A 72089-nucleotide genomic window follows, 5' to 3' on the forward strand; every position below is an offset into this window, starting at 1 on the left:
GCGGTTTCTAATACTCGTATACTCGTAATACTCGGGAGAGCCTGGTGGGGGGGCGGGACTGCGAGCGAGGGGAGAAGTGTGTGTGGCAGGCAGATGCGCGGAGGGAAGCCGGATGGGGGCGGGAGAGCCTGGAGGGGGGGCGGGAATGCGAGCGAGGGGAGAAGTGTTTTAGGCGGATTAGGGAGATGCGCGTGCTTGTGTGGTCACGTGACCCGCTTTTGTGGCCACGTGACCTCACATGCACTGGGAAGAAACCGCAGTGGTTTGACGAGTCGGATCAAGCCCTTGAATTTTCGCCTATTACATTCGCAAGCGAATGATAATAGGCGAAACCTAAAAAGGGGTAGGTATTATTATAATATGCCACCAGTCCTTTACAGACTCCTTCACTGAATTTGCTAGCCTAAAAGATGAGGAGGCGCTAGCTTTCAAATTTCAACTGTTAAAACAGTATTACTTTAATGGAATACTTTTGAACCGGCCCCCAGGGACCTGTTCTGGTTTCTTTTCCACTTTCTTGCTGTTTTTCTTTAAAAATCGATTCGCCAGATGTTACAATTCAAGGTGATTTTAATATGCACTTAGAAAATTCCAAGGACACGGAAGCAGCATATCTCACTGACATGCTGCTTAGTCTCGGGTTAGAACAATCGGTAAATGAACCAACGCATCAGGCAGGCCACCTACTTGATGGAATCTTTTCAGACTGTCCGCATTTATCCACATCTACAGTCCTTTGCATGCTATGGTCTGATCATCGAGCAGTTATGTTTAATATTAATGTAGCCCACAAGAAGACACCTCAGAATAAAATTCATCCAGTAAGGCTCTCTCGTAAATGGCACCTGATAAAGGAGATAGAATTAGACACTATCCAATCAGAAACACGGCCTTGCATATACTCTGATCCCGACAAAGCAGCTAATCTATATCAGGGTTGGCTGGAGAAGGCAGCAGAAAAAATTGCACCATCAAACCCCTTAGGAGAAACCGGGACACCCCCTCTGAACGTGGGTTCACAGAAAGCCTAAGACTTTTTAAACAAGCATGTCGTAGGCAGGAAAAAGAAATGGAGGCGTCATTATGAGAACTCAGAGAAAAAATAGAAAAAAGCTTATTTTAACCTCTTACAAAAATGTTATTTTTAAAGATAAATTCAAATACTTCACTCAGAAGATAGAAGCAGTCAAAAACTTTACAAAATAACTTTTTGTAACTCTTTAACTGCTATCTAAACCTCCCGAAAAGGGATTTCATGGAATTAATCTTTTGCAATTCACTAGCCTCCTTTTGTCAAGATAAGGTAAAGTCGGTTTTTAATCTTTTCTCCTTTAATCTTTCAGATGATCATAACGACTCCCAAATTAAAATTATTGAATGTCTTAGTGACTACCAAACTACTAATAATGAATGTAAGGTCCATTTAACCTCTTTTGCAGAACTTTCCCAGGACCAAACTAAAACCATCCTCCTGCAAACTAAATTAGGCTTTCCGCAGGATCCATGCCCACTGAAAAACATTCATTTAGTAGCTGACATTATTTCAGACCACCTAACAGACATGGTTAATCTTATGATTAGGTCAGGAAAATTCGCTAGTGTCTGGAAGATAGCCCATATTCTCCCTTTAATAAAAAAAGATACCCTAAATCCTTTAGATCCTGGGAACTACCATCCCATTTCTAGATTGCCTCTCCCGGGCGAGAATTATTGAAAAAGCTCCTTCTCACAGTTGGCAGCTTTCATTGAGGACCAGACCCACTTACAGGCACATGCATCAAAAGAAAAACCGGACTACAACGGGCAGATTCTCAGAATCTGCCACTTTGCGACCGGTATTTTTGCATTTGGGCTGCATCATCCCAAATGCAAAAATCGCAATTTAAGTAATCTCTAAATTGCGATTACTTAAATTGCAATTGCATTTAAGGAATCGCAAATTGAAATTCCTTAAATGCAATGCATTAAAGTAAAAAAATTAGCGATTTCACTAATAGGGGGCGCAAATTACCATGAAGTTGAACTTCATGGTAATTTGCAAAAACTTTGAAAAATGCACTTTTGTGCATTTTTCAAAGTTTCATGTTGCGCACACACATGCCCTTAGGGCATGTGTGCACAACATATGCGCACAGATCAATTTTAGGGGTGCAACAGGGTGTCCGTTTGACACCCTTGCACCGTGAAATTGCATGCGAAATTTGCGAGGACCTATTGGTACTTGCAAATTGCGCATGTAATTTCCCATTTATTCCTTATTTGCGACTCGCAATTTGCGCTGAGCTGCGAAGCCAGGTCCTCACTGAGTCCAAACACAAGCAACCCAGGACCGGTTTCGCCCTACTTATGGGCTCATCTGCCTGCTACTGCTTGGTTCCATTGACACAGTGAGCGTGGGACTCATGCCTGGGCATACCCATGCCACTTAGGGCGGTACATGAAACACAAACAAGTTGAAGGAAAGCTGTATCAAATAAGTCTAACCACTGGCAATCGCTTGGAGTAGCACTTCAACTCATCGTTCTCTTGCTCACAGTGCCATCTCAGTTTGGACCCAACCATATGCAAATCAGCCTTGACCCTGCTCCTCATGGAAACAGTCCAGTCGTAACTGCAAAGCCAGATCCTCTCTGAACCAGAACACAAGCAAGCCAGGACCAGCTTTGCCCTAATTATGGGCTGATCAGTGGGGCACAGCTTGGCCCAAGTGACATGGTGAACATGGGACCCACGTCTGCGGATACCCATGCCACTTATGGCGGTATATGAAACACAAAAAAAGGTGATGGGAGGCTACTTGCAATAAGTCTTACCACTGGCAATCACTTGGAGTAGCACTCCAACCCAAATTTAGCAGGTAAGATTATTTGGGCACGTGCATCAAAATCCTCTAGTGCGAGTCCTTAATATTGATTCTTAAGGAACCGCTAATAAGGAATCACAAAGAGTAATGCATGGAAAAAATCACAACATTTTTGCGATTCGGTAATAGACGCAATTGCTAAATGTGATTTCTAGTTACGGAATCGCAATTTGCGAATCCGCTAACACAGAATCGCTATTAGTGATTAAGTGTTTCAGATGCAGCTTGATGACATCATAACCAGGAAGTGATGCAGCCCATGCTGAATCCAGTGCACTGAGAGCATCAGAGAAGGAGGCAGACTGCAGGAGCACAGCTGAAGGAACCATTTGGGGATATTTAACCCTGTTCAAGAACATCAGCATGGCTTCAGGAACAACTGGGGAGAAATCTGCAAAGCTCAAGAGAAAGCCGAAGTTCAGCGAAAAGGAGATTGAAATCCTCATTGAGAAATTTGTGAGGAGGCATGATAAGGTATTTGTGAAGCAGTCACTCCTAGTCCCTGAGTCAGAGAAGCACAAAATCTGGCTCGGAATACAATCCAGAGTAAACGCAGTGGGGGTCACACACCGCACGATAGAAAATCTGCGCAAGCGCTGGTATGACCTGCGCAGCCGTGCAAAGGAAAGGGTTGCTGCCAGGCTTGCAGAGGCTATAGAAGACTGGAGGAGGACCTCCAACCCAAACTGCTAATACACCCGCGAAGGACCTTGTGGAGTCCACACTTCAGCCTGAAGCTGTAGTTGGAGTGCCTGAGTTAGACACCTCTGCACCGGTCAGTACTTCACAAGGTAAGATGCATGTAAATGACCATTCATTACTGAACAACCCCTCAAGGCAGATCATGCTTAATGTTCAGAATCATACTCCAGTCTACATTTTACTTGCTACACACAAATGCATTATGGGATTAACAGACAGCAACTCCAATAGGAAAGGCAAGTAGGGAGCAAGACAGCATTGTTGCCTACAATTACAACAAGCAAGTGAAACATATAGACACTGCGTGTTGTAATCTAATTTAATGAAACTAAACAATGCACAATGTGACATACATGTTCATGAAAGTAATTTAAAATTGCACTGTTTAACATCACAGATGTGGCTGCATAGGAGAAAGAGGGAAGTGAAGGCAATGACACCCTGGAGACTAAGGCACAGTCAGGAGTGGAGACACCAGTGGCCCCAGAAAGCCCAATACCTGCATCCACAAGACGCAGGACCACAGTGCCACCACTACCTGCCATGGAAGTAGAGGATGAGAGCCAACCTGATCCCCAGACATCCTAGGCTGCGCATACCCCCACGCCGAGACACCATTAACAGGTGCGGCACAGCACTGTCCAAAACCGGAGGCGCAGGTCAAGGGCACAGATGGGATCTGCAGAAGATGAGAGTCCAAATGTCTGGTGGGACTGGAGGATCAAATTCTGAGGGTGCAGCACCTGCAAGGCAAGAACATACTTTTATTGCAGGCACAACTTGCCACAGTTTCTACTAACATGGCAGACTTGAGGGACTGCTTGAAGGAGCTCACTACGGCAGTGGTGGAAGGACGTAGACAGACAAATGAAGCCATATGAGGGCTATACAGGGTGATGCAGGGTGACCAGGTGTCCCAATGCAGAAGGCATCACCAATTCTTAGGGCGCTTAGATGGCTACACTAGAGCCATCAACCGGCTGAGCACCAACACAGCTCTGCTGTCCCGTCGTTCTGTGGCCATGCAGGTAGAAATGAGCCTTGGGGATGTGGCCAGGAGACTCATCCATGTCACCAATGCAGTGGAACAATTTCAGACTGCTTCTTCTGGGGGCAGCAATGTATTGGTTGGAGGGGAGAGTGAGGAGGCGTCCAGCCTCAGTAGTCTGTTGGCACCAGTGACCACATGCAGGAGGCGCACTACTAGGAGTACCACAGCATCAGAAGGCTCCACAAGAGACGTGACAGAGCCCAGAGAAAGGCGATGTAACCATTATCATGCTATTTGTCTTGACTGACATACAATTTCAATGACTATGTCATGTTGTATTATTTTTATACTCACAATGCTGGTTAGCACCTGGAATGTGTGAATTAACATTACCACATGTTAATCATTAAAAACATCCGCTACAGTTAAACCATGCAGTGTCTTTTCACATCAATACCCAACTTAAAAGTAATGCTGTGTTATTTCAGCATGTCTCTGTCTCCCTTCTGCTAAGCTTGCCCTAGCAACTGCTTGTGGTGGTTGCCCTGGTTGGTTGTCTTTGTCTGGCTCGCTATCAGACAGTTCCAGGGGTATCCACAATACCAAAATGGGGAGTGGAGAGGTAGTACCCAAAAGGAGCACTGGTAGTGGATACGTCCTCCTCTCGAAATGTATAAGAAACACAAAGATCCACCCTTGGATAGACTTAAAATCATCTACTCACACATTGTGTGTGTTTCCTACAGTGGTGGGAAGCACACAGTGTTTGTTTTAATGTGCCTCACACACCAAAAGGGCCCTTGGTGTCATGCTTCATCATGGGGGTCTACCCGCCCCGCTGTGGGATGCCGCGTGCTATGACCTACCACTACTTGGAAGCACTGATTTTCAGAAAACTATGTGTTGTGTAGGAAAGTGAGTGGAAGGGTCAGGAGTGAGTGAAGGAGTGAATCTAAAAAGTACCTGGCTCTTATGGACTAAGAAAAATTAATATTCCTTGGAGCTGGTACTGTTAAAAGGTGGATTGGAGGTGGATTGCCTTAATGAACAGTCCCTCCTGTGTATGTCAACATGTTTTGAAGCACTCAGGCTTCTTAATCAGGACCAAACAAGATCCCTTCTGTACTCACTATAATATCGAGCAAATGTCGAAATAATTATCCAATGTAAATAAATGTTTAAAAAGTGATGTATGTACAAGTAGTACTACTGAGTGAAAGGCATGCCAAGTTATCATGCACAAGATACAATACTACTACTTAGTAATCTGAAAGAGAAACACAATATTAAAAATGCCAGCCATATCCTTCATCCAGCATTGTTATTGGTGACCTGTAAGGAAGGTGATATACGGTGATAAATATTCATAGCCTTAACTGTGTTGCAAACACTGGTGCTGTGTTCTGCAGGTAAAAATGACAATAAAAAAGACACACAAACACTGAAAATAAAACACACACTCTATATTATAAAGTCTGACAGTTTCAAGTCAGGGAATGAATAGGATGGCCTTTGAACAGTAGATATATCAATCTTAATTATAGATGGTTTGTTGTGCCATAAGAAAAAATCATATTGGTAAAAGGTTTATGAATATACTTTTTTCTCAGTGGAGACAATGCCCCATGAGCCTTAGAACGGGTGGGAAGGGTGCCTATAGTCACACTCTGTGGATGGAAAACAGTGTTGTTTTAGGGAAAAAACGTAAACCAAAGGATATTCATGTCAGCCACTCCTCACGTGCTGCTCAGCTATGTCGTACTTACTACTCCAAGGACACTGCCTCGCCTAGATATCGCCTCCCGTGGCTCCGTCGAACACTGAGACCGCGGGGTGAGGTCCTTAAGTAGTATTCTTAATTGGCCGGATTGCCGCCAAAAATAGTTTTCCCATGGGAAGCAGTACTGGACTGCCCAACACGCCCTGGAAGTTATTCCCTCAAACTGCTTCCTGTCTAGTGACCTCATCGCAGGAAAAGACTAACAGGATCCTGTGGATCGTACCGCTAATCTTCAGTGCAGCAGGATATTACTACCAAGTAGTTCAAAGGCGCGTCGCAAAATAGTGCTACTCCCGGTAAATGATGGCCACGTAATGCTTAAAGCATTCCGTCCGTAGACTAGACCGCTAACCTTGCGTGTGCAACAGATGGTTATGCTTCGAAGTCTCCTAATTTTCTTTAAAATAGTGCTGTTTTATGTTAACGGTAAATTGGGGTTTTGGGAAAAAAATCAATGTAGAAGGCTCATGACTAATGGACGCTCTCTCTAGGCTGGAGTGGTATAGGACACTGCCAAGCGATTGTGAGGTTATGATGCAAACCTAGGTACTCACTATGGATTATTGCTGAATATGGCACCACGATAGCAGAGAAAAGGGGAAGGGGTAACTTAATCCTGGTATAGCTCATATGGTAAAGGACTGTGTTGGTCCATAGGGATACCAGGTGTTCCAGTGCCCCCACAAATGAGGCCCAGACCTTCAGGATGGCATACAGTGGTCAGTATTAAATGCATCCTGACTAAAGGGTGGTCCCTTGTAAATGAGTTCCATCTCACTATGCTCCAAGTGTTTCAGGTGATTTGGCCCCAGGGCATGTCATCGTTAAGGACCCAACCAGAACACCCAACGTTGTTCTTTTTCGAAAAGGCCACTTTCGCCATTTAGTTGTTCTGTGATGATCCATAGTAAATCCTCCACGGTGTGTTGGGTGGTTAGGTAGTGGGTTGCCATCTTATTTTTGCTCCTCGTGCAGCGAACATTGCTCTTGTGTTCCCCAATGCGGATCTTGACTGGTCTTGTCATCATACCTATGTACTCCTAGCCGCATGTGCACGTAATCATGTACACTACGTTTCTACTATTGCAATTGGTGAATCTCCTCTGTTGCCACTCGGTGCCATTCTTGAATTTTATGTGTCTGCTTTTCTTCGTGAGATGACACGTATTGCAATTTCCTCATGGGTGATACCCCTGCACTGGAGGGAGAAGTGGATTCTCAATGGTCATGGGAAGTCCTGTACGCGGTCTTGTGTGGACCAGCATGTCCTTCAAATTTCTTCCCCTTTTCTGTGCAAACATAGGTTTTGGGAGGATGAGATTGCCGCAGTTGATAATTCTCCCGTGTTTGTTTACAATCTTAGATGCCTGGTTCGAGTGGGTGTTAAATGTGGTGACACATATCGGTCTCTCCTCATGTTCTCTGGGTACTCTGTCCTCCAGTAATGCATCGCTGTTATTGTTCGGTGCCATTTTCATAGCTTTGTTAATGATTACTGATGGATAGTTGCGTTTCTCTAATTTGGTTTTCAAATCTGAGGCTTGTGTTTTGAAATCCTTCAACTCCGTGCAGTTCCTCTGGAGACGGAGGAATTGCCCATAAGGGAGATATTCCCAGAGGTGGCGGGGAGGAAACTGTTGTACAGTAGTAAACAGTTTTTGGCTGTTGCCTTGAAATGCTTTGTGGTCTTCAGAGTGCCACTATCGAGATATATGTTAAGATCCAGGAAGACCAAGTTGTCCCATGAGGTTGTGTTTGTGAATTTGAGGAAGGCATTCTGTTGGTTGAGCCAGACCATGAAGGCTTCAGTAGAGGGAACATCCCCCTTCCCATATCACCAAAACGTCGTCAATGTAACATTTCCAAGGTTTTATGTTGGAAAAAGAATGGGTTATCGGGGTGTTAGATTCTTTTCGTCTCAAGATGGTTCACGTAGAGACCAGCTATGCTGGGAGCGAAGGTTTTACCCATGCTGGTGCCATGTTTCTGTAAGTAGAATGTATACTCATAAAGAAAGAAATTCTTTGTGAGGGCCAGAGATACAAATTCCATGACCACATTTCTCGGTGTCTGGTATTCCCATGTGGTGGTGAATAGGATTTCTTCAATTATGGTCAGTGTCTCTTCATGAGGAAGACTTGAGTATAGACTCTCCACGTCGAGTCCTAAGAGGAGATGTTTATTAGGGTCAAAGTCTATGACTTGAAGTATTTGTAGGACTGCTTTCGTATCTCTTAAGCAGGTCCCGTTTTTTTTGGACCAAAGGGAGGAGGAAGACGTTAGCGAACTTAGATAGAGGTTCCAGAATGGAACTGATACCGGAAACAATCGGACGGCCTGGTGGTTGTTCAAGATTTTTGTGAATTTTGGGTATGGTGTAGAAATATGGGGTATTTGGGGACTTCTGGATGAGAAATTCAACTTCTTCTTTGGACACTGAGTCATGTGCCATTGATTCTTCCACCATTTCAGCAATCCGGATACGTATGGTTTCTGTCGGGTGCTCAAGTATGATTTCGGAATTTTTGCCATCTTCTAGAAGTCTTCTACATTCGTTATCATAGGAGGTGGTGGTCTGGACAACTATTGCCCCACCTTTATCCACTGGTTTTATGATGATAGTTTCATTGAATGACAACAGACGTATTGCTTCCTTCTCCTCCTTAGATGTATTCTGGAAGGTGGTGTTCCCCTGTGTGGAGATACTCCTCAATTCTTCCATTACTGCCTTTTTGAAAGCTAGTAGTTCCACCGGTGGTGTGGAAGCCGGAGGGGGTAAAGGTGGACTTAACTCGTAGCCCTGTGTCAGAGCCGTCTCCCTCTGGTGTTTCCTTCTCCTTGAAGAAAGCTTGTAGCTTAAGTTTGCGAATGAACTCCTTCATTTCTGCATATAATTTTAATTTGTCCATTCTGTTAGTGGGTACAAATCCTAGTCCTCTTTCCAAGACATGTACCTGTGACTGTGTCAGTTCACACTCCGTCAGGTTTACTACTAGGTGCCCCTCCTGCTGGTTGACGGTTGGTTGCTCTAGGTGCTCGTCATACTCCTCGTGGAGACCCATGTGGTCTCTTCCTCTTCGGTGGGCCAGTGGACATTGTTGACCCTCCTCTTCCTGCCTCTCTGTGGTCCAGGGCGTGCCCCTAAAAAAGGTGGTGGTCCATAGTAGTTGCAGTTGTATTCCTGTGGTGTCGGGACCCAATGTTGATAGTGTCCTCCCATAGGTGGTGGTCCATAGGGGTAAGGTGGGAAAGAAGGTGGTCCTTGATGATGGCCCCATCCTATCCATCTTAGGTTGTATGGTCGTTGATATTGGCCTTCCTCTCGATGGTTTCGGGGGCCACTTTCTCTGCTAGATTTGGAGCCGTTGGATCCCGTGTCTGATGTATCACCGCCTGAAACATGGTCCGTATTGGGGTTCTTTGGTGTGTAGTCGTCCCGTATGTATGGGTACACCTTCTCATGGGTAAAGCGAGCAGTATCCTTCTTTAACTTGTTATATGTGCTCTGCTTTAGGGTGATCTCAAACTCATTCATCTGTTGATTTAGTTCTTCCAGTTGCTTATTAAGGACACTTGTAGACTGGTAGCTTTTTAGTTGTACCTCCAGTCATTGGATATCAATCTTGAGTTCCTGAGTTAGTCTTGTGGCAGTTTTTATGATCTGGATAAGCCAATCACAGGTACAATGCCACGATATCAGTGACCAGTCCTTTTTGAAAGACTTGTTGTGTTGGAATATAAATAGTTTGTTACAGAATATCAAGCCCTGTTGAGCTGCATTTGCCCTAAAATATTCGGTCATCAGCAACCCATGGAAAGCTGTCTTAATCTGAATCCTCCTCAGATTGGCCAGTTCATCCCAGTCCGCATTGCTGGGACCAGGGTCAGTACTGTTCAACCCCTCAAAAGGGTTGATGGCTGCTAGGATCCTGTCAACCTCCTCAGCTGCGAAGGTGGGGCCTTTTGTTTCCACCATGTTAAATGTAAGGTGTCAGTGAGAATGATGAGAAAAGAAAATGAGTGTGTGTGTGTGCATATGTTCAGTAAGGTCAACAATAAGTGACCGGTCAGTGACCACTCAGCAGAATCGGTATATTCTCTGATGCCTTTTAGCCAGAAATACTGGTATACTCCCACAGCTGCACTCTGTCTTTATAACCACAAATCCAAAATGGGGAGTGGCGAGGTAGTGCCCAAAAAGGAGCACTGGAGGTGGATACGTCCTCCTCCCAAAATATATAATAAACACAAAGATACACCTTTGGATAGACTTAAAATCATCTACTCACAGATTATGTGTGTTTCCTACAGTATTGGGTAGCACACAGTGTTTGTTTAAATACCCCTCACACACCAAAAGGGCCCTTTGTGTCATTATTCACCATGGGGGTCTTCCAGCCCCGCTGCGGGACGGGGCATGCTATGACCTACGACTACGTGGAAGCACTGATTTTCAGAAAACTATGTGTTGTGTAGGAAAGTGAGTGGAAGGGTCAGCAGTGAGTGAGCAAGTGAATTTAAAAAGGAAATTGGCTCTTTTGGACTAAGAAACTGTAATATTCATTGGAGCTGGTACTGTTAAAAGGTGGGTTGGAGGTGTATTGCCTTAATGTACAGTCCCTCCTGTGTATGTCAACATGTTTCGAAGCACTCAGGCTTCTTTTTCAGGACCAAACAAGATCCCTTCTGTACTCACTATAATATCGAGCAAATGTCGAAAAAATTATCCAAATTAAATATATGCTTAAAAAGTGATGTATGTACAAGTAGTACTACTGAATGATAGGCATGCCAAGTTATCATGCACAATATACAATACCTACTAGGTATTCTACTAGATAGTCTGAAAGAGAAACACAATATTAAAAATGCAAGACATATACTTCATCCAGTGTTATTATTGGTGACCTGTAAGGAAGGTGATATACGGTGTTATATATTCATAGCCTTAACTGTGATGCAAACACTGGTGCTGTGTCCTGCAGGTAAAAATGACAATACAAAAGATACACAAACACTGAACATGAAACACACACTCTATATTACAAAGTCCGACAGTTTCAAGTCAGGGAATGAATAGGATGGCCTTTGAAAAGTAGATGTATCAATCTTAATTATAGATGGTTTGCTGTACCATGAGAAAAAATCATATTGATAAAAGATTTATATACATACTTGTTCTCAGTGGAGACAATGCCCCATGAGCCTTAGAACGGGTGGGAAGGGTGCCTAGAGTAACACTCTGTGGATGGAAAACAGGGATGTTTTAGGGGAAAAAACGTTAAATGATATTCATGTCACCCACATTCTCATGTGCTACTCGGCTATGCCGTACTTACTACTCCAAGGACACTGCCTCACCTAGATATCGCCTCCCGCAGCTCCGTCGAACACTGAGACGGCGGGGTGAGGTCTTTAAGTAATGTTCTTAATTGGCCCGATTGCTGCAAAAAATTGTTTTCCTATGGGAAGCAGTACTGAACGGCCCAACGCGCCCCGGAAGCTATTCCCTCTAACGGCTTCCTGTCTAGGGACCTCATCGCAGGAATTATTAAGGTGGAAACTATGAAGACCACAGTGCAATGTAGCACACGCCCACTTGGGATGATCTGACACGCCCATTGGGGCGAGACTGTAGCAATAAATTACAGGTGTTCCACTGTGGTTGCAATCCTCTTTACTTTGGCTTGTGATCAAGAATGCACAGTTCGAAACGCGTTAAGCCCATATTTGATGTTTGAAGGTGGGAATTGTGCAGAGCTGTGGCCCTCCATGGCAGAGGTAACCTTCTGGGAAGGACGTCTCCATGAGGGAAATCTCATTGTTCCGGATGTTTAACGGCTATCCCAGTCGCAGGGGTGGACCGCCGCCTGACAGCGGATGTGTGGCGCCCCGACTGTGCAGCGCTGATTGGAGCGGAAGGCTGAACTGAAGGGACTTTGGAAAGCAGAATAGACAGCATCCTCACTTTGAGCAGCCATAAGGTGGTGTATACGAATAACGATTTGAGAGTGACATTGTAACACCCACTGGGGATTATTATTAAGGTAGAAACTATGAAGACCAGAGTGCACTGAAGCACAAGCCCACTTGGGATGATTTGACATTCCCACTGGGGCGGGTCTGCAGCAAAAAATTACAGGTGTTCCACTGTGGTTGCAGTCCTCTTTACTATGGCTTGTGATCAAAAACGCACAGTTCAAAACGCGTTAAGCCCTTATTTGATGTTTGGAGGTGGGAATCCTGCAGTGCTGTGGCCCCCATGGCAGAGATAACCTTCTGGGAAGGATGTCCCCATGAGGAAAATCCCTTCACATGGAATAAAGACTTCTCTTTGAAAATCACATCCCAAGGAGTCAGCTCCTGTTTTCTCAATTGGGATTTGGGATTGGAATTGATATATATATATATATATTCACAATAGTTCGAAATCAACTCGGCATCCGCTCCCGCTGATAACGAAATTTGAAAAAAGCCACAAACTCGGTGCTCTCGTTTCCAGTGCGTTTATTTCGTGAGTAACAGCCCACCAGTCGCCATGACGCGTTTCGCCTCAGCCGAGACTTGATCACATGTCATGCGGTGAAGAAAGGAAGTGACATAAGTAGTGTGGAAAGTCACATGATCAATACTACATCCTTTTTCAAATTTAAAGTGATATGTATCAATGCACATAAAGACCAAACGGAGTTCAGAGCATAGTGCTCTAATATTGCAGTATTTACAAGTTAAGCCGTAGGCTCGAATCAGTAATATCATTTCATTATGCATATACATTCTCTTTATCACTGTCTTCAAATGATCTCTAAGGCTGTAGGCGGGCATATATATAAAAAAAACTGAGTAAGAATATTTCTACAAAAGAAAAATTTGTTTCCTTAAAAAACATATTCAAAATTCATATATTTACACCACATTTACAAAATATTACATTGTCCTTAATTTTCTATGTAGAAAAAACATCAAATAGCAAACCTATTTTATTCTTATACGTTGATCATCCTTATGCTTCTTCTATTTTATGGACATTTAATACAAGTATGCAGCCTATAGCTTTTAAATGATAGTGATTTGCATAAGAATATAACTCCCGATTCAATGCAAAGTTATACCACAGTGGGTTAAAGCAGTAAAAGAACCTCCATCTGATAATCTAGATCCTTTGTGGATTCCCACATTCTGCCTTGTGCTTCCTTGGGGGTCGTCAATTAAGATCTTTATTAAAGTGACAGTGCATTAAAATTCAATCTATTATTCAATAGGATTACAGATTTATTCAGGCTGCCTAATATACATATATACAAGGATGTTATATTGCTCATCAGACATACTGGTGCCAACAAGATTGTTCTATATTACCATAGTTGATCATAGGCATGTGTAAAGATCTTCACTACAGTTCAGTCCCCAAGGCTGTTTACTGTTAAGTTCAAGGATATAACGTGTTTCTAAGAGACGTAATTTACCATCTCTATCTCCTCCCCTCCTTAAAGGTAAAACAGAGTCCACCAGATAGTATTTCAAAAGATCTGGATTACTTTGGTGACATTTTTCAAAATGTCTCGCCACGGGGTAAGACTGATCTTTCCCTAAGATCGCTCGCAGATGTTGTAGGATGCGCTTGTGGGCAGGGAGACGAGTACTCCCAACATACTGTAAACCGCAAGGGCACAGTAATATATACACCACAAATTCAGTTTTGCATCCCAGTTTCTGTTTAATGGCAATGGGAGTATCATGGAAAGGACTGATGAAATGGGTTTTGTTAATGCCGTGCTTACAAGCCTTACAGGTCTGGCATTTTTTAAAACCTGTAATCCGTTCCCACCACTTTTTGGGAACGTCCATAGTACTACTGACAATGGCATTGCCTAATGATGGAGATTTCCTGAAGGTGATCTCAGGTCTATTTTTCACTAGATCACCAATCACGGGATCCCCTTTGACCAAGTTCCAATTTCGTGAAAAGATCTTACGTATTTCAGCATGTTGCTGACTGTATGTAACAATGACTCTACATTGTACTGTTTCATTAATTGTTGGTCGAGTCTCAGCTATAACATTGATCCCTGGACAGTTTCCTAGTAGTTGTTCTCGGGTCAATCTATCTGTTTTAGGTATAGCCTCGTCTATCATTTTGTGATTGTAACCTCTCTCCAAAAACCGCATTTTGCACAATTCTTGAGCTAGTTTACATTCATTGTCAGTGCTACAAATGCGCTTAATGCGCAACATCTCCCCATATATATATATATATGTCGTCCAAACCTTCGTTTCAACAATACAAAAGAAGGCGCTGACTCCGTGGGATTCTTATCAAAGAGGAGTTCTTTATTCACCCAACGATGATGGCTCTACGCGTTTGGCGGGAAACCCGCCTTGTTCACAACAACTTCAAAGTGTATGTTACACGAATATATACACAAGTTTCTCGGAGCTTCCTGGTGACGTACATTGGTTGTTATGGTTACCCTCCCCATTTGCATAGACATGGAAGAGGTATGTTGCATTTAACTAAAGGAAACATTGCAATACGAATAGTCTTTTCTCTAACATTCAATACACCATGAACTGCAGCCACAATTTATGCGAAACCATTTCTGCTTAATTCATTCTATTTGTTAGAAAAGTAGCAGTTCATAATGTTCTTATTTAAAATCGTATTTTGCAATCGTCACCATTGATTTTTAGAATCACTAATGCCTCTATTTTATATATATATATATTCACTGAAAAAACCATAGGTTTGACACCAGTTATAGTTAGCTGGAAATTTTACTCGCATAAAACCAATGAAATTCCCACGTTATAGTTAGTTGGACTCACTATAACTTGCGCGTGCAATGCACTGCTGATGACGTCACATATTACATCACTCATGACATGGTCAGTGACATCAGTCATGACATCACTGATGACACCATCCAGTGAATGTGTGTCTTTTTAAAAAATAAATGTGTTATATATGTATATGTAAAAGTTGATGGAAGAATAAATGTTTAAATCAGTGTTTACTTGGATGTTTTGAAAAAAAAAATTGATTGGTTAACTGGTTTATTAAGTGTATCTTAGTGAAAACATATATCAGAGAGTAATGTTTAAATATTTAAATATATATATTAGTGTTTCACTTTGTGTATAAGTGGTTGCATGGGTTGGTGAGTAGCTACATGTGTATGTATATGGGTTATTAGATGTTTTTGTTAGTATCAGTATGAGTGTTTGTATGGTTTGGTGGGGGTATTACTTAACACATAGATGCATGAATGACTGACTCTCTCTTTGTATGTGTTTTGAAGGCAGCATATGTGCAGGACTGTATGGGTGGAAGAGTGTGTATATGTGTGTGTTAGTGAGTGAATGACTGTCTCACTAGTGTCTTTATCAGTAACTACATATGTTTTAATCTAATATATGTGAATATTGATGTATATAAGTGAGTATATGTGAGAGAAAGAGATTGTAAGAGTTCCTGTTTAGATAAGTATGTGTTTCTATAAGTGATTGTTTAAGAGAGTAAGTATGTGTAAGTCTCCATAGAAGTATGGTGGTTGTGTGTGTATAGCTGTATATGCAAATAAATGGATGTTCAATAGTTTATTTGCATGTGTGAATATGTGTGAGAGTATCTTTTGGATGACTGTCGGTGTGTAACAGGATGTATAGGTGTATCACTACATATCATGAGTGAGTATATGTACGAGTGACTATATAGAACTGTTGATCAATGAGTGGATGTGTATATAGATGGTGGAATTATTGAATTGGTTGTTGTAACTGGTATGGGTATCTCCATTTTTTTGAAAATGTTAGTTTTTATTTTTGAATATGTGTTTCAAGGGTTACATTACAGTGAAAAGAGGTCTGTCACTCTGTCACAAGGATGGTGTCATCAGTGATGTCATGACTGATGTCACTGACCATGTCATGAGTGATGTAATATGTGACGTCATCAGCAGTGCATTGCACGCGCAAGTTATAGTGAGTCCAACTAACTATAACGTGGGAATTTCAATGGTTTTATGCGAGTACAATTTCCAGCTAACTATAACTGGTGTCAAACCTATGGTTTTTTCAGTGAATTTCATAGGTTTTGTAAATGCTATTTTCTAACTATAACATGTGTAAAACCTATGGTTTTTTCAGTGAATTTCATAGGTTTTTTTAAATGCTACTTCCTAACTATAACGTGTTTAAAACCTATGGTTTTTTCAGTGAATATATATATATATATATATATAAAATTTCTATGGCAAAATGAAACCCCTCATTTTGTTCCTTTTCAAATTAAATGTATTAAGTGTTACCACTTTATTCCAATCAAGATGACTTCAGGTGTGCCATACTTTTGTCATAAGTAAGACTGTTAGCGTTCTAGTTGTTCTTTAGAACACTCTGGGACATTCTGTCATTGGGCTATAGTTGGGCTACATCTGGCTGATATTTGGGCTACATTTGTTTTCTTTTTTGTCTCTGGTGGCCATCTTTGGGCTACATTGGGCTACATTTGGTCTCTAACATATATATAGCCCAATGTAGCCCAATATATATTTTTTCAAAGTTAATTTTCTTAGCAACTACTGAACAGATTTACACCATTCAATGAAAAGCGTAATCTGCGAGCCGGACTCTACCTTTCTACCAAATTTCTTATAAATCCATTCAGCCGTTCGAGCTGTAGCCGTGTCTAAACGTCCTATGGAAAATAACATGGGGAAACACGTTTTATGACCCCCTTTTATCTCAGCCCCCACTTGACGAATCCCCCCCAAACTTTCAGGGAAGGAGCGGAGCGGAGCAGGCCATCTTCTTTGAGAAATTCGCAAAGATTCGTCCACCGGCGCCAAAGTTATTCTCAATAGAATGTTGCAGATTTCCTATGGAAATTAGGTCCTAACTACTGTCATTGGGCTATAGTTGGGCTACATCTGGCTGATATTTGGGCTACATTTGGGCTCTTTTGTCTCTGGTGGCCATCTTGGGAGACTGCATATCAGAATTGTTTTAATGAAATATAAGAGGATTTGAGAAGTCACTCAAAATGTGCCCTAAATTTTCTTTCTTCAGCACTAATCATAATTTCTATGGCAAAATGAACCCCCTGATTTTGTTCCTTTGCAAATTAAATGTTTTAAGTGTTAACACTTTATTCCAATCAAGATGACTTCAGGTGTGCCATACTTTTATCATAAGTAAGACTGTTAGCGCTCTAGTTGTTCTTTAGAACACTCTGGGACATTCTGTCATTGGGCTATAGTTGGGCTACATCTGGCTGATATTTGGGCTACATTTGTTTTTTTTGTCTCTGGTGGCCATCTTTGGGCGACATTGGGCTACATTGGGCTACAATGGGCTACATTGGGCTACATTTGGGCTCTAACATATATATAGCCCAATGTAGCCCAATATATATTTTTTTAAAGATAATTTTCTCAGCAACTACTGAACAGATTTACACCATTCAAAAAAAAGCGTAATCTGCGAGCCGGACTCTATCTTTCTACCAAATTTCTTATAAATCCATTCAGCCGTTCGAGCTGTAGCCGTGTCTAAACGTCCTATGGAAAATAACATGGGGAAAACACGTTTTGGGAACCCCCTTTTATCTCAGCCCCCACTTGACGAATCCCCCCCAATCTTTCAGGGAAGGAGCAGAGCGGAGCAGGCCATCTTCTTTGAGAAATTCGCAAAGATTCATCCACCGGCGCCAAAGTTATTCTCAATAGAATGTTGCGGATTTCCTATGGAAACTAGGTCCTAACTACTGTCATTGGGCTATTGTTGGGCTACATCTGGCTGATATTTGGGCTACATTTGGGCTCTTTTGTCTCTAGTGGCCATCTTGGGAGACTGCATATCAGAATTTTTTTAATGAAATATAAGAGGATTTGAGAAGTCACTCAAAATGTGCCCTCATTTTTCTTTCTTCAGCACTAATCATAATTTCTATGGCAAAATGAACCCCCTCATTTTGTTCCTTTGCAAATTAAATGTATTAAGTGTTAACACTTTATTCCAATCAAGATGACTTCAGGTGGGCCATACTTTTGTCATAAGTAAGACTGTTAGCGCTCTAGTTGTTCTTTAGAATACTCTGGGACATTCTGTCATTGGGCTATAGTTGGGCTACATCTGGCTGATATTTGGGCTACATTTGTTTTTTTTTTGTCTCTGGTGGCCATCTTTGGGCTACATTGGGCTACATTGGGCTACATTTGGGCTCTAACATATATATATAGCTCAATGTAGCCCAATATATATTTTTTCAAAGTTAATTTTCTCAGCAACTACTGAACAGATTTACACCATTCAAAGAAAAGCGTAATCTGCGAGCCGGACTCTACCTTTCTACCAAATTTCTTATAAATCCATTCAGCCGTTCGAGCTGTAGCCGTGTCTAAACGTCCTATGGAAAATAACATGGGGAAAACACGTTTTGGGACCCCCCTTTTATCTCAGCCCCCACTTGACGAATCCCCCCCAAACTTTCAGGGAAGGAGCGAAGCGGAGCAGGCCATCTTCTTTGAGAAATTCGCAAAGATACGTCCACCGTCGCCAAAGTTATTCTCAATGGAATGTTGCGGATTTCCTATGGAAACTAGGTCCTAACTATAACTACCTACTGGCGACCGCCAGTAGGTAATATATATATATATATATATATATATATATATATATATATATATATATATATATATCCATCAGAAACTCCATCCTTACCCCGGAGGAAAGGACGCACTCTCGAATAGGATGTTAATTCAGCTTTTATTTCTTGCAGAAACAATGAATATTATACGGTCCTAACGCGTTTCGGTCATCACGACCTTGATCACGGGCACTTCAATCTTTGTGACCTCTTTAATGAAATATGTAAAGTTCTAATCAATTATGGCCCCTCGTGCCTCCCAAATGGTGCCATTTTCAAACATTCTTGTCTTTGTCGTTCATAATTCCAATAATTCTTTAGTCATTCATTGCCCAATAAAACATTCAAACCAATATTTGTCCTTGAATTGTTATTCACAAAGACAGTAAGCCTGTCGTTCCATTTGGCCTTACCATCAGATGCCAATCAGACCCTCTTGTCGTCACAATCCACGGTGGAATCCGACATAACAATCTGAAGTGCAGCACTCCTTTTAATGAGTTAGTGCAGTCCAAGGTGGCAGGGCAATGCTGCTAATATCCATCAGAAACCCCATCCTTGCCCCCAGGGGAAAGGACACAGTCTCGAACAGGCTGTCAACTGAGCTTTTATTTCTTGCAGAAATACTGAAGACTATGTGGTCCCAATGCATTACGATCATCACAACCTTGATAACGTGCACTTTATGGAAATCCTTCTTCAAACTGTACGACCTCTTTGATGAAATATGCAAATTTGTAATCAATCATGGCCCCCTCATTGGGCCTCCCAAATGGTGAATTTTTCAAGCATTCTGATCTTTGTGGTTCATAATTACAATAATTCTATGGTCATTCATTGCTAAATGAGGGGTGTCCCTGCCTGGTAATAAGGGGGTGTCAGTCTGGTATCACCAAGAAGAAAAAATATATTTCAATACAAACCCCCTAGGGCATTATGGGGGGTTCCCTGCAGGAGCAGTGAATAATAAATCAGCAGCTCCCGCTGCTTATTTATTATTCTTATTTCATGGGTGCCCAGCTGGGGTACTCACTACTTGCCATATGTTGGGGCCTGCACGGGGAGCTTCAAGGCCATACGGCCCATTCCACTCTCTCCAGCCAGCACCATTCGTAGGTGCTGACAGGAGGTGGACACTTTCTGATATTGGGGTGTGCCCCTGTGCCCACCCGGGGCATGCCGAATGTAGTCAATGTTGGGGCCATGAGGTCTCCAGGACCTAAAAATGTCTTGAAGAATGGGACCTCATGCCCCCTTGCCAATAAAAATATGAGCACCGAGCCCCTGGGCCCTGGCTCATCACTGGGGCTCATATAAAAAACTGGTGGGAGCCCACGTTTAATTTTTTATCACCACTGCAGATCTGTGAATCTCTGAAGATATGTGACACCATAAAAAAAAATCTGCTCCAGGGAAGGTGACTCTGGGACCCACCCTACCAGCCCGTGAGGCAGGATATCCATACCCTGCCCCTCATATGTTTTGCATAACCTTTTTGTAGGAAAGGTGACTGACTCCCTGAGTTCTAATATGGCTGCTGCCACATCTTGGATGATGTGGCGACCGCCAATTAGATCATTGCTTTTGATCTGTTAGATGAGTAGATCTTCTGTGGTGTAAATAACACAACTATTTTGAACCTAAATATCTCAAGAACTACTGAGTGAATTTACATCAATCAATCAATCAATCAATCAATCATGGCATTTGTATAGCGCACTACTCACCCGGAGGGTCTCAAGGCGCTAGGGGAGGGGGGTCCGCTACTGCTCGAACATCCAGGTCTTGAGTTGCTTCCTGAAGGTGAGGTGGTCCTGGGTCAGGCGGAGGTGAGTCGGGAGGGAGTTCCAAGTCTTGGCGGCGAGGTAGGAGAAGGACCGTTCTCCTGTGGTGGCTCTTCGGATGCGGGGGACGGCGGCGAGGGCGTGGCTGGTCGATCGAAGCTGGCGTTTGGGAGCGTAGAAGTTGAGGTGGCTGTTGAGGTATCCTGGGCCTTGGTTGTGTAGGGCTTTGTGTGCGTGGGTGAGGAGACGGAAGGTGATTCTCTTGTTGACCGGGAGCCAGTGCAGGTCTCTCAGGTGTCCGGAGATGTGGCTGCGACGGGGGATGTCCAGGATGAGTCGTGCTGAGGCGTTCTAGATCCGCTGGAGTCTTTTCTGGAGTTTGGCTGTGGTTCCGGCGTAGAGGGAGTTGCCGTAGTCCAGACGGCTGGTGACGATGGCCTGGGTGACCGTCTTCCTGGTTTCGGTGGGGATCCACCGGAAGATCTTACGTAGCATGCGCAGGATGTTGAAGCACGACGAGGAGACGGTGTTGACTTGTCTGGTCATGGAGAGGGAGGAGTCCAGGATAAAGCCCAGGTTGCGTGCGTGGTCTGTTGGTTTGGGTGCGCTGCCTAGGGCGGGGGGCTACCAGGAGTCGTCCCAGGCGGAGGGTGAGGATCCCAGGATGAGGACTTCCGTCTTGTCCGAGTTCAGTTTCAGGCGGCTGTTCTTCATCCATTCGGCTACCTCTTTCATCCCTTCGTGAAGGTTGGCTCTGGCGGTGGTGGGGTCGTTGGTGAGGGAGAGGATCAGCTGGGTGTCATCGGCGTAGGAGATGATGTTGAGGTTGTGCTGGCGTGCGATGTTGGCGAGGGGGCTCATGTAGACGTTGAAGAGGGTCGGACTGAGCGAGGAGCCTTGAGGGATGCCGCAGATGACTTCGGTGGCTTCTGATCTGAACGGGGGGAGGCGGACTCTCTGTGTCCTTCCGGCGAGGAAGGAGGTGATCCACTCCAGTGCCTTCTCCTGGATTCCGACGTTGCTGAGGCGCTGCACTAGTGTGCGGTGGCAGACAGTGTCGAAGGCCGCGGAGAGGTCCAGGAGGATGAGGGCCGCCGTTTCTCCGTTGTCGAGCAGGGCTCGGATGTCATCAGTGGCTGCGATCAGGGCGGTCTCGGTGCTGTGGTTGGCCCGGAAGCCGGACTGCGAGAGGTCGAGGGATCCGTTCGTCTCGAGGAAGGTGGCCAGCTGCTTGTTGATGGTCTTCTCGATGACTTTTGCAGGGAACGGGAGCAGCGAGATGGGGCGGTAGTTCTTGAGGTCGGTGGGGTCGGCTGAAGGCTTCTTTAGTAGAGCGCTGAGTTCGGCGTGCTTCCAGCTCTCCGGGAAGGTGGCGGTGTCGAAGGAGGTGTTGATGATGTCCCGCAGGTGGGGTGCGATGACAGCGTCGGCCTTGTTGAAGACGTGGTGGGGGCAAGGGTCGGTCGGGGATCCGGAGTGGATGGAGTTCATCGTGCGGGCGGTGTCTTCGGTGCTGATCGGGGTCCAGGCGCGGAGGGTGGTGGTGGGGGGCGGTGGTTCGGTCGTGGCGTGCGTCGGTTGAGTGCTGAAGCTGTTGTGTATGTCCGCGACCTTGTTGTGGAAGTGGGTGGAGAGGGAGTTGCAGTGGTCTTGCAAAGGGGTGATGTCGTTGTTTCCGGCGTTGGGGTTGGAGAGCTCTTTAACGATGTTGAAGAGTTCCTTGCTGTTGTGTGCGTTGTTGTCCAGTCGTTCCTTGAATGCAGTTTTCTTGGTGGCGTGGATCAGTTGTTGGTGTTTTCGGGTGGCGAGCTTGAGTGCAATCATGTTGTCTGGTGTTGGGTCTCTGCACCAGGCTCTCTCGAGGGCTCGGCAATTCTTTTTGGAGCTCTTGAGTTCGTCGGTGAACCATGGGGCTCTCTTGCTGCAGGGTTTGCTAGGCGGGGTCCTCAGGGGGGGGAGGTCATCTGCGCAGTCGCTGATCCACTTCGTGAGGTTGGTGGCCACTTGGCTGGGGTTCGTTGCGCGGGTGGGTGGGTTCTTGCTCAGGGAGGTCGCGAGTTGGTCGGTTGTGATCTTGTTCCAGCTTCTGCGTGCAGCCTGTTGCTGGTGGTGGTGGGTCGTGGTCCTTCTGAAGCTGAAGTGGACGCAGCTGTGGTCCGTCCAGTGGAGTCCGGTGGCGTGGCTGAAGGCGATGTCCTTGCTGGATGAGAAGACTGGGTCGAGTGTGTGTCCGGCGTAGTGGGTGGGGGTGGTCACCAGCTGCTTGAGTCCGAGGTTTGCAAGGTTGTCCAGCAGGGTGGTGGTGTTGCGGTCGTTGTTGTTCTCCAGGTGGAAGTTGAGGTCCCCGAGGAGGATGTAGTCAGCGGAGGGGAGGGCGTGCGGGCTGATGAAGTAGGCGATGTCTTCGCTGAATTGTGTGCGTGGTCCCGGGGGTCTGTAGATGAGGGTGCCTCTGAGGGTGGTCTTGGGGTTGATGTGGACCTGGAAGTGCAGGTGCTCAGCGGGTGCGAGGGTGTCGCCGGTGTTAGTCGTGACGCGGATGGTGTTCTTGTGGATGATGGCGATGCCTCCTCCAGTCTGGTTGATGCGGTCCCTCCGGATGATCTTGTAGCCGTCTGGGATGGCAAAGGCGATGTCGGGCGCTGAGGAGGCGTTCATCCAGGTTTCGGTGAGGAAGGCGACGTCTGGGGCTGTGGTGTCGAGCAGGTTCCAGAGCTCGACGGCGTGTCTGTGGACTGAGCGGGTGATGAGCAGGATGCACTTCAGGTGGTTGCTGCTGTTGTGCGTCTTGGTCTTAGTTGGTGCTGGAGTAGTGCAGGTCCGGGTGCAGGTGAACTTGCAGGAGTGGCAGCAGAAGGGTCCGTGAGTGCGTCTCGGGGTGGCTCGGAAGCATCCTGGGATTCGGCCGGCGTTGAATGCGTAGAGTTCGGTGGCGTCGTAGGTCCGGCGGGTGGGCTGGTCTCTGCGGGAGCCAGGGGTCCTGGCACGGGGCGCGGTCCAGGCGCGGACGGGCGCAGACGGGCTTACCTTTGGCACACCTTAGGCGCGCTTGGGGCGCGCCCGCTGCGCGTTGACCACTCTGCCATATGTGGAGATTGGGGGGGGGGGCGGAGCGAGGGAGGGGCAGCTGGGAGGCGGGAGCGGGGCGGCGAATGGGAAGGGCTGCCGAGGGGAGGGGCGGGGCCGCAGGGGGCAGCGGTGGGGAGCGGGGAGGCGGCGGGAAGCGTGGCAGGGGCCGGGGGCGACAAGTCACAGGGGTACAATAATACAATACGGGGGAAACAGAAAATAAACAGGGAGCAGAAACTACACAGGGGGTAAAAAAGCAATCGGAGTTACAGAGGAACAAAGTACATCAACACGGGGAGTGTACAATGACAAGGAGCAGAGAACACACGGGGGGAAGAAAAACAATTGGATACGTAAATACAGACGCGGCGCAGGCGGGGCAAGAGCGCCAACAGCGGTGTCACAGGGTCACGAGCGCCAACAGCGGTGTCACAGGGTCACAGGACCCAGCTGTGAGCGGCGGCGGCACTAGGCGGGAACGGGGGGCAGCCTGGGCTCACTCACGAGGAGTGTGCGTGGTGCGTGGGGGTGACCAGCCCAGAGGGACATCAAATCACAAAAAGCACGCCTTCTAGACCAAGATCTAGCTATCTCCCAAATTTGGAGTAATTCCATTCAGCTGTTTTTGCTGTAGCTCTGTCCAATTTTACCATGGAAAAAATGCATCTGTAAAACGCATTTTGGAACTTTCCATTTTTTCTCAGCCACCTGCTTGACAGATCTCTCCGAAAGTTTCCAGGAAGGAGCTGAAGTGGATGAAATGTTTTTTGAACGTTTTTTGAAGATTCATCCAACTGCGCCAATGTTAATAAGAAACCAAAAAATCAATTTCCGATGGAAACATGGTCCTACCTATAACCACCTTTATATAATTTTTATGGAATGAAGTTTATAGGTGGCAGAACATTTTTTGTTTAGTTAAAATAACGTTAGATATATTCCATTGTAGATGTAGAGATTTTTATATGTTTGTTACTGTAAATTGTAATTATGAATCTCTATTTTTTTATTTTTTTTTATTCAGATTGGCATTTTCATTTAGCTTTATTGATATTTCGAAATAAATATTAATAGAGTATGCAGGTTTATGTGTTATGGAAGTAAATTTCTAATATTATTTAATGTATTTTTTTTTAAGAAGGATTCTTTTATTGAGTCTAGATACTATTAGCCTGGAATGTTAGTAAAGAGTCTTACTTTGAATGCTAAGAGTTCATTGTTGTTAAATTGTTTTGGAGAGTTTTGGTATGAGTTCGGTTAGGGATTATTTTATTCTTACTCCTGGTAGCTTTGTTTTTTTAAAGTATTTCTAGGAATTTGGGGAGTGTAGGTTGACTTCTTTTAAGTGTTCTTTGGAAGGAATTGTGCTACTTTTCCACTATGTGATATGTCTTTGTTTCTTGAAGTAGGGTACTGTTATAGACATTTCAACATGGAGAGTGATTTTTAGATTGGCGTGCCTGGCCTGATCTGTGAAGGCAAACAATCCAAAACTTTGCAAAATAATTCATTAGTGGAACTAGATTTGATTCATGTTCATAATAGAGGCATTCAATTCAATTCAATTAAATTTTATTTAAGATCACGGAACTCCAAAGAGGTCCTCATAAATCACATACACAACCATGTACAAACAAAAAGGAGAGTCTTTTGTTATACAGATAAATTGACTCGATAAAAATAGTCCTCCCCAACAAAAATCGAAGAGTTCTAAACCATACCCGAAGAGCAGATAAAAGTTTCAAGTGACCTCATATTAGCATCATAAAGTGACCATCGGATCATCAGTACATGGGTTTGAAAGATATCAAAGAAATTCATTTACATAAAATACCATCCAACAATAACTAATAAATAAGGTCATCCCTGTTTTAAAAAATGTTAGCACCTACATCCTAATTTATTAAGACACCTTAAGATAATTTAAGAAAACACTTAAAAAAGTTAAAACATTCTATAACAGAACATTTCATTTGGAGGATCATAAAGCGATTTTAATAATGCAGAAACGGAGAGGATAGATAACTGTAAATATATTGGTCTCAACCATTTCCGTTGGCAAACTAACAAAACTGGACAAATAAATAGTGTGTGGTTTACATCCTGTGGACCATTATTACATAAGTTACAGGATGGGGAAGAACCGTACCCTTTTGCAAGAAGAGGATTTAAGGGTAACATGCCCTGCCCCAGTAGGTACCAAAAACGTCACACTTCATGTGGCAAGTTCCATGTAATGTAAGCCTGTGCTTTATTTATCAGACAGGAGTCAATGGCTGGATGATTACCCTCCATTAGGGAGCAGGCTTCCCTATCTCATGAGAAACGTGGAGACCATGTGGCCTGCTTCAAAAAAGCTTTTAACTGGTATGTTGATGAGTTAAAGATTGAAGCCTGGTCTAATTGCAACAAGTCTATTGCAATCATAGTGTTTCTATATTTTGATGTCTTTTCTTTTAAACCTTCAGAGATTTCTTTTCTCAGCCAAGACCGAAGTGTGCCATCTTCACTCTTTACTAAACCCATCACAAAATGGACTACCCCCGCAAAGGCTCTGTGCCCAAGTACTTCTCAATCCAAACTCTAACTTAAGGAGAGGTGTGGAACATGCTGAATTCACTGAAGTTATATTTCTAAGAATTCGGTCTTCCACTGTGTTTAAAAAAATCCCATATTCCTACATCAATCAATTCTGTGCCGTACCACAGAGAGGCAGGAGTCTTTGCACAGGAGCCTTCCAATAAAGGTGCAAAATGTCTTCTCCTGGTATGCCTATAGAGAGAGGGAAAACTTTTCGCCTGAATATCAGCTTTAGATATATTATGTCCTATATGGGCTTCATTGCTTAGGTTACCACACACTATTTTCCCCAGGAATATACCACCTAAGGACCACACAAACCTTCATATTTCAACTTCTTCCTCCCATCCATACACATAATGTTACTGTTGGATACCTTAATCTTTAAATTATGAGCCTCAGAACATTTTGGGAGGGCCTGTTGGTGACTATTTAAACCCTTAGGAGTTAATTCGAAAAGTATGATGTTGTCTGCATAAAGTAGTGGTTAGTATCAAAAGGAGGGAATACTAGAAGGTCTTATGTAAGGTCCAGCGCACTCGCCCTAAATGCAGTCAAACAAAAACGGGGACGCAGTTCCTACGTGAAATAATATTCACCCACTGAGGCTAAGACGGGGATGTCTGGCCTGGTAGATAAAAACGTGAGAAAACAGGGGTCAGAAAAGAAAATGTTTTAAAAAATAGAGGAGGAGGGGAATCGCTCCTCTCGGAACTAGGGCTCTCACACACCCAGCAAGCTAGGTGTCATGCTTCATCATTTGAGCCTGCTCCTTGTTGGGCCGGCACTGCAATGCCCAACGGGCACCCTTAAAGGGGCTCTTTGCCGGAGATCTTCTGTTCCTTGCCGTAAGGGTGCAGTGCGGGTGAGGGGCCTAGTCAGATGTAAATGAGTGTAGTGTGATGTAAAATAGGTTAAGGATTCCTATGGAAGACTTTATTCTGTTGGGTACCTTACCTAGATAAAATATAATGGGAGGGGTAGTAAGTTCTGTGAACTATGTGGTAGAATTAACTTTCGACTCCCAGATGGTCGACATGTTTCTCGCCTTGCAAATGTCCGGATTGGGACGGTGGCGATTCTTCAGGACCGTGAAAAAAACAATAAATAAGTGCAAAGTTCTATCTACATAAAAGGGTGGTAGGTGTACTAAGCTACCTGCCACTTGTCATTCACCTGGAGGGGATCCTCCTAGGGAAGGGAGACCACCTATAACAGTGTTGAGTCTGGCCTCATCCGGCGCAGCGGTAGTAAGGACACCCAAGCAGTGGTGTCGCTGTTCCAAATGTAAACCAGCCTCACGACCTACCCCTGCCGCTGCTCCACGGGAAGGTCTGCATAAAGTAGACAGACAATTGATTTTCCCCTGATTACTAGAGGAATGCCCTCACTTTGTGCTAAATAGTCTGGAAGGTCAGAGATAGATATAGGGAGAAGAGCAAGGGGGCAAGTAAGCATCCTTGTCTTTAGTCATTTGCAATAGGGATAGCTTGCGATAGTCCTCTATCCTCTCCCAGTAAAACTTTAAACCTGGTATCAGTAGTAGAACAAAAACTAGTTCCAGAAGTGTGCCCGGCAAACCCAAGATTAAATGCTTACTCCACAGCAAGGGATGATCAAAGGCTGTGGAGAAGTCGATAAAAACAATATACACCTTTCCCCCTCTGACTTTAACATACTTTTCGTTTAATACCTGGAGGGCGGTGATATTATAAATAGTTCTGTGCTTCTTCCTAAACCCTGTTTGTTCCATGGGTATGATTTTATTAACTTCTGCCCAATCGCTAATTTGGGTAAGGAGGCATTTGGTGAGGATTTTACCCACTGCATTAAGAAATGCAGTCTGACGATAATTTTGTAGGCGATCACAGTCTCCTTTCTTAAATAATTGGACTATGATACTCCCTTTGCAGGAAGGGGGAACCATTTTTATTTCATAACAATCTTCAAAGACCTGGCAAAGGATTCTACAGCAAAGGGAACCATTTTGTTTTATAACAGTAATTAGTATTTCATCAGGTTCCATCGCTGCCTAAGGAGGCATACCTTTGACTGCCAGTTCTATTTCTTTTTCAGAAGGCGGTCCATATGGGGCAAAGTCCGCCTTTGGCATAACATGCTTTGTGGACCCCCCATTTGCGGCATAAAACCCTTGAATAAAACCAACCCATATAGATTCTTCAATGGCAATTGGAAAAGATCAAGCTATAGCTCCACAGCTCCAGCATCTTTCTAGGGTATAGTTTAAATACTGCTCCCTAACCAAATCATGTATTTCCTGATTTAATTGGAGAAGGGATAGACGGACCTCATTAAAACTTTTACTTTGATTTGCTGGTTTTGCCTGTTCCCCAACTTGCTGCATGAGAATATTGAAACTTTCTATTTCTTTTCCTAACCAATCTGGCAGCCTAACCAGGGTAGCTTCTAAGAGACCATTGAGACTTGAGACAGCCCTCTTATCCAAACTGCTTCTACCAGTTTTCTTGTCAAAACTAACTGATTCGCCATCTAAAACCCAAGGGCCAGTGGGAGATGAAATTAAATTTAAAGAAAGAGTTAATAACTTGTTATCACTGAAAGAGGAGTCCGAGACTTTTAATTCAACCAACAGAAAAAAGAGTCACCACATAGTCCAATATGGAATCCCTCCTGGGTTTTTGTGTGTGAAGGCTGTGGGCGAATCGGATGGAAGTCTTCCATTTACTATAACACCGTCAACCTTTTTCATTTTGGCTGCCAACAGTTTCCCTCTCTTGTTAGTGCTTATTTGTGGGGGAAGAGGGCTTTTGGAATCCGCATGGCTTCCTCTTTTTCCTTTTCCTGTAGCGGTTCCAGCGTAAAGTTAGCTATCTCACAATTTATATCATCTACCTGAATTATGTGTGGTGGGAATTCTTTTTCACATGTTTTTTAATGAGGGAGAAGACCAAATTTAACAGAGCATCATACAAGGCTTCTGGTGGAATATTCACATTTATCAGCATTACTGGAAGGGGGTTCTCAGATTTCCTTGAGAATTAAATAGAGTTTCTACCATAAATAGACTGCTAGGATTTTTATAACTATCACAACTCCACTGAATCTTATTAGATAGGAGGCAGCCCACCCCACTCTGTGCGTGACCGTTCCTGGAAGGAATTGCTTTGCAATCTAGAGTGAAGCAGTCATTGAAACCTAAATTATCCTTACACCAAGACTCCTGAACAAATACCACATCAGCCTCGAGACAGCTTAATAGTATAACTTGTCCTTACTATTTTTTACTCCTGCTACATTCCAGGATATCATTTTAAGTTCATTGCTAGTAGGATGGACGTTTTAGGTGATTACTTTGGGAGACACTTGACAGTGCACTGGGAAGCAAATTCCATTTGGCGATCTCATAATTTCCATTTCCTTGGGGGAGGGGTGTGGAGGTCTCTAATTAACACTTGTCTGCCATGTTTATCTATACAAGTTTGTATTTCCTTTGCACCCATCTCTGGCCCCCCACTGATACATAAAGGTTGGGATATTGAGAACCTATTACCCGGAACACTGTCTTGCGCCTCCTCTACAAATGGAACAGCATGAATCCCCCTACTTTAAAAGCCTTCAGAACATCTTAGGATCAAATTTGCTGTGCTTTTAGAATTGAAAATTACCCTCGATTTGAAATCAACTTCAGAAGTTTAAAGAAAGACTACGTTTATATCACTACCCTGGATAAGCTTCAAATTCTCAAACTCCGGGAAGCATTTTTAAGCAGTGAGGCCCTATTTAATGTTAGGTCTACATTAAACAGTGGGATAAAATCCAATCTATTGGTATCCACATTACGCCAGGCAGGATCAATACATACTAACTCTGCAGAACCACTCCTTTTGCCATCATTAACGAGGGTGAACGTCAAAGTATTTGATGGAGAAGGACTATAAATGATGGGCGCCCTTTGATCTACCATTGTAGTTATTACGAGCCCCTACACCAAAGCATTAGCAAAACCAGTTACGGAATTGGGGAGGTTGGAGGAAGGCAAAACGGAGAAGGAGGGCATCCTATTTGTCGCAATTGGTTCCACTATAGATATATTGACCAGTGAATTTATGTTGGCACAAACTAACTCATTACCTTGAAGAGACACTTGGATAGATTGAGTAAGAGCCTCCGTAGTAAATCTAACCTCTATATCTTCTCCAAAATGAAGTCTCCTTTGCCTTTTTTTAGAGAATTTTTGCAAGGGTTTTTTTCATTTTCCCTTTTGGCTTTTCCCTCCTCTCTTTCTCCTTGAGTCATGGGGCCCCTAGAGCACCCCCTTTTCCATTATTTAACTGGATTTTAAAAATAGGAAACATTACCTGGTCTGCCCTTCTTGACCGATTCTCCCAATTCTTCATCTTTAGGGTGGTATCTATTATGGGTTGTGTAGCTTCAGATGTGGATTCAGGAAGTACAACTTCGGAAAGATGTCCATGAAGACTCTCTGGCTCAACAGCTTTTTTAACCAATTATTCACATTTTAAAATATTGGCCTGGGTATTAGAAACAGTCTGACAGCTCACATGCACATCAACACAATCTTTCTCAAGAACCCCTTCTATTTCTACTTGTTCTATTTTGTCACTGGAATCTATTTCCTTATCCCGTTTACTTCTTAATAGCACCTTTAGTATTCGTGTCACTGTTTCCAGAACACAATCAGAGCCTCTCACAAATTTCTCAAGCAGCTTTAGGATAGAAGATAGCAAACGTTCTAGACATACCAATGAATCTGATACCATTGCCTCTTTCTTTGGAGGTTGTCTGGGTTTGGTATCACTCACAGCTATATCAGGGGTTAGAGAAATTTGAGAAATCAAAGAAGAGTTATTAGAGAGGGTAATGGAAAAACATTTCTACCCCACCGGTGCTATCATAGCTGGCGTGTGTACCGTCTCTATAATCTTGCTAATATTACAAGAGACATATCTACTACTGAGCTCCAAATCCAAGTCAGGTAGGGTGAAGTCCTCATTTGGGATGCTCTCTACCAATAACGGATGGAGAGGTTCTTCAGGGTTTATATGTGGATCTTCGTATGACACCTCTCACACTAGCGGCGGTGGGTCTGAAGACATCAATTGTCGGGTAGAACTATTTAGTCCCCCAGAGCACCATACTGGAACCTTCTGGACTCCCAGTAATCCCCCTCATATCGGTTCCCACCTTACCCACAATGCCCACATCAACATTCGTAACAACATTTATATCAGCAATTATAACCACATTGGTCTCCCATTTGAATTAGATGATACATTAGTTTCTGCTTGAGAATGCTCTGCCTTCTCCCTCTCTCATTGCGTGAATATTTATTTTTCCCTTTAGCACTGTTACAGGAGCGTCTTTGTTCTAGAGAGGGTTTGATTTAGTCTTTGCGCAAGCTCTGCCCAGGGGCAGGCGACCATATCTTAATTTTCTTGCTGTCATTTTGCTTGGATCAGGATCAGAGACAGCAACATAAAGCACCAATCACAAATTTGCAGTATAGCCTAGAACAAATCCCTTTAATATCCAGTAGAGAGGTTGTGAAGAACTGTGGCTCACTTGCCTAATAAGTAGAGCTTTCGATGGCTGTGGTCATATCAGGAAAGGGAGCCAATATAACGCAAACAAATGCCAGCCGGCTTTGACACAGTGTTGAAAGCTTCAACGGAGGAGTAGAAAACAAGCATTTACAATGCAATGGTCTCGGCATTATTAAAGGTAGAGCTATTGGCATTGCTCATGACTTTTTTTTTATCATACATAAATGGCATTGTCATTTACATTGCCAATAGCTTAATCGTTAAATAAATGGCATTGTCATTTACAAAGCACAGCTCTCACAGCCCACACAGCTCTCACAGCCCACACAGGTCTCACAGCCCACACAGCTCTCACAACCCACACAGCTCTCACAGCCCACACAGCTCACACAGCCCACACAGGTCTCACAGCCCACACAGCTCTCACAGCCCACACAGCTCTCACAGCCCACACAGCTCTCACAGCCCACACAGCTCAGCAACTGTGAATGAGGCAGAGATCTCCAATTCAATGCGTGAAAAGCCACCTAACAGATCAGATTACATAGAAACCCAGGACACTGCAAATTCCTCCCTGACTAAAGTGGGTCAGAGCCATCACAAACACACCCACACAAGTAAAATCTGAACTCAAAGGCATTACAACCTAAAAAACAGTGACTGTGTTCTGCAAACACTCACCCTGTGATTTGGGGTTTCCCAGCACCTTAAGGACCTCTGCATTTGTGGCATTCTGGCCCAAGGCCCGCATGACGGCACCACACTGGCTGTACTGGATCCGGCCATCGTCACTGAGGTCAAAGAGGAGGAAAGCGTCCTTGTACTCTGCAGAGGAAAGCAAGCGAAAAGTCAACACGCCTCATGAGACCGCAGTTACAATGCGAGAACGAAAGGAGTATAGGGAGTGGATCTTTAGGCGCAGAAATAAACTAGGCAGCAAAGCACTGAAAGAAAATATGGAAAACATTAGGAGAAATGTTGTATCAAGTGTCATCTCACTAAGATATTTAAGTGATTGTCCATCATGATGAGTCCCTCACCAAATCTAGTCTTCTGCGGCAAACAGACAGCCCAAGACTGTGAATCAAATAGGTTGCTGTGAAGGACTCGTATGCAGCCAACAGTTAGGAACCTTACCTGAACATGGGTTTTTCAAACCTCAATCTGGCCCACCCAGTGTTCTCTGTCCTAGAGTTAAATCACTTAAATCAAAGGCAAGTGTCTATCCTTAATAGTTAAGTGGTGGGGGTGGAGGCATGCATGCCAGTTTCACTCTTCCGAGTCGTGAGTAGTTAAGAGGAAGTGTCCCCAAATATTACAGAATTTGCACACAGCTCTCACAGCCCACACAGCTCTCACAGCCCACACAACTCTCACATCCCACACAGCTCTTACAGCTCTCACAGCCCACACATTTCACAGCCCACACAGCTCACACAGCCCACACAGTCCACACAGCTCTCACAGCCCACACAGCTCTCACAGCCCACACAGCTCTCACAGCCCACACAGCTCTCACAGCCCACACAGCTCTCACAGCCCACACAGCCCACACAGCTCTCACAGCCCACACAGCTCTCAACGTACAACAGTCGTAAATGTAAAGAAACAGGCATAGAACCCAATTGCTGTATTTCACGCCTCAGAAGCAACACAGGTTCCAAGAACTCATGCTCAGTTTTCGGGAGATTTAAGAAAGCGTGGAACGCTCACTACAAAAGCAACCAGGCCCATTGTCGAGCGCACCATCCACACAGCTGTCAACTGACCCTATGTCATGAGTGACACTGAGCAAGTCCTCATATTCCAAACAACAGAACTAAGCATGCCGGGGCTTGCAGGCTCATACTTACAACGGTAAGATTTAAAGTACCAGCATGCTCAGTGGTGTTAGTAAAAAGTCTGGGCTCTCTGAAAATCACCCTCGTGACAGGGAATGTGAGAGCTACGCATTCAGAGCCCAGACTTCCTATGTGAAAGAACTGCCTTTTCTATATTACTTTGCCTGGTCTCCTTATGAGAACCGCCTGATCGCCATATCATATATGCCGGCAAGGAAGCGCTATGCACAGGGTCTAGTCCGCTTATAGCCATGGTCTGGTAACCCTAAACGCAAGGTCAGAGACACAGGGCTGCAGCACTGAAAGCCGCCTCAAGTCTCTTCCACTCGCATCCCCCGCCCCCTCCCAAAGTGGTGATCGCGGATCGATAAAGGAAATGCTCACAAACCTTCAAAGTCGGAGATGATGCCCTCCAAGTGAGCTTTGACGGCCGGATCGGACATCTTTCTCACCCTCTCTCGGTCCCAAGACAGAAACAAGGTTGCTGGCAGTCACCCACATGGCCTGCAGGACTGGGGGAAGCACTCACCACAGCGGGGAAGGAGATGAACCGCGCATGAAGCAGATCGGGGAGCCGTCCATGAAGTACCGGCTGGGAGACTTGACGGGTGTAGAGATGGCAGTCAGGAAGTAGCCGTGGGGGGATTTGACGGGCGACGAGGATCCGCTGAAAATTATAACCGCTCCGAATGGAAGTTAAAAACAAGTCGAAAAGCTCCAGACAACAGCGGACATCGGAGGTCAAGGCACGGCGCGTTTTGTAAGTTCAAACAGACTCTGGAATAAAACAGTCCTGGACAAGCTGTTTACTGCTCGCGGGCGTATATGGTTAGCATGCTATGCAAGCATAACGGAAGCGACTCGGGTACAATACGTAAAACTGCCGACCTCCATACGCACTTTTAACAATATTACAGCCAGCTGTCGGAATGGCAAATATTTATTCTGGGAAACCACAAATAATACGCGGCGATTGCAGAAAAGGACTGAGACACAAGGAGCTATTCAGTGACGTGTGGCATACACGCTATGCCTTATTTCCAGGGCTCAAATCCTAAACAAGTGAGTGCGAGGTTAAATACATCACGAGCATGCAGCACGAAGGTCAAAAGCGCCACAGCTTTACCCAAAGATTACAACAAAAACAAGGGCAACCAGCTAGTAAACAGGAGCATTAAGGGATAGTTACCTCATGTCCTCACGCTGTTCTCCAGGCAAAATGGCGGCCGCAAAGCTCCGCAAATTTCGGATTTGGGGGGCGTGGCTTAGAAGTGGAAAGAACAGCACGAACATGCCCCCGAACCCGAAAGAGATGGAGCTTCTTTCGAGGGACGCCTCTCTTCTCCAATGGCTGGCCTCCGTTTAGGAAGCCAGCCAATGGAGGAGAGACAGAGCAGAGAGGCGGGTTAAACTGCCCTACTGAAGATCATAAAATCTCCGACTTCCGGCTAAGCCAGCCTTCGGTCCGAGACCTAAAAAAGGCGAGGGAGTGGATATGTAGACCGTTGGGTGGGGTGGAGACGGGAAGAGAGAGAGTGAGGGCAGAGATCGGCATGGAAGCAGAGCGATCCTTGCCAATGCGCAAGCTGCACCGGCCTAACTCGGGCCCCCTCTGTGCAATCGGAAGGAACTGCGGCCCTATAGCCTTGCCAGTCTGACCCACCGCTCACCTGTCTCAGTGTACGGTTCTTCACCGGCCCTCAGTTTTGCCGTCACGCGTTTAGGCCGGACTGCCTCACAAGACGCAGTTGCTCCCTCCTTCATTCTCTCAGTCCGTGTCTGCGTCTCTCTCTGTGTCCCTCTGCGCCTCCCTCTGTGTCTCGCTCTCTGTGTCTCAGAGAGGACTATGAGGGCCCGCTTGGTGTTGGTGATTGTGATGCTCCTCTGTTTCTCCTCTATTCCTCCCGCACCTCCTGTCCCTCCTATTCCCCTTGGGAGGTGGCCACTACAGCTCGTGCTGAAGTGTACAGCGTGCCCAGACTTGTGAATGAGCACTGACAGCGCTGCCACGCTGCTGCACTACTTCTCCCTGCTCTGCCTCTGCCGATGCCACTCACCGCTTCTGCCCCCTGGGACCACACCAGGTGTCCGGAAGGATGCCGGAGTCACGAATTTGGAACCGGGAGCCGCGGTTTCGGGTCCGTAGTGCTGCAGTAACACTCTGACGTCTGACACTCTGAGGCCTCTCTCTGAATGAGAGGCATTCATTTGGTACATTATAGTATACAATAAATTTTGTTACAAGGGGGTATGCTAATTCTAGGTTAGTTGCGTATTCTATACCTGGGGTGGGTTTTTCTAAGAGCCTACATATGCCATGGTTGAACTAATGCAAAAGAAACAGTTGATGGTTGTTTCCGGTCCAGGGAGGACCTGGCTTGGCAGTTCGGGCTGGACTGTTCCCACAAGGAACAGGGTCAAGACTGATTTGCATATGGCTGGGCCCAAACTAGGGTGGCGTGGTGAGCATCAGAATGATGGATTTAACCCAGATGCTTGGGACTGTGGGTGAATGTTTGCATTTTCCAGCATTCTGTCCATCAATTGTTTCTTTTGCATATGGTTGAAGTAATAGTAATACTGAATTGTAGTGACTGAGTAGATTCCCATGTTTTCGGCGAGAACAGATCCTTTATATGAAGCACCCTACACCACCAACACTCTGTATCTGCTCATCTCAAATGTCTATTTTTAAGGACAGGATTGGCATAGAGCCACCCACGCTGAGCTAGAAAGTGACAAACCCATTTGCCATTTTTACCGCAAAGTCTTTAAGTCTAGGATTAGCTAGTGCCAGTCACGCCGAGCTGAAAAAGACAAAATCCTTTTATCACTCTAGACACAGTATTATAGCTTTGGATTGGTAAAATAACGTCCAAGCTGAATTGGAGGAGTAAAAGCAACACCTGACACATGTGTCTGGCTCTTATTAGAGCTTGTCATAGCTTTGTCCAGACACAAGGGATAACCCAGTCTAAATAAAGAGAATACCTTTTCAGACTTAGAGTGGCGCATAAATTATGCACAAAAGAAAGCAGGGAACTCTGGGTAGTTCCCAAGTTTTAGGTGGAGAGCTGCTTCTTTATATGGAGCACCCTACAACAACAGAGACACCCTGAATTTGTTCACCTCAAATGTCTGTTTTTCTAGGAGAGTTTTTAAGCATAGGATTAGCAGAGGGCTGACCACCCGAGCAAGAATGTGACAAAACCTTTTTCCATTCATGCACAGTAGGATGTGTGCATGAAATATATTAAAGCCAGATGCATTTATTAAGGGGATGTGTATGGGGTAGAGAGAACAGAAGAGGTGGCACTGCAAGCAAAACCTGGGAATGGTGGGCCTTTTTCATTAATCTCCATGCAAACTTTGCTACATCATTAGTTGGTGAGTGTCCAAGGGTATGCTGAAAGGTGCTTAAGCAGCAGGTGTCCATACAACTTTATTCTACAGTCAGCACTGACTGCTAAATGCTGGAAGCTATGCAGGAGAAATTCAATTCCATATCCCTGCGTTTCTCACTGGCAGATGAAAGACACTGGCCTCTGCAGTGTGGATGGGTCCAAGTGGCAAGAAACACTGTGAAGCAGTCCCTATGAATTTGAGTGAAAGGGTGCGACTAGATTTAAGGCTTTGACTACAGTATCTCAATACCCATTGAAAAAGTAGAGGAGTACATAACTTAGAACCTGATTTAGATCTCGGCAGACGGGTTACTCCATCACAACGCTGATAGATATCGGTCCACCGAAATACAAATCCCATAGGGTATAATGTTATGTTATCTTTATTTTGTTGTGTTATCTTTATTTCTATAGCGCTCGACTCACCCTGAGGCATCTCGGCGCTGCCTCGAAATAGTAACCTGAGGATTGGAAGGACCAGAGCGAATCAAAGGAGACACTTAGAACATAAATGCTTTCAACTGTTTCCTAAAGATACAGTAGCTGGAAATTTTGCGCAGGGCCACAGGGAGCTTATTCCAGTATCTTGGTGCAAGATATGAGAATGCTCTGCCCCCTGTACGAGTCAGGCGAATTCGGGGTACCTGGAGAAGGCCTAATGTGCTGGATCTGAGGTAATGGGATATTTATTAAAGTGGACGGGATATCAATTACAGTTATGACGGAGTAACCTGTCCACTGAGAACTAATTCAGGCCCTTAGTCCCATTTCTAAGTGTGGTTGCATGTTAGAAAAGAGTACTGCAATCTTGCTCCCCTACAGGGTCACTTTCTGTGTTTTACAAATGTCTTTGATGACATGGTGCCAAATTCTGCTGAGACCAATGGTAGGGGTTGATACATTTCTAATTGGGCTTTCTAAGTCTTTGGTGTGACACAGCAATGCATTGTGTTAGTAAAATACAAAAATGAAATAAATATTAGTAGGAATCCCAGAACTTAGCATCTGGTTTATTAGATCACAATTGTCCTTGTGTGGAGTCAATCAGGAACATAGTGAACTTGCAGGGGAATTGCAATCGTCTTTTTTTTAGGGAATGCACAGTCCCATTAACTTCCATTCAAACAACTTAGGCTCTTTTTTTAAACATAACCACTTACACACCGGTAATATTTGCACTCCAGTCATGAGAATTATTATTCATTTTAATTAATCAAAGTTTCAAAAATAATTGTTTAGTTAAATTAAGAGTATCAAAAGAATTCCTCTCAGAAAAAAAGAGAGGTTGGGGATGAGAGTAATCAATAGCAATTGATTTGTTAGAAATTTTGGGAATTAAGTAAACCATAAAAAGCAAAGCCTCTGAGCTGGAAGTGAGTGAAACACAGCCTGCCTGGACCATACTCTGGTGCTTTGTCATTGTGGAGCTGAATATTGTCTAATGATCTGAGCGAAGGACAGAGCCTGATGTCCTGGTGTAGCTCCACTGACCTGCCAGTGGCTATTGGAAGCCCACATACACCTGAAGGAGCTTATGGACACAGAGCAACAATAAACCCTCTTAACTGCCCAGGTCGCAAACCAGAAAAGTGGTCACCGAATATGAGATGTTTTTTCGCATGCCATTACTTTGCATGCTATTACTGCGCGTTACTACTAACTACTAACCGTTACTACACAAGTTTTTTCTTCGCATACCATTACATCGAAAGTGTTAATCTATGCGAAGTAAAAACTTGCCTAGTAATAATAATGGTATGTGGAATAACATGTCATATTTAAAAAAAAATGTTTAAAACACAACACTATAGAAAATACACTACCCTACACATCTAAAACACTAAAACACTACCAAAACACTAAAACACTACCCTACCCTACACTACTGAAACATCACTACACTACCCTAAACCCTAAATCACTACCCCCTGCACTAACATACACATTCCCCTACTCCGCTCCCTACACTTATTCACTACCCACTACAACACCCCAAAACTACACTAAACACTAAAACAGTAAACTACACTACACTAACACTACAACACTACCCTAAACCCTAAAACACTACCCCCAGCACGACCCTGCCACTAGCCCCAGTTCTGTCCCTACTCCTAAACACTACCTTGCCCAACCCCAGACACTACTCTACACTACACTACCACACGTACACAACCCACAACTCTACACTACACTAACACAAGTACACAACCCTGAAAGACCCTACACAGCCCCTGCACGACCCTACACAGCCCCTACACGACCCTACACAGCCCCACTTACCTCTTTCCACAGGTGGTCCCAATCTTCTCCCCCTTCCGTCTTCCTCCGTCGTGGGCAGGCAGGATATAAAACTGACAGGGGCGGGCTGGAGGGCAGGCACAGAGAGTGGCACTCGGAAAAGCAGCAGGAGACCCTTCAGATCCAAAACTTGAGCAAATGGCCGCCGTGACGACCTCCAAGAGTGGCGCCTGCCCCCTACGCATGCGGTGTTACTACGCATGCGATGTAACAGCACGCGTACTTAAGGCAATGCATTGTTACATCGCATGCGTAGTAACGCTTGAGAAGTAACGGCATGCGTACAAACAGCTGCGCACTAATGGCTGTTCACCGTGGTCACCTCCCGCCAACAAATCAGAGGTTGGCTGCCCAAGATCCATCTAGAAAGTAAAGGTGAGCAGAGTGATGCTTCTGCCTAGTGACCACTCTCACTCTTTGAGCCAACATTTGCTTTCCTTGTTTAAGCTTGTTTGACCCTCCCCCGCCAATGTCCTGGTACTTGTTAGTCTACATCTGACATGCTGTAAGCAAATGCTCATCATGCTCAACTTTTTTTAACAATTGACTGAAAGTTTAAACTTCTGCAGATTTACAATTGACTAACAGAAAAGATCTTGCAACTGGCTTGCTAATAAAAAAGAGCTGCTGTTGCCCAATGAAGATCTCTTGATACTGTGAAATTGTACCCAACAGAGCTCCATTGCCATTGGACACTAGAGTCAAATGTAATTTTTGACTAATAAACAAGAATATCTGTTTCCAGAAATTATAAAGCAGAGGGCAAGTAAAACCTATATGAATCCAGTCTCTCTTTTCGTCTCTGACTCTAAAGTATTCTGGTGAGTCTAATAAATGGATTTTGTTGAGGAATAGAGGGGTAAGATTCAACATCCATCAACTGAAGAAAGACATTCTCTTGTAGTTAGTTGCACAACTGGCCTTAGAATTCAATTGGTTGTTGAATCTCCATTAAGACGCATCAATCTTACAATGAGTTGTAGATGCAATTTTATGTAAGAAAGGAGGGAAAACCTCTTTGAACAGTTTCTGATGAAGTATACGATACCAGTTGCCCACACTCTTTGGGCATGATACGAAAAAAGCTTCTCTAATGATTTAGGTTACCACCTTATTTCCTACTATGTAGCCACTGCATAAGTTACTAATTTGAATTAAAAATAAACCGCAAATTAGGACTTATAAGGGGGGAGATGCCTAACAATTGATTACACTGAATAAATGTATTGCATTGAAAGAAATCCTTCAGCTTACAATAACAAAGGCTGTCCCACTGAGAATAGAAGCGCTCAGGTGTTGCCCCAAAGCTGTACAATCGAATAAATGAAAATGAAGATAAAATCTTGGGACATCAATCTCTTGTCATATCCTATGGAACCTGTCAATTATCATGTGTGGCTCCTTATATCTAGACCAGAGGTCTTCATCCTTTTCTGTATTGAGAGCTACTTCTGATCAGTGAAAATCATTGTGAGCTACCAAAGGCTAAGCAACTCGCTCATTGTTACCAGACACCCTCGCGCCCAGCTCCATTGACTTCAAACCTAATGTCCATAGAACCAGATACTATGGTTTGAACAAAATACTTTGACTAGGGGCACTATGACAGGACTGCCATGTGTGTCAGTGAGATTGTGGTCTTTGGGGATATATGAACATGTGAATGGGATAAATGTGTATGGGGACTGAGCGCCAATGTCGTATGTATTTGTGGCACTGAATTCCCTTTTGTCATATGTGGCACAGTTACATGTATAAAAGAAGCATATAACCTTTCTTATAAATGGGAGAAATTTAAAATGCAAAAAAAATCCTGCAAAAATGTTCATGATATGGAATATTTTTCAATTGCAAGGGGATGATGGACAGAGTGCTGAAACTTTTCAGACACTCACCCCCAGTCACAGATCTGGGTTGAATCAATCATCGTTCTTTAGCTCACTTTGCCACCCTGGTTCAGACTCAGCTGTATGCAAATCAGTCTCAACCCTGTGCCTCATGAGAACAATCCAACCTGAACTGCCAAGCCAGGTCATCTTACCGTGTTAGCTAAGGAATATGTGTGCTCACTTTAAATTTCTCCCACTTAAAATAATGGCAGTATTTTTCAGTTAAAAATATAGCACTATGTCTACCAGCCATTGGGGGCAAGTTGCTGTGTGAAATGGGAGAACATTAAACTGAAGAGTTAACTTAATGTATATATAGATTCCATAAAACTCATAATTTAAATTTAATTCCATTTCCAAGTGTCACATTTACAAACACCAGACATCCTGCTCCCTGTGGCCTGTAGACAAGTTGCCATATTTATAACTGAAAAATACAGCCATTTGTATAAATATGAAGAATTTAAAGTGAAGAAACTTGCTTCATAAAACATTAAGACTTAATTTGCTTATTTGAAAATGGACAAAAACAGTAAGGGCCTAATTATGAGTTTAGCAGTCCGATGGACCACCAAACCCACCGTGGTGGTGTGGGCTCCCCCGCATCGGCAGTCTGACGGACCTATTACTAGTTTGGCGGTCGGACCGCCAAAGGCCCGCTGCAACCGTCGGGGATCTGTGATCCCATAGCGATATTGCAGTGGTGTGAGGGCGCAATATGCTGGCCGTGCCACTGCGACACTGCCAAGCATATTACGAGCTTCCTCATATCCACTCTTTTCATGGTGGTGAGCCCACCATGAAATGCCTCAGGGCCAGGGCCTCAGGGCCAGGGGATGCATGCAGGGGGGCACATGTGCCTCCCTGTCTGAATGTACCCCTGTTTCCTGTACAGCATAAACTTCACAGTCCATGCCATGCAGGAACGTGCTTGGCGCTCCAGATGTGGTGCCTTTCTAAGGCCCAGATATGAGCCTTTGAAAGGCACCATCATGGGACCACCAAAGCACCACCCACCAGACTAGTAGAAAACTTCTAATCTGGTGGGGGGGAGTCAGCGGTCGAGTTTGGTGTTGTGGGAGCTGGGGGCTGGTGTGGCAGCCCGCTCCTACAATGCCACACTCGTAATCAGGCCCTAAGACTTAATGTTTCATAGAAAACATTTTCTTAACTTAAAATGTTTCCCCTTTTAAAAAGAGGACTTTATTTGTCAGTTATAAATATGGCATGTGTCTAATAGCTACTGGGAGTAAGAAGCCTGCTGTTTGTAAATATGACACTTTGAAATGGAAGAAAATTCAAATGAAGATTTAACTTTCATTTTAATTTCCTCCCATTCAAAAGCATTCAGCAACATTATTTCATTCTTACACTCCAATATTGAGTTGGCAAGGACTTATTTAAGAGTTAAATACCTCTGAGATATGGGTCATAAATCTGACTCCAGCACTGCTCATTATAAAGCTCTGTTATCTGCAGCATGAATAAAATAATGTAAAATAAACACAGCCTCCCCTTAACTTTAAAAGAAAAAAATGTGACCACTGCTTTTTTACAAGTGAACTTAAGGCTGTGGGCTCCTCTGACGGTGTCAATCAGGTACTCGTAGCTCGCGAGCGACTGGTTGGAGACATGATTTAGAATAATATTTCATGAAAACTACAGCTATTGATTCTGACTACTTTGCCCATGTCTGGATCACAGATCGATTTTATCAAGTTATGATCATTTTATTTTGTCCTATCGACCAAGCTAAGTATTTACTCATATGTGTACTTTCCCCATAACTTTTTCTTTAGTATTTAGCTATTACAGCTGCCGTAAAATGGTCTTTAAAATTCTGCTTTGCTTGGGTTATCTTTAACTTAGCTACCAGAATTTTCTGTGGTGTTAAAGCTAGTCTTGCTGGATTCAGTGAAGACTGTAATTGCTTAAGCTTCGCATTTTCTTGTTGAGTTTGCTTTGCTTGAAAAGAAATAACCTCGCCTCTGTAGAGTGCATTCAAAGCGCCAGTCCGAAAAAGCTAAGGCCAACCCTATATTACGCTTGAGGAATTCTACTAAAGTTAGTCACATGTTATCCTTCCTAGAGTCATAAGGTAATCGAGATTTGTCAAAAAAATCTAGAGTTGGTGGGCGTCCACTCTCCAAAATGTCTGTATGACCAACATGTAATGAATATGATATAAAAAAAAGTCAATTCGAGAGGCTGAATTAAATAATTTGTAAAAGCAAGGGTACTGTTTGTCATGTGGATGGTTGCTGCACCAGGGGTCTATCATAGCTTGATATTGTTCTAGCTTTTCTTAAAACTTGATAGATGTAGGTGTATTCTGCTGCTTGTTCAACAGTGAAGAATCGATTGTAACATTATGAAGAAGACTAAATTCACCTGTCACTACAAATAAACCAGTTGCACCTTTTGTGATATTATACTTTTCTTCTAATGCTAAGGTTGAATCTCCGATATGGTCATAATAACTTATGAAATTAATTAAGTGATTTTGCACCAAAGTTTCAACCCAAATCCATCTTGCTGCTGGATTTCGCACTGCTCTTTGTATTGCACAGCCCAACTTTTTTGCAATTTTTATGACCACTCCTCTAACTGCCGCATCAGACGAGGAAAAAAGGCATTGGTCCCTGAGAATCTTGACTGAGGTGGAATAGTTTTGAAATAGGTTTCCTGAAAGAATTAAACACTGGGATGTGAAGCCCTTAGCCAGGCCGTTATTGAGCTAAACTTAATCCTATTGTTTAAGCCGTTGGTACTGTAAGAAACCACCTTCAATTGGAGACTAATTCCTCTTGATGGATCATCATTAACCGCAGGCATTTTAAAGCAGCACTACCTTCCGAATGTACTATTGCACCGTGAGATATTACTACATCTTTTCTATTTTTCCTTTGAACATGTGCACCTCCCCTCCCCAATTCGAGCACATGCCCTCTGGACCCTAACACATCCTGAGTCCTTGTGGTAGCATTGCTTGACCCACCCTTGAAACATACGCCCCTAAGCTGCCCTCCCCTTTAACCCATTCTTGGTTGAGTGCCTTGGAAGGGCACTCGAGGGTGCTTTCATGGATGTCAGAGGCATGATTTCCTGGACCTTGCTCCCTCTTGTGCCCTCAAACCCCAAATGAGGTAAGAACAATGAGCAGGGCAAAGCGAAAGAGGGCACATAAGAGAGATAAAGAGTGCAAGAGGGTGAGCAGAACATTATTATTATTTATTATTTATTATTATTATTATTATTATTATTATTATTATTATTATTATTATTGTTGTTGTTATTATTATTATTATTATTAATATTATTATTATTATTATTAAATCGATTCTTGGTATAGCACATGGCTACCTTTAGACATCCCAGCACTGGCTGCGACCAAAAACACATTCCTATTTTACTGTAGCTTCTGGAAAAGCCATGTTTTTAGTTGTTTCCTGAAAGAGAGGTGGTGTAAAGTGGATCTAAGCTGTAGGGGGAGTGAGTTCCACAGAATGGAGGCGTTGTATGAGAACATATGTTCCCCCGTTCATACCCTTCGGATCTTTTTGGACGTTGGCTAGGAACAGATTGGCAGATCTCAGGTTACGCAGGGGACGGTGGAGGGAGAAAAGGATAGAAGGAATTTTTGGGCCTGAGTCCCAGAGGGTCTTGTGTGCAATGCAGAGTGATTTAAAAATTATGCGTTCTGAGATGGGAAACCAGTGCAGTGTCCTCAGTGCTGGCTTAACTGATTGTTTTCTGAGGATGTTATATAATAGCCTGGCTGCGCAGTTCTGTAGCACTTGGAGTTTTCTTATTACGGAGTTAAGGGTGCCCAGGTAAAGTGTGTTGCAGTAGTCCAACCGGGGGAGTATCAGTGCTTATACCATCGTTCTGCGTGCGGTTTCAGGGAGAAGTGGTAGTATTTTCCTTAGTTGCCTTAAGATGCCAAAGCATGTGGATGCTACTTGTACAGCTTGGTGGTCTAGTTTAAGTGACTTAATCAGCCAAATTCAAAGGCTCTTTATTCTATCCTTGGGTTCAGGGATTGGTCCCAGGCAGTCCAGCAATTTTAAGTCTGAGGGGCCACTTGCTGTATTGCCGAGGATCATTAGTTCAGTCTTATCCCCGTTAACACTTTCGATGCTGATGACGGAACCGCCCCGTCATCAGCTGCGGTGGTGCTGTGCTGATGACGGAGCGGTTCCGTCATGGCCCTGGCCGCCGCGCCTGCGCGGCGCAGATTCCGCGCCTGCGCTGGGCGTTCTATTGAGCAGGCGGGGCCATGACGGAACCGCTCCGTCATGAGCACAGCCCAACCGCGGCTGATGACGGAGCGGTTCGGTCACCAGCATGCGGCCGCCGCGCGGCCGCCCCGCCCCCTTAGCGCTACGGCGTAATAGCCGCCGCAGCGATGCGGTTAAGCTTCAGGTAAGACTGGTTCAGCCTGATGGCCACCTTTGTCAGACAAGCTTCCAGGTCAATTGTGCTGCCATCAGGGTGGTTGAGGACTACCACCAGTTGGGTGCCGTTGTCCTATGTTACTATCTGTGCTCCATATGGGAGGACTAGATCAGCTAGGGGTCTCAAGTACACCTTGAACAGGGTGAGGCTCAACGACGACCCTTGAGGAACCCCACAGGTAAGTGAGATCTTGGCGTGGCGTGGCGGTTTGTTTGTCGGAAGGGTGAACGCACCGGACGGGTGTACCTTTGTCCCTGGGGCTCCGCAGAGGCGTGCAGCAGCCTGTGGGTCGTGGCTATCGGGTGGCCGGGCTTAGCTCCGCTGTCTGGGACCAACACCTGCTTCCGGCTGGCCGGGCTTGGCTCCGCCGGTCGGGCAGGCTACAAACTACAGCCCCCATCAGCTCTTGCTCCAGGACACCTCCCCTACCATCACTGCACAGCGCCAGGTGGCGCATAAAGACCCACCCACAGCCGAGAACCGGGTGGCGGTTTGTTTGTCGGAAGGGTGAACGCACTGGACGAGTGTACCTTTGTCCCTGGGGCTCCGCAGAGGCGTGCAGCAGCCTGTGGGTTGTGGCTATCGGGTGGCCGGGCTTAGCTCCACTGTCTGGGACCAACACCTGCTTCCGGCTGGCCGGGCTTGGCTCCGCCGGTCGGGCAGGCTACAAACTACAGCCCCCATCAGCTCTTGCTCCAGGACGCCTCCCCTACCATCACTGCATAGCGCCAGGTGGCGCATAAAGACCCACCCACAGCCGAGGACCGGGTGGCGGTTTGTTTGTCGGAAGGGTGAACGCACCGGACGGGTGTACCTTTGTCCCTGGGGCTCCGCAGAGGCGTGCAGCAGCCTGTGGGTCGTGGCTATCGGGTGGCCGGGCTTAGCTCCGCTGTCTGGGACCAACACCTGCTTCCGGCTGGCCGGGCTTGGCTCCGCCGGTCGGGCAGGCTACAAACTACAGCCCCCATCAGCTCTTGCTCCAGGACACCTCCCCTACCATCACTGCACAGCGCCAGGTGGCGCATAAAGACCCACCAACTCCCTCGTCCCGCGAGGACGCGCGCGGGACGCGCCGGGCTAAGCCCGGGCAAAGGGCGGGCCCTCTGAGGCCCTCAGAGACTGAAAGAGACTGGACTGGGCCACCCCCTTGATATCCACTCTCTCTTGTCCACCTAAGGTATTCATTCGCGTTATTATTTTTACCAATATATTAAGCAGTGGGTAATAGGTCTGATGGAGGCCAAGAGCAAAAATAAGGTAGCGGCTAAAAAGACACCTATGCTTACTCGCTCAACCACAAGAAAACAAATTCTGGCGCCGACCCCTCTACCTACTTTAACTGCCATCGACAGGATGTTGCAACAAACGATTGGTGTTGTTGTCAATGCTATCGAAAGCACAGAAAGAAGATTATCACTACCAGCGAGTATGTGCTTAATAAATCAAACCCCACACATAGAAAATGTACATGTTAGCATTCCAAATGAAACTACAATGTCACATGATTCACTTCTATTGGAATCATTTGTAGGTTTGCCAAGGTATGATTTAATTAATTCTGATGTACCACAGTTTACGGGACCTACTGTTCCTTGTACTAGGGAGAGTAGGTTGTCTATAACACCTGACTTATCAGCGAGTATTTTACCACAGCCCCTAATATCTAGTATTGTGTCTGTAACTAATGGGGATTTGAATTTCTGTGTTACTAATTCTGTCACTCCAACTGTACAAATCAGTGACACTAGCCTGTTAAGTAGTGAAACTGACGGTGAGACCGTACCCTCAAAAAGGAAATTAACCCAAAGTCGAAAAAGGTTAATAATAAATAATCAGACTAAAATATATAGACGGAAGAAGAAGAGGGTTATACAAATTTCAGAACCCAATGTAAGAGAAGGTGACAAACAGCAAAATGGTGGAGGGAGACAGGCAAAAGATATAAAGTCACTGGAATTGCAAACTCTTAATGTCGAGGCAGTTATAGAACGTCTCGAGAAAATAGTAAAGGTTTGCATTTTACCAGTGATGGAATCCCTGGGAATGTTAAGTAAAAAAATAGAAAATCTTGAGAAACTGGGAATAGCTAACTTGGATGTCCTTGAACAACTGGGTACACAAGTTATATCTCATTCAGTTAACTTAAATCCCGGGAACCAGAGTAATAGTAAACCAAGAGCAGTAAATTGTGCTCCTAATGCGCCCAATGCGAAGGGAAATCTGGCACCCTCTACAAGTGGAAGGCAAGGGCCAATAACCATCATCCCCAAGGTAGGTCGAGGGCAAAAAGTAGATGGGGGACAAAGTAACATCAATGAATTCGCCCCCACTAACAAGAGCTTACCCGCACTAAGGCGCCATATTAACAATGTTATTCCAGCTACTATTAATCTGCCACCTGATTGCAGACCATTTGTAGCAATACTTGCGAACGTCCCCAAGTTGTTGCCTAACCAATTCGAAAACCAAGAAACTTTGAAAAATAAGACATTGCATTGGTTGGTGAAAAATTGTGGATTCCCATTACGAGGTGCGGAAGAGATTATAACTACACAGAGGGTAGGCTGGGTAGGGCCAAACAAAAAGGAAATAGATGGGGACTGCATAATTATAAATTTTAGGACCACTGAGTGGGCAAGAGATTCGATTTTGCATGCACCTATGCCATCGAATCACGAATATAATATTACATTGTTCCCACTTGATTATTTTTATAGGAACCAGTCAGGAAGACACATCACTACATACAACTTCCAGCATCCAAGAGTGGTTCCTACTAAATATCCAAATGTCGTACCTAATTGTCCCCCCTCAGTGCCCAACCTAGTGCCCAACCTGTATGATAACTTCGCGGTCCCAACTTTTAATAGATTCCAGCTGCTCAGTTCACTTGAGGAGAATGATTGACTGTGTGAATTACCCCTGACCCCGAGCTCTGGAAGCACCGTAACAGGCGATACATTAACATCTACTCAGGGTAAAGAGCAGGGTGATGAAAACTGGGTAAATAATATAACTGAGACGCAAGTAGCTTCATCATGTACTGAGTTATGTATAGGCAATGTTGCAGATAATGAATTAACTGTAACCAATGACAACGCTAATGTTCCTCTGATTGCAAGTTTAGAAGTTTCAGTTTTGTATAATCACATTGAAAGTACAGAGATTAGTAATGCTGACTCGCTTGTATTTAACATTTGGAATATAGCTGGAATTAATTCCAAATTAGGTACTACATTTTGGGACAACTTCATCACCTGTGGTTATGACATTATCTGTCTACAAGAGACATGGCATACAGGATTAATAGAAGTTGAAGGTTACAGTTCCTACAATGTGGCAGCAGTGGCTTCGAAAGCTGGTAGAGCCAAGGGAGGTCTACTGACTTTGGTTTCAACTAACTTGACAGAATTTATGCTTGGGGAACACTCTATAGTCTGTCAACATGCGTCTATATTGCGCCTAAAACATAGCCATGGTAGGGATTTAATCATTGTGAATTTTTACAACAACATTGTGGGCCCTAAACGAGATAGGATTGTCCCGATGTTGAACGTGCTATTGAAGCTGCAATCTCTCTTTCCAAGAATAACTATATAGTTCTGTGGGCAGGTGATTTTAACATTCAAGCCTGCAGATACGCCCGGAAGGGGATATGTGGTCACCACGAGGATTATGTAGGGGGTGACAGTGTTTATGTTAACCATTTCCCGCACAGTAACTATGGCAGCGCATTGAATAATTTAATAGCCAAGTTTAATTTGGAACTGCTTGATTGTATAAAAAACAAAAATAATGAAATTTGTCCAACTTTTAAGGGGAGAGATGCCCATACTAATATAGATCACATCCTGGTGTCTAGTGGCTTAATTTTTACCAATGTTTGGGTAATAGAGCAGCCGGTGAGTGATCATAACAGCATCTCTATGGAATTAATGGGCTGGGGTCAAAAAAGTGTCGTGAGTAGTAAAGCTGTTCACGGGATTTCCGCTGAGAGACCAAATGGAACAAGAATCAAATGGATCAAAATTGACCCCAATAAATTAACAAAGGATATTATTTGTAAATGTACCAGAGAGGTTGAATATTGCCTTGCTCCTAATGTGATAGCGCATGATGTTCTCTCCAACTTTATGAAAATTAAATGTACAGTTGAAAATTCCCTGTTAAAAAGAAACAGAAGGGTTAAAAGAAACAAAACTGTATGGTTTGATAAAAGTTGTGCTGAGACTCTGAAAAGACTAAAAAGTGTATTGAATGCTAGACCTAGAAATAAAGAAAGAGTCAGAGAAGAACGTAATAATTATAAACTGGCCCTGGCAATTAGGAAAAGGGAGCTACAGGACGAGGCCTGGAATAAACTTGATATGGCCGCTGTAACTAAAAACCATAAACTTTTCTGGGAAACAATAAATGGCCCATTCTTAAAGAATGAAAATACCCCCGAGGTTAGTTCCCATGTCAGTTGTCTTGCATGGATTGTACATTTCTCAGAGATTTTTAATTCGGATCTTAAAATTGATGGGTCGATTTTATGTTTTAACTGGAAGAAAATGCAGCAGTTTTTAACTATGAATGAAGTGATAGATGCAATTAAAAAAAGTAAGGGTGGTAAAGCCCCAGGGCCCGATGGGGTACCCATTGACTTTTATAAGCATGAAATAACATTATGGGCACCAATCTTAACTCGTTACTTTAATGCTGCGGTGGAAGATGATCTATCACTGACCTGGGGCCAATCAATTATTATACCCCTTTATTAAAAAGGACCCAGGTCAGAGGCTAGGAACTATCGTCCAATCTCTCTTTTGGACTCGACAGTTAAAATCCTTAGTCGAGTCCTTTTAGTGAGATTGGAAGCCTGGGCCGAGGAGAATAACATTCTGTCTCCAGTGCAGTATGGGTTTCGTAGGGGATTAGGAACACAGGAACAGTGCGTGAACCTGGAACTCATAGTTGGCAAGTATACCAAAGCAAAATCAGGTAATCTTTATCTATGCTTTGCCGACTTGAGTTCCGCGTTCGATCTGGTGGAACACGCACTGCTCTGGCCCATATTAATATCTATGGGTGCCCCTACCGAAATTATCCATCTGCTAGCTCGCCTGTATAGTAACTTATCATGCAAAGTAAGGTTTGGAATAGATGGAGAGTGTACCCCTTTCTTTGAAGTCAAGCGAGGCATCCGTCAAGGATGCGTATTAGCTCCTTTATTATTTTCACTTTTTATTAATCATGTGGATACATTTCTGAAACTGACTAATACAGATGCTCCAACTATAAATGGTAACCCCGTCCCTGTCCTTTGATATGCGGACGATACGGTCCTCCTTTCTAGGACACAGAATGGTCTACAACAACTAATTGACCAATTTCAAATTTTTATTAAGAACAGGAATTTGAAAATCAACAAAGGGAAGACCGTCACCATGGTTTGTGGTAAGAAACCTAGAAAACACAAACCTTTTTTCTTAGATGGAGAGAAATTAGAATCTGTTAATAGTTTTTGCTATTTAGGAATCAATTTTTCGGGTAATGGGAAATGGACAAATGAACTAAATAGCGTCCTTTTCAAAATGGCCCGGAATACAAACTGTATTTTCAGATTCGCAGCGAAACTGGGGGATCGCAGAATTCGTGAAATGTTAACCCTTTTTAATGCTAGATGCATCTCCTCTGCTATCTACGGGGCTGGAGTATGGGGGTATGATGCACAGTGTACTAAATCTATCCAGGTGAGGGAGAATGCGTTTTTAAAAAGATTAATTTGTGCTCCAGTTATGGCTTCAACAGAGTTAATACACAAGGAATTAGATATGTATTACATCAATGATCTAATTGCTCTTCGTCCTCTATCCCTGTGGCGTTCAATATGGGTAAAGGAGGAAACCAGGTTCACACAGGACGTAATAACAGATTGTATTAAACTTGATTGCCGATCGAACATTCCTTGGCTGAAGCATATACATTATTGGTATAAAACTTTATATGGACTGGACATTTATAATGATTTAACAATGGACCCTATTTTATCAAAACGGGAGTTGAAGGTCTCGTTTATGAAATATGCTGAAGAGACCAGGCTGGAAAAATATACTAAACAGAGCACATTCATTTTTTATCAACGCTATAATATTAATGTTGGCTTTCAAACTTATCTTGTAACAGTTAGTATTCCATCCCACTGTTTTGTTTTAACCCGTCTCCGCCTAGGAATTGTGCATCATCTTGTGGCTTTTCCTGTGCCCAAAAAACCTGGAACTTGTGTATGCCCATGTGATGGTAAATCAAAGCAGAGCACATGTCACTTTATACTATCTTGTACTTTTTATACTTTTTTAAGGAAATATTACTTGAAACCCATCTTTTTAAAATATAATACGCATCATCTACAAACAGCAATGTCACTAGTATTTAATCTAGAGTCTTCAGATGTATGCTTTTATGTGGCTACTTATATTTTAAAATGCATCTCTGTAAGAAAATCAATTATTGTATGAATTTTTGTTAGTTGTTAATTGTACTATGCACTTTAAACTTGATGCTGCTGAACTACGTATTTGTATTTTGCACAAAACCATGGTGCACTTTGAATTTGATGCTGCTGAATCATATAATTGCATTTTGCACATATATTGTTGTTGGACTAATTGCTGCTACCAATATTTTCTTGTGTAGGATTGTCTGATTACCTGCAGTTTATTCATTATTATTTTAATCCAATAGTTAGTTTAGGTGTTGCTAATTGGATATGCACTTTAGAATTGTTAATTTGCACATATACTAATCTTGAGATAATACTTAGCACTTTAAATTGTATATTTGCACATAACCAAAGGTCGTAGGATTGTTACGTTTTTAGCCAAATTTGTTGATCCTATGACTATGCATTTTTAATATTGTTAAAATGTTTTTAACATGAGTGCTATTATGCAAGATTATTTTTGAGATAGCTTAATTTAGTATTGTGTTAAAAATTCTCTTGTGTGTATGCTGCTATATGGTTGTATTTCTTTTACAAACCGAATAAAGCATCTTTGAACTGAACTGAGATCTTCCTTGAGGTGAGGTTGCCTTCAAATACTTGGAACGTTCTGTCCGTTAGGAAGGACTTGATCCAGGAGAAAGCGTTTCCTGTCACTCCCACCTCCTTGAGTCTGACTAGTAAAGTGCCATGATGTACCGTTTCAAGTGCGGCACTCAGATCAAGAGGAATTCGTGCCACAGTTCCCCCCATGTCGAGGTCTTTCCTTGATTCCTCAGTCACTGTTATCAGAGCTGTCTCTGTACCGTGGTTGGGCTGGAACCCTGTCTGGGAAGTGTGTAGAATCTATGGACTTCAAGGTAGTTGGTGAGGGAGGTGTTTACATGCTTTTCCAGAATCTTACTGACCAGGGGGAGCAGTGATATCAGGTGGCAGTTGCTCCAGATTTATGGATTTAGGTTGGGCTTCTTTAAGAGTGCTGTGACCATGGCGTGTTTCCAGCTTGATGGTACTGTCGCGGTAGCTGGGGACAGGTTGAGAACTTCCAATGGTGTAGGAAGCATGGTTCCCTTTACCTTATGTAGCAGGTGCGCTGGGGCTGGATCACATGGGGATCCGATTTAACTTTCGTGAAGAGTGTGGAGAGGGTGGTCATATTTAGCATTGGGAGGTCGCTCAGAAAATTCGCTCCCTCCATATTACTTTCCTCTTTGGTACTAGGGCTTTCCATTTGCTGAGGCAGAGGGAAGGCGTTGTATATGTTAAGGATTTTGGTATTAAAAAACTCTGCCAATTCCCTACATCGCTGGGAGGCTGATTCTGAGGGCCTTTCTGGCTGGGGGCAGAGAGATCAATTTTTTGCTATTTTGGCGATTTCCCTAGGTGCGTTGGCTGCCAGGTTAATTTTTTCCACGTAGTATTGAGCCTGGGCTCTTTTGGTTTCTGTGTGGTATCATTTTATGTTTTTTCCCTGGGTTTTAGTCTCTCCTCCATGCCCTCTCCAGTCTTTTGCATTTTTGCTTGGTCTCTCTTATTTTTGGGGTGTACCATGGGAGTCTCTTTTCAGTGGGTTTCTTCGAGCTCCAATTGTATGGTATAGTGGTGTCAAGGGATGTTGTGATCCATTCATTAAATGTATCATATGGTTTGGTGGGATCGGGATTAATTATGGGGCTGGTGGTTTCAAGGGTATTGGCCCAGACTTCGGGCTCTAGTTTTGCCAATGGTCGGTCCCAAGTCTTTGGGGGCTGATTGTTTGGAGGAGTCCTTGATATCTTCCAGATATTGGTATTAAAAAATGGTCTGACCAAGGGACTGGGGAAGGGTTATTTATTGATATAGTATCTAAGTTTGAAAAGACTGGGTCTAGTATGTGGCCTTTGTTATGGGTTGGGCTTGTTACTCTTTGCTTAAGTTGTAATGCCTGCATATTGAGTTTGAGGTTGTGTGGATTGCCTTTATTGAGGTCCTCCAGATGTAAATGTAGGTCTCCTAGGATGGTAAAATTGGTGGCCGTGTTTGCCCTCATTGCTACTGTGTCGGTGAGGGAGTCTATAAACATTCCACATGGGCCGGGGGTCTGTATATTAAAATTCCTGATAGGGAGCATGTAGGGGTGAATATGGGCGCAAAACCCATGCTCTCTCAGTCTTGTATCATAACTTGTTCGATGCGTCCTTTTACATGGTCTTTAAGGATGATAGCAATTCCCCCTCCCTTGCGGGGTGGCCTATCTTTCTTCAATATATAATTTCCTGGGGAAAGTGCTTGCACCACACCTGGTCTGCATCTTTGTGCAGCCACGTTTCTGTCAGGATTAGTGCTTCAGGCCGTTGTTCAGTAAGTAGGATATTAATTTCAAGGTGATGTTTTGGCAAGGATCTACAATTCAGCAGAAGTAGCTTTATTTTCGAATTGATCTCTTTATTAGTCAGGCGCTGCCCTGGGAAGTGCTGTTTAAACAGGCAATTGGTGCAGGTTTTGCTACTGGTGGTTGGCTTAATGCGGTGTTTGCATTTCTCATCGATCAGCTTCCAAAGTGATTTTAAATGGTGCTCTGAGTATGTCAAATGCCTTGCACTTGGTCCAGGGGTTCTATTCATACCAAAAGTGAGAGAACAGAGGAAAGGGATGGAAAGTCAGCCAGACTCCTCTAGCCCTACTCATTGTTAACTCCCCTCACTGCCCCAACCCATCACAAGAGTTACTTTTTTTTATTTTTTATTTTTATTTTACTTTTTATCTTTTTCCAAGAATTCCAATACATGTTACAGTACACATATTTCAAATTACACATTAGTAAACAAAAAAAGCAAAAGAAATAGCAATATAAACATATAAACCTATTTCAGCCGCCCGCTCTACTTTCCTGTAGCAAATATCTAATTCCCTCCTCCAATTTCAGTGATGGCGAGCCCTCCCCTAATCTGCCCTATTCTTCCATTGCTCAATGGGCAACCATATCTTTTTGCCCAGTGATCTTGCCTTTCTACCCTTCCTGCCATATATAGCTTTCTCCACATTGTACGTAGATAGTAACCTTGCGACCCACATCTGAAATGTGGGAGACGTCCTATCAAGCCATGTTTTTGCAATGCCAATCCTATACACTGCCATTACCATAAATAAAAATTCTATGGGGAGGCCTTCTGCTCCTACGATCACCCCTAACATTATGAGTTTATCTGTCATTTTAATCTTAATCCCCAGGGACCCCTCCAAGAATTCCTCAATTGCCAATTTCAGTGTATGCAATTGTGGGCATTGTGCAAACATGTGTACAATGTCAGCATTACTCGAGTCGCAACGCGGGCAGGTTATTCCGGTGGTCCCCCACCACTGTGCAATTCTGGCGGGGGTGTGGTATAATGAATATACTGTTTTATAATGCTGTGCTTGAAGTGTCGCTAAACACAGAACTATACGGCCTAGATCTAAAGAAGCCTGTAATCCCTCAGGACGCGAGCCCACTTTTTCCACCCATTTGCTAGCATGTTTGCCCCTATCATCACCTTTTAGTGCATAAAGCTCTGCATACAGCTGTCTAATTGTGCAATGACTACTTCGTTCTATATAATCCATTATCCTAAAATGGCTAAACCCTAAGAGACCTCCCTGTTTATTATGAAAATAACTCCTTACTTGTAGGTACTTGAAGAAGTTACTTCCCGATATTTCGAATTTACTTTGAATCTCTTGAAATTGTAAAATCCCTCCATCCGAATCCATTAAATCCCCTAGTTTCTTGATCCCCTTATTGTCCCATTCTTTCATGACTGCATCCCTGAAAATCTCCCCTGTGAGTGAGTGATTTGTATACAATCTCATATATCTATTGTATCTGCCTATTCCCAGTTTTTTTGCAACAGCCTTCCAGATTTTATATATTGCTCTTAAAGTCTTAAACCTAGTATGTTTAAAGTAAGTATAGTCTACCGTATTTAATAATGCGTTCTCCGCCTCCCTGCCCACCAAAACTTTATAAACATTCACAAAACCGGGTCTGCCAACTCTTTGACTGGCACTTCCCCCCCGATCAGCCCTTGTGAGTATTGCAGTGCCGCCACCCAGTAATAAAACCTAAAATCGGGTGCCCCCCAGGCCCCCTTGTCCCTGGGGAGTGTCATAAAGCGATAGGCTCTCCTTGTTTTTCCCTGCGCCCATATTAGTCTATTTAGTATTGCTTCTAGTCTATTAAAACATATGCAGTCGAAGAAAAGAGGTATAGCTCTGAAGAGATACAAGAATTTTGGGAATGTGACCATTTTGATCACATTGATACGCCCCATTAGGGTCAGGTGTAGATTATTAATCCTTTCAGTGTTACTTTTTACTTTCCCTAACAAGGGTTCCATATTTATCCCTACCAAACTCTCTAGGTCGGCAGTCACTCTAATTCCTAGATATACCGTTTCAGGGACCACCCTGGCATCCTGATATGTTGTAAACCTGTTCTGCACTACCTGAGTCTTCCCCTTATTTATAAGATATCCTGATATTAAGCCAAAATTCCTTGCCTCTTGCTCTATTTCACCTATCGCTCTCCCTGGTTCCGGAGTTATAATGCCCACATCATCTGCGTAGACGAATAATTTATATTCCTCATCCTGCAGCCTAACAGGGGGGATATTACAATTACTAGCAAGTCTCCTTAACAACGGGTCCAGGTATAAGGCAAACAACGAAGGCGAAGCTGGGCAACCCTGCCTGGTCCCCCGTTTTATCTGCACTGCCTTCGTGTAGGTTTTATTAATTCTTATCCTTGCTGTCGGCTGTTTGGATAGGGCCTGAATTGCTTTTATGTAACCCTTGCCTATCCCCGACCACTCCAAGGCCTTCCACAGATAGTCCCAGGAGACCCTGTCAAATGCATTCTCTGCATCCAGAAAAATGGCTGCGACAGGGTCTCCTGTAACCTCCGCGGCATCTAAGATGGTAATCATTTGCCTTGTGTGCTGGGTGGTGCCTTTCCCTGGAATAAATCCGTGCTGTGATATAATAACTAACCCCTCAATAACCTTACCTAACCTTTGTGCCAACGATTTCGAGTATATTTTTGCGTCCGCGTTCAGGAGTGTTATTGGCCTGTACGACCCTGGTTCTATTGGGGATTTATCCTTTTTTAATAGCACTATTATATCAGCCCCTGCCCAAGAGTATGGTACTACCCTACCTCCCTGTGCCAGTCTGAATATGGCCCACATATCGTCCCCTATTACATCACAAAACGTCTTATAAAATTCTGCGGGGATTTGATCCGGACCTGTTGCTTTTCCTAATGGGAGATTAAATGCCGCTTCTCTTACTTCCTGGAGTGTTAATGGACGATCTAACTTTTCTTTATCCTCCGGGCTTAGCCCTACGTTTGGTATGTGCGACAGATATTTCATAATTCCTATCTCTATATTAGTTAGGTTTTCCTCATACAGGTTTTCATAAAATCTCCTAAAGACTTCCTGCACCTCTTCCACCCTGTTTACTATATTCCCTGTACCATTTTTAATCTCTTTTATTTCCCCTGCTGCTAAGTTTGCCTAGTCCGAATTGCCAGTAGGTGACCCACCCTTTCGTTGTATTCATAACACTTTTCTTTTTTTGCTAGGAAATTCCCTGCTGCCTTCCGTGCCAGGCTTTCGCCTGCCTCTGCTTTATTTAACTCTATTTCCAGCAAAATCAGCTCTATAGGATTTTGCCTACTTATGGCCACAACTAAATCTTCTTCCAGCATCTCCAACTTTCTCACCCTCTCCTCCATCCTGATCTTTACTTTCTTACTCCTCTGTAGCGTATAGCTCAAAGTCTCCGCCCTAACTCCGGCCTTGAACGCATCCCACACCATGTCCGCTGGGGCTGAATCCCTGTTAATATCCCAGAACTGCGTCATCCATTCCTGCATCCGAGTGACGTATCTCTCTTCCTTCAACAGCCCTCGCTCAAATGTCCATGTACTAGTTTCCCTTTCTCCTCTGTTAACCAATGGGATACTTAACACCAGCGGATTATGGTCCGATACTATCCTCGGAAGTCGCTCTATTTGGACCCCGCCTGCCAAAGAACTAGAAATGAAGAAGTAATCCAGCCTAGCAACCCTCCTATCGGGTGCCGAATAATAAGTGCTCCCTGTCCCTATTGGATTATTCTCAGCCCACACATCCACCAGTGCGTTATGCCGAATTAGGTTCTGTAATGCTTTATATGTCTTCTGACCACCATATCCTCCCCCAGCCCCAACCCTTGCACCCAATCCATCCAGCCCGTTAATATTAAAATCCCCACAGCATATTACAGGCTCTGGCCAGAGTGCCAGTTCTAAATCAAGAAATTCCAGCAGTTCAGGTTCATCATCTGTAGATCCATACAAAGAAACAAGCGTAAATCTCCCAGCAGCTGTTTCCTCTTCCATCAATATCCACCTCCCATCTTGATCCTCCTTCTTCCTTTTGAGTTTAACAGCGCCTCTTTTAGCTAGTATAGCCACCCCTTTAGTTCTGGTTTCTTGCCCTGTATAGGCAAGCACCTCAAACCCCATCTGATCTAGCATGAACTTATCTTTTCCCACAACTTGCGTTTCCTGTAGGCATATTACATCCAGTCTCCACAATCTTAGCATGGCGACTACCTTCTGCCTCTTCTCACCATTATTGAGACCGCAGATATTCAGTGAAGCTATCCTTACCGCCATATGTACTTGCTGGAGTTTTCCCTACTAGTCACCCACTTAACTCTCTTTCTACTTCCTTCTATGTGTATGTCTAGCCAACATTCCTCCACTCTGTGTATTTTGAGTTTTTGTGCTGTATGTCCCATACACCCATCACCAACACCCTCATGCTTTCCCCTCCCCTTGCCCCCCCCTCGACGCCCCCCTCCCGCTGGATTCCCTCCGCCCCTTCACCAGGCAAATAGGTCACACATGACCTATGTGTGACTGCTATGTGTTGTAGTGTCGTCTCCCTCTCCTTCCCTTTATTAAACCTGGCTTTCTGTCTGATTACATAATTACCAGCAGTGTCTTGGGCTTATCACTTATTGTTATTTCTCCCCCTGTGCTGCTCAGTAAGTTCTGCTAAGTATTCCCCAGCCTTTATTTCTGAAAAAAACATCCTGGTATGACCACCCGCGATAACCTTTAGTTTTGCCAAGAACATTAAATATGCCTCTGCCCCTTGTCGCTGAAAAGAGGTAATTAATTGTCTAAGTCGCCATCGCCTCTCCACAGTCACTTGGCAGAAGTCGGGTCTTGCAAAGAACGTTACCCCCTCAAATGTTTTCTTAGAATCTGGCCTGGCTTTCTCCATAATTTCTTGTCTTACCAGAAAGTTACCAAAGAACACTAGCATGGCTCTTGGCAAAGTATCTGGATTACCGTCCCGTCTTTTTTTAATTGTTAATGGAAACCTGTGTGCCCTTTGGACTTCCAGCTCCCGTTGCCACAGAGCCTCCGGAAAGGCCCCTTTTAACAATTTGATGACATATCCTCTTGGATCCTGCTCCTCCACCCCTTCGCCTAGTCCAAGAAGTCTCACGTTATTACGCCTCTGGCGATTTTCAAAGTCCTCAACTTTCCATTGTAGATCTTCAACAGGTTTTGTCTGCTCCATTTTAAATGCTTGCCAGTCCGTTACTTCGTCCTCGAGCCTGCCTGTTCTTTCTTCCACTACTTCCAATCTCTCCTCAACCTCTTCATACTTTTTATTTACTTTTCTGATTGCTGCTTGTATTCTTTTGGTATCATGCCTGGCTCTCTGGCTTTCAGCCCTGGCTTCCGCCTGCATTTGCTTTAGAGTCTTGAACAACAGGTCCAGTGTGGCGTGCTGTAAGGATCCCTTATCGTTCCCCCCTACTGCTCCTTCCCCTTGGGTGTCCTCCCGATACACACTTGAGGTGGCAGAGTAGTCCCAAAGCAGCTTCTTATGGGTATTAACAGGGGATTCTCCCCCTCCTCCTCTTGCCGCTGATTTACGTCTTTTCTGTGTAGTTTTCCCTTTAGAACCGCTACTACCCTCCGAATCGGAGCTTATATCGGTAGTGTCCTGATCCTCTCCACTGCTTGCAGGAGTAGAATCAGAGCCTTCATTAACCGAAAAGAACCTATCTCCTTCTGTCTCCCTGTGCTCTTTTTGTGACTCCAGACTTGCCAGGCTCCCCCACTTTGCACATTGAAGCTGTGCGTTATCGGAGCTCATCTCAGCTTCTAGCTGTATCAGTGCATTCAACATCTGGGCATTATTTCGGCTTTCTGTCTCCCCAGTGGCCCCCTCGCTCACCGTCTGTTTGAGGCTGCAGTCCAGTCTCTTCTGCTCGTTTTCTGCCGCTACAGCCATTTCCGCGGAAGCGTGTGTTCCGAGACCGCTCCCTCCTGTTGCCCAGCAACCGCGACGCTTACGTCCTCGAGGACGGCGGATTCCATCACAGCATCCTGCAGAGGAGGGTGGCTCGCCGGGGGTCTGCTTGGCGTAACTGTTAACCCCTTTGTGCTAAATGACTCCGTCAAGGTAGGCTGCCTGAGGGTAGGGTCTTTACCGTCTTTACCGTTTTTTTTCCCCAACGCCTGAGCATTTTGCACGAATGTAGGGCTGACTTTATTTCCCCTGTGTAAATCCTGAGTCGACTCACTACGGGCTGCCGCGTTCTGGGTCACCTTTTTTTCCTTCTCCATCTTCCGCTGCTGTGCTTTAGAAGCCGCGCTTACTGCTGGGGTCGAACGTTTAGCTGGAGGCGGCATCTTAGGAATGGTTCCAGTGCCGAGCACATCCCTCTGGGTCTGTACCTTGATCGCGCTGACAGGCGCCAGCTGTAATTTTTCTTTATCCTTTTCCTGTCTCCCTCGTTGTGCCATTTCTTCAGGAGTCCTGATGCTGTATAGGTCCCACACAAACTTCTTCAGAATCCTCAGCGCCGTTAAAACTCCGCGCTAAATGTGCAACTGAAGCTTGGTGCTGATATTAGTATTTGGCCCTTGTTGCTTCTTAGTCAGTCGGTAAATCAGCCACATACTGCCTCATACTGCCTTCTGCATATCCCAGGTCTGGAGAGGGAGTAGAGTGCTACTTTCCTCTACAACGTTATAGCGGCCATCTTGCCCCGAACACGGATCCCCCATCACAAGAGTTACTAATGAGTTAAAAAAAAATCATTAGCCTGTGCAATTGAGGCAAAAATACTAAACTGTCCAATAACGATGGCCTTCAACTTTGATTGTTGAACCAGCCCCGCTTGCACGCCTGCTTTCTTGAATGAATAAATCATAATTTTAAATGTTCTGCTTCGAAGTGCTGTCATTAAGGGCATATCAGAAAAGATCTTGATTGATTAGTTGTCCAAACTTTGAAAGGCTTTATCTTGCATTGCTTTAGTCAATATCCATTCTTTTATGCAAAAGTCTCATAAATTGACCAGAATAACTTGAGGATGTTTTCCTTTAGGGAGCTGATGGCTGGGAAATCAGTGGGCACACATAATTGTGAGATTCATTTCTTTTCAGAACGATCTGGGATAATTATGTCTGAAATAAACATCTTGCCCATTCTTATGCCCCCCTGAGATCCCAACAAAATGTAGACTAGATTGACGAGATCTGTTTTCATCTCCTTCAGTTGTGATTGTGGCTCCATTATATCTGAATTGAATTTCATTTTCATGGTGATTTGATTTTTTTGATAGTCTTCCTGATCAGAGATTCTTGTGTTAGCTCACTCCCTTTCGAAGATTAAATTGTGATAAGTGGGCATTTATTAGACAAAGCTGCTCATTTATCTCATTGTGCACTTTATTTTTTGAGGCTTTAATTTACCCAATTTACATTAGGTTCTTCTGCAGAATCTGAACTACTCCAGGAGAGTGCAGTAACATAGAAACAATGGCAAGGTTAGAAAGTAATGAGATAGATGTGGGCTACTGGTTGGCAGCTATGATTGCATTGATGAAGCCGCATTCTCATTAGTTGGTACCACCCTTTCAGCAGAAATAATTGCCTTATCCGAAGTAAATTGGGAGCTGCAGAGTTTAGAGGAGGGACTTTGAACTATACTCGTTTGCTTTTGTGCTAGCTTATTGGGGCTTGCGGGGGTAAGGAGTCTGCCTTCATTGCCCCTCTCATTGGTGTAAAGTGCCATTCCATCTGGAGGCAAGATTTTAGTGGAAGAAGAGAATATTGGATATGTTGTTTAGGATGAAGACTCTAATAGAGGTTCCAACGCTTCTTTCCTGGAGACTTCCAGCTGAGCGTGTGGAGTTATTATCTTGTGGTTGTCCCAATAATAGATTATCACTCCTACTGTTGGGGCTGGAGGCTGTGCAGGAAGCTTCAACTTCTCTCATTACATCTGAAACAAGGTTTGACAGTGGAACAACTTTAGGGGTTAAGCTCTTAGCTCTCTGATCTACTGCTGTCTGCATACTTTCTGAAAGAGGCTTCAATCTCATAGAGTTGATCTGTTGTTCATAGTGAGGGGGAGCTTTGGTAAAAGATGCTGCAGAAGCCATTGTAAAAGCAATGTTTTGGTCCTTTAGCTGACTTGACTGGTAGTCTGTTTTTCCCCAAGGCTTCGCTTAACAAGTGTCATTTCATTTGGGTAGAAAGTACCGTTCATTTGAAATAAATTACAACATCACTTTCTCTCATTTGTGCTTTAATAGTCTCTAAGGAATCAGCCACTGTGTTGTGTTTTCATATCCCATTCTGAAATGGGAAAGGCATGCACCCCGTACTAAACTGTTACCATCCAACAGTTAGTCCCCATGGTCCACTCAAACTGAACTCCAAGAGCTGCAGATGCAATCAGCGCAGCAGCAAAAGCTCTAGACGGCCCTCAGCAACTGCATCCTGTATCCCTCCTCAGCAACCCAGAGGCCGACTCTGCCACTGAGCATGGTGAGAGCTCTGTGTGGCCCTCCGATAAACACTACAGAAACGTAATATGAACAATTTGAACAATGACACTCTTGATGTTACCATTATAAAACCCTTTTTCCCAACATTGTGCATCATTTATATTATGTTTATGTTGTAATGATCTTAATGATCACAATCTCCTTGCAAAAAGCATTTCAGGAGTTACTGGTTTGTGGAACGAGAGTTATCCTCAATGTTCTCAATTTAATTTTCAGCGGCACAGTGCTCTCTATCAGGTATTCACTAATAGCTCTATATATTAGCTGTCAAATTGCTGAGTAGCGTTCAGACAAGTATTGTGGAAAGAATATAGTGAAACACAAATCTAGGGGTCCATTATGATGTCGGGCGGATTGCCTCCGCCAGGCTGGCGGTAGCCACCGCCGGCCTGGCGGAGGCAATCCGCCCGACATCCATTGCCAAATCCCCCCCGCCATATTAGGATGGCGGGGGGGACCGCAGCGGTGAAAATCACCGCCCGCCTGTTTTCCGCCCCGGTGGCCTTGCGGCCGAGGCGGAATATGTTTAATATGGTGGCGGTGTCTGTTAGACACCGCCAGCCATATTACAATGCGCATTCTGCAACGCCTTTCCGTGGCGGCAATGCCGCCACGGAAAGGCAGGCGGAGTCCCCCTGCAGGGGCCCGTTGCGGACCCCCAGGGACTCCGTGGGGGTGGGGGGTGCACATGGGGGGTACCTATGGTACCCCCCTGCATTTCAATGCACAACATAACAGGCACCTCGCGGTGCCTGTCATGTTGTGCATTGAAATGCACAACGTGCACTTTACACATGGCAGCGGGCGGAGATTTCTGCTCCCCCCGCCGCAATAGCACCCATACAGGATGCGCCCGCCTGTGTGGCGGGCGCATCCTAATGCCCTTGTGATGTATTCCTATAGGTTCTGTATCGATCCCCCTATTCCTGACCCTATTCTGGTTAACAAGTTAACTAGCAGCCATTCCATGATGCAGAAACCGTTATCTGATTACGCCAGACCACGGCACAGGAGCGCGTTATCTGATTAGGTCATAACGCTTGCCATCTAATTAGGCAAAGCAATATTCCTCCAGCCCCTGATAAGGCATACGGAGTTCTCAAAACAAATCAAACCTATGACAACCTGGGAAAAACCCTGCGGCCATTGTTTTGATTTCACCGAGAACTTCAGTAAAAGAATGTGCTAACGACCAGCTCGTATGACATCCTTATTGACGTATCTATGTCCATCCTTACGTCAATCTCGGCACCTTACAGGTATAAATATTACCGATATTGCCTTAAGCAAACACACGCGGTGGTGACGAGATCGGAGCAGCGAGACTTGCCGAAGCCTAGCAGAGAGCGAAGCCCACTGGCGCTGCCCCGCCTTCCTGACGCGCTGAGAACGAGACGCTGTTTTCTCCGGCCGAGAAATCCAGCTCCAGCGCTTCCGAGCAGCCCTCGCAGGCAGCTTGGAATATCGAGACCTCAGACGAGAGATACTATCCCTCAACCATCCTAGATCACAGGTACAGAGCTGAATAACCCCTTGCAGAGAATTCTTGAGTCAGTCACTTGGCAAAACAAACTTAACTTAAACTGCTACTTTCTATCCCCGCCCACGTATTAGGCTTAGGTCAGGTACACTGGGGTAGGCGTAGTTAGAAGCACCAGTTGAGTACTATTAGTCAAATGTATATGTGTATGTATATATTCTGTCCATTTTAAATAATGTATGGCTTAGAAACCATATCAATGTTTTTACAGTACTATTTTATAATTCTGCTTTTATTGTATGCACTTTACTTAACCATAAGTATTGCGATAATATCGATCCATTTCTCTTGTACGAGAAAAGAGACTGATCAATAAATAACATCTTTTATTGAACACGCCCGTCTCTTCCTTTTCTCTACAATCTGGTGAAACTAAGAATGCACGTACTGACTGAGTAAAATAAGTTGTCTTTTGTTTTCACACGACTCTAGAGATACACTCTTGATTAGGGGAGAGCAAAGTTGTCATGTTCTATGGTTGTCAGAAACTAAATCCCTTCTTGTCTATCCAGGGAGGTTCAACTCCTCCTTGCCTATTCGAGAAAGTTTCTAGTGAACTCTGAGCTAGCTGGCAAACCCAAAACTTTAAGTCTAATATCGACAGTAGAAGACCTAGTTAACGTCTGGTCTAGGTCTATACTATTGGAGGTATTATTCCAATGCGCAGAGCCTATTGGGATAATAGGAACTACACTACATGGCGCCCAACGTGTTTGGATAGGCGATAAAACTAACGCAAGACTTTAGAGTAACTCAGTCGTGCTCTTTCACTCAGACCCCTTTTTCCCATAATACTCCAAAGACGTCTGGAGTGGGTGAGAGGTAAAATCCGCCAAACCTCGCAGGAGGGAACTCCTATGTATGGTTCTTGGTTCAATCAACGTTGAAGGATACACTGTTCCAAAATATTGTGCATCTAATCTTTGTTTCCATAAGGAACCTGATCTGCAAACAAACAGAATAACCTTCCTGACAGTAAAATGCCAGAAATTGATGATGAAAGAGAGAGAGCTAGATTAGCAGCTGAACTAATAGAAGCTGATAATACTATGCAAGAAGCGGACCCGGATATAAAACTCATCCCGGTCAACATAAGAAGATCTATAACGTTAAAACTTATAGACAATGGACTGACACCAAGAGGTGGTACAGTCATATTCGTAATTGAGGCACACGAATATCGGCAGACAGAGGTATTCTATTCATGGATAAACTTTCCAGCAGCAAATGCTGTAACAAAGGAGTTCCACTATTATAAAATAGAGGAACCACCGGATACCTACACTCCTTTCGAGGAAGTGGAAGTACCACTCAAATTCCAAGAGCATCTGCTCTTGTTTAATGGCGCCCTAAAACATAATAATCACATCACCAGGCTCGGTCCACTAGGTAGACCAGGAGCAACATGGCCGGTCCTAGCCGGATACACACCACATCCAGACATCGAAAGAATGTCTGCAGCAGATGTTTTAGTACAACTAAAACAACTAATTAAAATATATAGACAACTAGTCCAATATGTAATGCGGACTTCAACCATCCAACCTGTAGTTAAAATTCCACAGCTGACCCCACATCAGGGGAACACAAATAAAATTACACCACAGAACATACAGTCCTGCCTAGGTAAAGTACCAGCTAAACGGGAACAAATACCATTCTGGTTAGCACAAAAAATCACCCAAATAGAGGCGGTGTTTCCAGACACCACCCCTGTGGATAAACACAGGATTCTGACTATCTGTCTTCCAATGGGAATCGCACCACACGTGGAGGACTGTGACACTTGGGGTACAGTCTTTGCTTCCATTTACACAAAAACACATGGTGTACCATCCATGTCGGTAATACCAGATGTGCTAAAACAAATTCAAGACGAATACGGTCCAGAACCCGCTTTAACTCTCGGTATGAAATTACTAAAAGACTTCAAGCAGGTCTCGGCAATATTACTAGCCAACATAAAAGGAGAAGCAGCGAATGTGGCGATCCGCCAGAGGTTAAAAGAGACAGATATAGCTGACCAACCAGCTGAAATTGCCAGAATTATAGAAAAATCCTATGAAGAACTAGGTAGAGATAGTTTGGGTGGAATACCAGTAAAACCCCAACTAATTGAAAGTCCTGGAAAAATATTTATTAAAAATAATCTAAACAGTCAAAAGAAGAACTGGGATGGAAACAAACAATCCAATCCAAAAGAAAAGAGATTCCAGTCCAGAGGAAGGTCTCCTCGGCGGAGAGAAAGATCTCCGGACCAAGGACCCAAGTCTCCCCAAAGGGAGCCCTCTGTGAAAAAATACAACCTTAGAAATAGGGATAACATAAAGAAACCGGATAGATATCAAGATTTTGATACACGTCCCTCTCAATCTTTTCAGACTTCCTCGCAGAAATCGTAAAGAAGAGGACGATCGGAACCCAGGGAAGGGCACGTCAAGTCCAAAGACAAGGAACCTGCTCATCCAAATAAAAAATTACAGTTTCCAAAGAAGAAGGTAGCCAGTATTAAAGTATTCAACAATGCCGGAATACTGAGGACACAGCTGAAAAACGGAGAGTGGGCTCAGACAATGCTAGACAGCGCAGCAGAAGTGAGCATAGCACGCAAAGTCCTTATGAATCATCTGGAGACAGTGGACACGAATGAATACATTCAGGTGGAAACTGCAGACACCAGAGTTAGCAAACCTCACAAAATATATGAAATAACTTTACGTATAGAAGGGGATAAGACTAGGAAAATAAGGGGCCTTTTTTGGGATAATCTCTCCAAGGGCTATGACATCCTTCTAGCTGAAAAAGATTGGCCACCAGAGTTTGTCAGGGAGTGCCCACATGGCGAAGAAATAATTATGCCTGCCTTCTCAAATAATATTCCAATTCATAAAAAATATACACTTGCAAGAAAGTGGGCAGTAGCTCAAGCTCCTGCTTTATATAAAAATCATGTAGGATGGGATGAGGACTCTCCTCCTCACAAAATCCAGTTAAAATCACAACCTACTGCACAAAGGCAGTATCCAATCAAGCAAGAAGCTAAAAAACAGGTAAAAGTAATTCTAGATCAACTAGAATACCAGGGGGTGATTGAAACTTGCACCTCACAAATGAACAACCCTTTGTTTCCTGTCTCCAAACCAGACAATTCATATCGTCTAGTTTTGGATTACAGACACCTTAACTCATGTTGCAAAACTTTTGCAGTACAAAACTCGCATAGTGCTGCACTAATGAATAACATAGTGCGCAAAAAATATAAAACAACATTAGACATCTCTAATGGATTCTTTTGTCAAAATATAGCACCAGAGAGCAGATACTTATCAGCGTTCTCAATAAATGGCGCTCAAAAAGAATTCTGTCGGTTACCCCAGGGGTACAAGAACAGCCCAGGATTATTCTCAGCGAGAGTAACAGAGTTACTACAAACATATGATGACGAAGCATTATCGTATGTCGACGACATATACCTAACAGACGATGACTTGGATACTCACTTGAAGAGAGTGAACACCATAATACTTGGGTTCGTATCGTATCGTAAGGGGTGCTTGTAAAGCGCACTGACACCATGGGTTTCCTGGCGCTGGGTTCGCGGCAGAGGGTTACAAATTCAACTTTAAAAAATCTAGAATTGCCCATCTAACAGTCCTGTTCTTAGGATATGAATTATCAAGTGAAGGCAAAAGCCTGGCTGACAATTTCCTAGAGAAATGTGCCGTACTCCAAGCACCTAGAACACTAAAAAACCTACAGTCAATTCTAGGCTTCCTAAATTTCGGAAGAACATACATTGCAAATTACGCAGAAAGGGTCAAACCCCTTTATGATCTAATAAAACCAGATTTTAAAAAAACAAATTGGACTCAAAAACACACAGAAATTCTGAGATCCTTACAAACAGATATGTTAATTAAAACAAAATTAGAAACACGTGATAACACACGCAACCTTGTGATTCGAGTCATCCCAGGAAGATGCGGATTCACATACCTGACCTCTAACGAGGGAGAAAAGGTACCAATTGCATTCAAATCACACTTGTACACTAAAGCTGAAATGAAATTTAGCCCAACGGAAAAAATTCTTACTGCAACACAGACAGCTATAGCAAAAGAACGAGCCCTTTCACAAGGTAAACGAATAATAATCGTTATACCGATACCAGCCCTAGAGGCTGTAACAAAAGCAAGCATACCGAATGCTAAAGCGCTCCATCCGAGATGGATACAATGGGCTAATTATCTTGCTGCAACAGACGTGGCATACGAATTTGATCCTAACTTAAAAACACAAGAGTTTCTCCAATACGAATTCGAATGTCCGCCGCCGACCGAAATTCTGCCTCTAGAACGTTACGGCTGTATAATATATACAGACGGATCAGCACAACCCGCAGTAGGAGGTAAACAAGCTTACAGTGCTGCGTGTGCGATTGTAAAAGGTCGCTGGCACGCTGGGAAATTCAAACCAGCGGTCACTAAAACACAATCTCTAGGAGATTGTACAGCTCAGCGAGCAGAACTACTAGCATTCAAGATGGCGCTTGAAAATACCGATCGAGAATTCCCCACACTCATAGTGTGTGATTCGTATTATTGCGTTCAGTCTTACAATGAATACTTACAGATCTGGCTTCAGAATGGTTTTAAGGATGCAAAAGGAGGCACAATCAAGCATAAAATGCTTTGGGAACAAGTAGTTCTTTTACAAAAGGAACTACCAAAGACTCACGTGATACACACACTGAGTCATCAACGTGATGGCGTTCACGTTGCAGGGAATTCATTGGCTGATGAGGCCGCGAAGGCAGCTGTGCAAATGGCTTCCGTAGCTGCCATCACTCGGTCAAAAACAAAAATAGACAGCGATATATTACAAGCTGTCAGTGCTACAGTAAAAGATGCGATAGAAACACTCCTGAAAGGCTTTCCAGTAAAGTACTCATACATAACTGATGCGAATAATGTTCCATTTGCTCGAATCCCTGGAGTGGGGGATAGAGTAATTCCAAACATGGAACATAGGTTAGGACTCATCATAGCGGCACACGAAGGACTTGCTTCTGTACATGCTGGCGTCTCAGCCACAGTATCGTTATTAAAACAAAGATACTGGTGGCCACAAATGAGAAGACAAACCAGGAACTATGTTCTAGAATGTGAAATATGTCAAAAAATGAAAGTATCAACAGTGAGACGACCAGCACAGACGCCCCTTCTAATCTCGGATAAACCATTAGCCTGTGTTTACCTGGACCACTGTGGTCCCTTACAAAGGGATGGTAACTATAAATATATCTTGGTCGCAGTGGATTCATGCACGAGATTCATATGGATGTGGCCCCAGCGAACGGCTGACGCCAGAACTGTTATAAAAGATTTGCGAGTCTTTATCGGCACATACGCAATTGCCGTGCTGCATTCTGACCAGGGTCCTGCTTTTAGCTCTAGAGCTTATAAGGAGGCCATGACCAGCATGGGCATTGCATTGCGGTATTCTTGTCCATTTCATCCCGAGGGAAACGGAATTGTTGAAAGAAAAAACCGTGACATAAAGCAATCTATAACAGCAAAGGTATTAGGTTCGGGAGCTGGGTGGGTCAAACATCTAATAAGTGTCCAACGTAGTCTAAACAACTTGCCAAGAAATTCTCTGAGGGGATTCAGTCCGTACGAATTACTGTTTGGGACTAGGATGCTAGTCTTAGATCTTGACAGTCAGACTTCAGTGGTGAAAGAAAAAAGCTTTGATATCAAAGATCGTTTGGCTATTTTACAGGACTTAAACGAAACAAGAAAAGACCTGAGCAACATAAAGTTGAAACAGCAGCCAACAACCACTGAAGAACCACCACCTGTCCCAGCAAGACCTGTCTGGATTCCAAAAATCGGGGATCTAGTCAGAGAAAAGATCGCGGTAAAGAAGGAATTTGGGCCTTCTTACAGAAAAGCAGTTCCTGTCTTGTCCATCAACGGGACGAGATCAGTTGTACTACCGCCACTTGCTGGTAAAAAGGAGAACCGAGTTGTATCCATCGACCTGGTAAAACCACAATCATGTGGCCGATAACAAACAGTAGGCCAAGTGGACTCCCGATAAGTAGTAGAACACCGAGGTTTGCTACAAGTACAGAGGTGCTAACTAAAAGGCTAATCACATTCGAAACGCCTACAGAACAACAACAAGGACTATGCAACAATGCAATGGAACTCACACCTCTGAAAACCCAAATAAAAACATTTAGTAGAGACACACCAACCTACAATGAAGTAACAAATGAATATGCTGAAGCTGCAAGAAACAGTAATCCTGAAGCAATTGGAACAATAGACAGAACGGCATCCGGCTACTTCATCAACTTTGATGATTCTTCTGAAGATCTAAGTGAATCAAAGACACAGCCATCAACAAAAACTTTTAAAGATAAAGCTAAGGAACTTTTGAAACAGCTGAAAGAAACCTATCTGATTTCTCCATGGATTGAATTTTGGGTGTCCTTTGGTGTATTTATCCTGATACTTTGGCTCATCATGATACTATGTTTGGGACGCTTCATTGAGGGAAAATATGCTAAAATGGACACAGCAAGCCAGAAAATCAACTTGATCCTCAAGCCACACACGTCTTCACACGTCAAGAAAAGAGAACTTTCTTCAGTCAATTTCACAGCCAATCCTATACCGGGTGGGGTAGCATGGGACAATACTGACTATGAAATTTATGGTCCGGTTGAAATCCTCAAATATCCACACCAAATCAAGATCTCGTTGAGTGACTTTGTAAAACCAAACTCATTTGCTGATGATTGGGACTTTGAAAGTATTAATGACATGATGTCTGACCTAGTGATGTCTGCTAAATTTACCAAACATGATTATTTGCAGGGTTCATCTAATTATGATAGTATGTACTGCTACAACCACTATGGTAACCATTTTTTACATAAATCAGCACAACCTAGAAATTTTTTAAATTATAATCAATGGGAACATTGTGCAACCCCTCCAAAAGGAAGCTCAAGAACCTTTTATGACAAATATTCATACTTTTCAGGGTTCAACACAAGTAATGCTGAAACATTTTATTTCAAATTGTCAAATAAGACAGGAACAAAAACCATGCTTACAAACACGAAATTGATATATTCGGACTCATTTTTTGAACAAATGAATACATTTGGTTTTGATTATTGGGACAAAAATGTTGAAGTAAAAAGTGTTTGGGGTACAAAAGAATGGCAAGTACAAGGTATAGAATCATTGTTTAGAGCCTGCATGATCCCAGAACAAATTATATTCTTGAATGAAACTAT

General features: G+C 43.9%; 1 long non-coding RNA gene across 1 annotated transcript; it reads right to left on the reverse strand.

Moving 5' to 3' along the window:
• Positions 1–4214: 4214 nt before the first annotated feature.
• On the reverse strand, positions 4215–32697 carry LOC144753451 (uncharacterized). The gene is made up of 3 exons (XR_013594364.1): positions 32643–32697; positions 30756–30892; positions 4215–4308 (listed from the first exon to the last, which is right to left on the reverse strand). It is a non-coding gene; the product is annotated as an uncharacterized LOC144753451 (long non-coding RNA).
• Between the last annotated feature and the right edge of the window lie 39392 nt (positions 32698–72089).

The sequence above is a fragment of the Lissotriton helveticus genome, chromosome 5_1, assembly GCF_964261635.1.
Source record: "Lissotriton helveticus chromosome 5_1, aLisHel1.1, whole genome shotgun sequence".
Taxonomy (NCBI): domain Eukaryota; kingdom Metazoa; phylum Chordata; class Amphibia; order Caudata; family Salamandridae; genus Lissotriton; species Lissotriton helveticus.